This window comes from Nothobranchius furzeri, chromosome 2, assembly GCF_043380555.1.
Source record: "Nothobranchius furzeri strain GRZ-AD chromosome 2, NfurGRZ-RIMD1, whole genome shotgun sequence".
In the NCBI taxonomy this organism is placed as follows: domain Eukaryota; kingdom Metazoa; phylum Chordata; class Actinopteri; order Cyprinodontiformes; family Nothobranchiidae; genus Nothobranchius; species Nothobranchius furzeri.
In genome coordinates this window covers 66,616,760-66,677,707 of record NC_091742.1, presented here as the reverse complement: position 1 = coordinate 66,677,707, position 60,948 = coordinate 66,616,760, and the positions used below count along the sequence as shown (strand labels likewise).

Here is a 60,948-nt window from a genome sequence, read left to right as displayed (position 1 = left end):
TTTTCAACCTTTTGATGATATTCTAATTTACTGGCCAGCACCTGTATAGACAAAATATCCAAAAACCGAGCTTCAGGCATTCTGTGAGATCTTCATCACGTCGCCTCCAGGAACAGACATCCCCTTTTCTCCCTTGCAACACACTTCTGCTTTCTTTGGGGATCCTGAAGCATTCTCAAACCAGAGATCTCTCCACCAAGATCTGAGGATTCAAGGGGCCTGTCTTCCAATGTCCTTCCTTTGTTTTAATTGCATATATATATATATATATATATAATATATATTTATTATTATGAAAAGAGCTACTTCAGAGGCAAATCTTCAGGCACTTTTTAGAGTATTTTAAAATTAATTGAAATAGATTTAAACAAAAAGCTAAATCAGTTTTGTAAGTGGTCCGGCACAAGGAAAGTTTAAACCGACAAAACCAGAAACTTAAGTCTAAAACCGTCTTTATTTGTCGGGTTAAGAAGAACATTGTGTAATACACTAATACAAGGTGTACAGTTAAAAATGAGAGAATAAACAGTTAAAACCAGCGAAGGTATAAAAAATTAAAGAAAAGAAAGAATACACCTGTTTCAGCAGCCGATAATTTTACATCAACTCTGTATTTGGCTAAAGTTTAATTCTGAATAAAAGTTTCTTCACTGATAATACTGAAAAAACGTGTCGTAATAGAATTGCTTCATACATTTCTGTTAGCGGGACGTAAATACTTCCGAGTGTAGATTTCACAAACCTTTTAAATTATAATGGCAGTTCCTTCTGAACACACTCAACATGGAACCTTTAATACTTCAAAATTAACCAAGCTGCATTGTAACGGTATGTAGTCGAGTTCAGTGATTAAAACATAGACAACTATCCTTCTAGAAACAGATACTTTAGCAGACAAAGCTGTAGAATTATGTAGAAACGGATGACTTGGTTGAATTAAGAGATTCTGCTTTATTTGGAGATCAGACAGAAGCAGATGGAAGATGTCTCGCCCGCCGTCACTTTTTGCCCCACTGGTCCGTTTGGTAAGGACGAAAATATTTCTGGTTCCCAAATGCTTTCCCCTCGCCAGCGCCCTGCCTGCAGGCATCAGAAGAGAAACACTGACAGGTTATCGTTTACAACCTTCTGAAGGAGTAGATGATGTAATGAGGAAAAAAGAAGGTCGTCAGCCACATCGGGGAAAGAGAACATTTAAGTATAAAAAACATAAATAGACAAACACGGGATTGTGGGTAGATCACAAAAGAACATCTGAATATCGTGAAAAAATCTGGGGAAGGTGACATTTGAAATCGGCTCTTTAAGAAAAATGTCAAAACGTCAGAATAATGCGACCGTTCGGCATTGAGTGATGTCACCAATCAGCCATAGACATTAATAACGTTACAGTTGTTTGCTTCTGGTAAAGGACGCTTTATTTTACGCTTTTCAGTAGGGATGCACCGACGGATCGGCATTTGATCGTAATCGGCCGATAGCGCCCCTATCGGTTTTGATCGGAATTTGCAAAATAGATCAAAGCAGACCGATCAGCCGTAGGGTTGTCACGGTAACCAGTGTAGCGGTAAACCCCGGTAAAAAAAAAAAAGTTGACAATAATAACCGTCTTGTTTTTTAAAAACTATATTATCTCGGTGGGTTTACCGTGGCTGCGGTGTAGGCGCGATGACCCTTACCAGCCACCGTATCGTCTGCCGAAGTTGCCGGCGGCACATGCACGCTTTGTTGTTTACAACCAAAACTTTCTTGAAGCTAAAGCTGAAATAATGGTCAAAGGAGGAGACGGCAGGAGGACATTTATTATCCCTCAAAGAAGACAAAGTGGGAAGTACGGGCATCTTTTGGATATTTGAAGAATGCCGAGGGAGTTTATAGAAGACGGCTATCCTGTTTGCAGCACGTGCAGAAAAAGTGTCTGTGAAGGGCAGCAACGCTTCAAATCTCATGACACATCTGCGTGACCATCACCCACAACTCTGCAGTCAACGCAAGGCAAGCTAACGTTAGCGTTTTAGCTAAAATGCGTGATCTGAGGATTTGGGTTGAGGGACGATGCAACGAGTCGCTATATAAAGCAGCCGCAGCGCCGCTACCTGCATATAAACCGTGTCGCGGACACCGCCATGTTGAAATGACGCTATGCATTACGGGCTCCCAGGGGCAGATAAGAGTTGGTCTCTCTCCGAGAATAATTATGAATTTAACAACGATTACTGCCTGATGACATTTTCCCAAATCTGCAAAGCTCACCGGAAGGACACAAACCGAGGACAATATTTTCCTGATATACGGTTTATTACTCAAGTAAGGGTAAAAAGTATCTGATTAGAAGGGTACTTGAGTACTGAGTATCATCAGATCTAATATTTTTAAATGATGACATCAAACAAACATGAAATAAGAAGTTATGGGCAAATATTGGTATTTTAAAGACTAAAAGGAAAAAATGTAAACAAATAAACAACATAATTACAAAATAACACATTTTAGGCAAAATTTAGACACAAACTGAGGACAATATTTCCTGACATACAGGGTTTATTTAATTGTGTGAAAATGTAGCACGTTTAAAAAAAATACCACGATAATACCGAAAACCGTGGTAATTTTGGTCATAATCAGTGTTGCCAACTCAGCGACTTTGTCACTGTTCCTAACGACTTTTTGACCCCCCTCAACGACTTTTTTTCCAAAAAGCGCCTAGCGACAAACTTAGCGACATTTCTCAGGACCCGTTGCTACTTTCTGTAGAATTTTCATGTAGATATTCCACACAGATTAGCAACAAAGAAACCGTTTGCACTCTGAACCGTTCTTCCGGGAGTGAGGAAAGAGAACGATAATCTGCGCATGTGCACGAGGACTGACCAATCATAAACCGTTTTCGGCCGGTCTGATTCGCTGAAGACAGAGTACAGCTGCAGAGCTGGAGACCGCCGATTTACGTCTGCTGCTTTCATATTGCTGCAGGCTCACGCTTCTACTAGAGACGGCGCAGGCGTCAACCTGCCATCTCTGGTTCTGCAGCCGTCAGACACTTTGGCTTTTCCTGCATTTGGCAAATACAGTCATCGGGAGTTTCAACTACCGTCCCGTTTACACACGCAGCTCTGTGGCTCATCTGAATTTCCTTCAGTGACACAGGGATGGTTATACTTTGAGACATCCGCTCCCTTTTGCTCGGTGCGCCGTTATTATCACGATGGAGAGAATACACAACAGAGAAGTTGAGAAACTACGAGGTGTAAAAAAACAGCTTTTTAGGAAAATGTCTGTGAGAATGAGAGCAGGAGGTCTGAGTTATATCCTACAACAGAACTGTTTGGATCACCACACCATATCTGTCTTAGTGCCACTTTATTGGTAGTTTTGGAATTTATTGTACATATCAAAGCAATTTGGGCCATTTTAATCATACTAATTAATAACTTTAACGTATAACATAGTTTTTATTTTCCTCCCTTTTAGTCCTATTATATTTAAATATATATATATATATATATATATATATATATATATATATATTAGATGCTATGGGGAAAACGAACGCTAATGTGGCGTGATGACGTCATCAATATGTAAATTAGCATGTGACGTCATCTGGCGACATCTAGTGACTTTTGGGGGGAACTTCAGCTACTTTCAGTCAAAAACAGTTGGCAACACTGGTCACAATAACCGTGAGGTTAAATTTTCACACCGTGACAACCCTAATACAGACCATTTTAGATTAGGTTACATTTCCTTTATTCCGAGATTATGTAGTTTGTAGCACTCATTATAATGTTGTAGAAAATTTCTGGCCAATCCATGTGATCGGTATCGGTGATCAGCATTCTTTGATATCGGTATCGGTGATCGGCAGCAAAGAACCTGATCGGTGCATCCCTACTTTTCAGGGAACATGTTGAGAGCAGATGTGTGGGACACCACAAAGAACCATAAGTTATGGCGTTGGGAGGCGGTTTGCCGTATTTTTCAGCATTAGGAACTTAGAAACGATGACTTTTAAGAGGCATCACTGCTGCTCATATTCTTTGCCCTCTATTGTGCATCACCAGCAACTCTTCCCAGTTTACAAATACTGAGTGTTTGGCGACGTCTGCTGATTTCCATCTAAAGCAGTGGTTCCCAAACTTATTTAGCCGCGCTCCCCCTTCTATGTCCCGACCATGTCGACGCACCCCCCCACGTTGGTCCAAAACTGTTTTTACCACTTGAGAAATCTCTCCAAACTGCAAAGGTTGGTGTCAAAACATGAACTTGAAATGGTTATCCATGCCTTTATCTCCTCCCGTCTAGATTACTTTAACACTTTTCACGTGTTTTAACAAAACAACCCTTGACCCCCTCCAGTTGGTCCAGAACTCTGCAGCGAGGCTCCTAACTGGAGCAAACAGAAGAGCTCACATCACTCCTATTCTAATGTCTCTGCACTGGTTACCAGTTAACTTTAGAACCCTGATTATAGCTTTCAATGCTCTACACCAGGGATTCCCAAAGTGTGGTGCGCGCACCCCTGGGGGTGCGCGAGCTGCCGCTAGGGGGTGCGCGAGGTGAAAAGTGTAATGGCTGCGGAGCTCAGAGAAGTCTGTCATGTGTCACCATTATTGTAGAAACTCATTTGTGGGTGGGCCAAAGAAAAAGTAAGTGGGCACTAAATGTAAGTGAAAACAAGTATATTTTTGCGCGCGTGTCCTCCACATGTGCCCTAGCTTCATAATAACAATGCGCCGAGCTTCAGCACTCTGGCCTGCGCACGCCGATATGTTCCGTCGCGCGCGCGCGCGTGTCCTCCGCATGTGCCCCGGCTTCATAATAACAATGTGTCGAGCTTCAGCACTCTGGCCTGCGCACGCCGATATGTTCCGTATTTGATCATTTTTAACGGTGTTGGAGGAATCTGAAGGTGGTGAGTCATTCTGGCAGATTGTAATTAACACCTGTCTCATGCAGGTGTTCTGACATTGTAAACCTCACACACAGAACATCGTGGATGTAACTAAATAACAAGAAATGATTCCCATTCAGGCTATTGACAGCGCGCTGAAGATCTGAAGTTCAGAGTGCGTCTGTCAGAGGTCAGACGTGTTCCGGCTGAACCACGGCTCACGGGTGCACAAGTGAGCACATCTGGGCTGGGCAGAAGTAATTTTACAACATTGGTTTAAATAGCGCCAATAACGAGACGCGGTGACTTGAGCGGCTCTGCCGCGCGCGTGCGCACACGCACACAGATTCAATAAGCGCACACGCTGCTTTAACTCCGGTGCCGTCAGACTGAAGGCAGAAATGAGTGCTGCCTCCACCGTGATAAAAACTTTTAAGAGGTTATTTTTCATTCAAGGTCAAATTAAGATATTAGCTTCTGGGATGAGTCGGGTCCGCTACAGCCAGTGACTCCTCATGAACCTGACCACATCTCATGTTACTGCAGCATTTGTTATTCCAGTCCGCATGACAGCGGATCACAGATTCAGCCACACCATAAAACAGCAATAAGTCGGTCTGAGGTAAAAGTGAACATCATGGCTATATCTTTTCCCCTATTGACATTTGATTACGCACAAGTAGGTGATCAGCTCAGGTTTACGCAGAGCAGAAGGAAGGAGAGCGCTCTGGCCGCACAGGTTAAACGTTCCTACTTTAAGAAAACCGTTAAATTGCATTGTTCATGTGCTACCTGGGCACTCTAAATATTTATTTAAAATGAAATCAAAGGAAATTGTAATGGTATCAAATGTTTATTAATTACTATTTAAAAAAATGAAAGTGATGGGGAATTTTTTTTAACCCTGTCTGTTTAGCTTGACATCTGATGAGAGAGAGAGAGAGAGAGAGAGAGAGAGAGAGAGAGAGAGAGAGAGAGAGAGAAAGAGAGAGAGAGAGAGAAAGAGAGAGAGAGAAAGAGAGAGAGAGAGAAAGAGAGAGACATGCCCCGATGTGGGGGCGGCGGGGGGGGCGGGGGCGTCGACATGGTCGGGACATAGAAGGGGGTGCGCGGCTAAATAAGTTTGGGAACCACTGCTCTACACGGTCAAGCTCCTCCCTATATTAGTGAACTGTTAAAGCTTTATGCTCCAACCCGAGCCCTCGGGTCCACACACCAGAACCTTCTAGAAGTTCCAAAGACCAGCTATAAAAGTCGAGGTGATCGCTCCTTCCAGACTGTTGCACCCCGACTCTGGAATGATCTTCATTTATCCTCACGCAGCACTGACAGTCTGGATACTTTAAAAAAACAGCTAAAGACCCTTTTATTTAAAGCTGCTTTTACCTAAATCTTATTTTCTTATTTTTAACTCAAAATTTTCATCTTTCATCTGTTAATGAAAATTTATAATTTTATGACTTTTTTCTGATGTTAATCTATTTCTGTCTTGAGAGCATTTTGATTTTATGATGTTAATCCATTTATGATTTTATGACTTTGTTTTAATCTATGTGAAGCACTTTGTGATTCTACGTCTGTGATAAGTGCTATATAAATAACATTTACTTACTATTATGTAAAGTAGAACACTGTAATCACTTGTCTTGTGTAATTTTTATGTTGCGATTATGGCTCAAAGATTAGAAAACCAACAACTGTCACATAAAATTTGAAAATTTCAAAAGCGCAGTATAAACAAACAGGTTACTAAAGAAGTTCATTCATATGAACTCAAAGCATGCTTGTTTCAGTTTCTGAAATGGCTAAAGAAAATTTTACTTTTCCACAATATTCTTATTTTTTGAGAAGCACCCGTAGGTTGGAGTAAATGAATGCATCTTGATCTAAAAGCACTAACTTGAGGTTCTCATCCTGCAGGTCGTGAGCTTTGAGGGCAGATTTAGAAATTCCAATGCCTGGAGGAATTCTGTCTGGGTATCTCACAGCAAGCTTCATTCCATTCAGAGTATATCCCTGGAAGAAGGGAACAAAAAAAAGAGGAAAATTTTCAGCTCTTTCAATAGATTTGACCAAATTTTAACATAAGAAATGCGAAACCATATATTTTGCTTTAAAGAACCAAAAATGTGTAAATGGGGAAAAAGGAAAGCGAGCTAATATTAATAGTTCAGCTAATTACAGTTGTGGTCAGAAGTTTACATACACTTGTAAAAAATATAATATAATGGCTCTACTGAGTGTCCCATTATTTCTAAAACTCTGATTTTTCTCTGATAGAGTGATTGGAACAGATATTTCTTTGTCACAAAAAACATTCATGAAGTTTGGTTCTTTAATGTCTTTATTGTGGGTTAACAGAGAAAAGTGATCACATTTGCTGGGTCACAAATATACATACAGCAACATGAACTAGCAATTTTGGTGACTTAGAAACGTGTCAGTGAACTGGGCTTCATAGCATGGCCTCTTAACTTCTTGTGAGGGATTATGAGTGACTACAGCGGGTGACTTCTCTTAGGCCAGGTAAATAGGGCTCATTGGATACAAACGCCCACAAACGCTACAATGGGAAAGTCAAAGGAGCTCAGCATGGATCTGAAACAGCGAATTATTGACTTGAACAAGTCAGGAAAGTCACTTGGGGCCATTTCAAAGCAGCTGCAGGTCCCAAGAGCAACAGTGCAAACAATTGTTTGTAGGGCTGTAGCGAAGCCTCGACGAAGTCGACGGCTCGATTCTAAAAATTTGTCGACGTCAGATCCGGAAGTCGACGCACCGCGCCCACTTGTTGCATCCCCAGGAGTTTGTAAATAGAGGAGGAATCTGCCTGTTTTTCCTCTAGTTCGCCCTCTTCTCCGCCTTCACTAACATCTCCGCCAAATACCGAAGACCCGGAACAACGTCCGTCCACTACTAGATTATTTTCCTGTTTTGCCCCTTCGTCTCCCGGCAACGGACAACAACTTCCGGGGTCAGATGCGCTGCTTTGTGTCTATCGCAGATGTAGAAAATCACCGGGAGCGCTTCTCCCTTAATAAAGGAGCTTCTTTCAGACATGAGGAGAGCTGTTTTGGTGGTAGCAGTCTCTCCTCCGTGCTGGTCTGTTTGCTGCTTGGTGTTTTTGGTTTATTTAAACTTGGTAACTTGAACTTAACGTTGGTAAAGCTACTGTTAGCATCTTCGCTAACAGCTTCTTGCGTTGGGATAAGCCGTTACGTTTTGGTTTAGAGTTCATCTTTTTTGTGGTGCAGATCTCCCTTTTATTACATTTAGAGTGTTGTGGGTTTTCGGTTTAGTTTAAAATATCACCTTGAGTTTGGTTTAACCCGTAACAACACTCGCCTCACGCACATAAGTGACCAAAACAAAGCAGCATGGAGACACTCCATCTTCTACCACCTCTCAGGCAGCAGCCTGCACTCCCAAGTTCTACACGTCACCAGAACATAACCAACCGCAACACAATAAAAGCAGTGTTATACAAAATGGAAGGCCTGTAGTGTTTATTCTCTTACAGTAAGAATTTATCAATTTTTTTGAGGAATTTATTTGAGATTTTCTGGTTTTTGTTAATTGTGCAATAGAAAAATAATCATTAGATTAATTTTCTAAATAGTCATTAGAATAGTCGACTATTCGATAAAATAATCGTCAGAATAATCGTTTTAAAAATAATCGTTTACCCCCAGCCCTAATTGTTTGTAAGTATAAGGTGCATGGCACTGTTTCATCACTGCCAAGATCAGGAAGAAAACGCAAGCTATCACCTGCTGCTGAGAGAAAATTGGTCAGGAGGGTAAAGAGTGAACCAAGAATCACCAAAAAGCAGATCTGCCAAGAATTAGAAGCTGCTGGAACACAGGTGTCATTGTCAACAGTCAAACGTGTTTTGCATCTCCAAGGACTGAGAGGCTGCCGTGCAAGAAGGAAGCCCTTGCTCCAAAAGCGGCACCTTAAGGCTCGACTGAAGTTTGCTGCTGATCACATGGACAAAGATAAGACCTTCTGGAGGAAAATTCTGTGGTCAGACGAAACAAAAATCGAGCTTTTTGGCCACAATGTCCAGCAATATGTTTGGAGGAGAAAAGGTGAGGCCTTTAACCCCAAGAACACCATGCCTACAGTCAAGCATGGTGGTGGGAATATTATGCTGTGGGGCTGTTTTGCTGCCAATGGAACTGGTGCTTTACAGAGAGTAAATGGGATAATGAAGAAGGAGGATTACCTTCACATTCTTCAACATAACCTCAAATCATCAGCACGAAGGTTGGGTCTTGGGCGCAGTTGGGTGTTCCAACAGGACAATGACCCCAAACACACATCAAAAGTGGTAAAGGAATGGCTAAATCAGGCTAGAATAAGGGTTTTAGAATGGCCTTCCCAAAGTCCTGACTTAAACCCCATTGAAAACATGTGGACAGTGCTGAAGAAACAAGTCCATGTCAGAAAGCCATCAAATTTAACTGAACTTCACCAATTCTGTCAAGAGGAGTGGTCAAAGATTCAACCAGAAGCTTGCCAGAAGCTTGTGGATGGCTACCAAAAGCGCCTGATATAAGTGAAAATGGCTAAGGGACATGTAACCAAATATTAGCACTGCTGTATGTATATTTGTGACCCAGCAAATGTGATCACTTTTCTCTGTTAACCATAATAAAGACATTAAAGAACCAAACTTCATGAATGTTTTTTGTGACAAAGAAGTATCTGTTCCAGTCACTATCAGAGAAAAATCAGAGTTTTAGAAATAACGGGACACTCAGTAGAGCCATTATATTATATTTTTTACAAGTGTATGTAAACTTCTGACCACAACTGTATATCAGTTTTAAATTATTTTCAAACCTACTAAAAAAAATCTAAATAATTTCAAGGCCAAACCCTGCAGGTACTGGAAATAAAATGAAAACCTGAGTGCAGACTACATAAAAAGGAAGGGCGGCACCGTGGCCTGATTAGTTACTCTAAAACCGGGATACGCTCATTGGTCTAACTACTTCAGGGAAGCAACAGGTTCGTGTTTAATGTGCTTAAAGCTTTTGACTGCCTCGTGTTTACATTCACACCCAGTACATTTGACACTTAACTCCTCCACCCAGAGGAGATGAGCTGCTTCAAATAAAACTGAAATCTGGTAACGGTTGGACGCTTCTGGAGCCCCTAAGCTTGTTCTGGGTTCAGTGCACTCACATGAAAGCGCCTGATTGCTTCATCGCAGTGCTCTGGTTTAGTAAAGTTGACAAAGGCACAGCGTTTGACGGACAGAACCTTTGCACTAATAACATCACCTGCCCTGCAAGAGAAAACCAGATACTCAAACCAGCTGAATTTAGAGCACTGAAACACATTTTTATACACTAAACAGGTCATACTTGCTAAACAGGTCTTTAATCACGGGCTCAGGTACCGGATAAGTCAAGTTTCCCACCCAGACTGGAAACAGCTCCCTGTGACAAACAAGAACATTACGATGAAAACATTCTCCAGTTATCTGCCGCTGGTCAAAAGCGTAGCATTAGTGGTCTTTCACTTACAGTGGTGGTTTTTTGTCACTGTTTGTTGGTTTAGCATCAACAGGTTTTGGTTGATCTCCTACGTTTGGTATATTCTGGACTGGACCCAACAGCGTGCTGGGTGGTGGGGTTTTGTACGCATTATACGACTGAGCAGAGACAGGGCTGGTTTTGGCTGAGAGGACCGGAGACACCCCGGTGACGTTCACCACTTGAGCCAGAGGGACCGTGCTTTTTAAAGGAGCTCCTATAACAAAATTTCTATTATTGCTTCATAAGGTGATGCCAAGTTTAAAAGAGAACAGGAGCTGGGAGTCTATGATCACACTGACCTGATTGGTGGTTCAATTTGGACAGAACCTCTAAGGCCTTATTTACCGTCCCATGGATAATTAAAGCGTTGGAACTCTGTTCCCGTGTGAAACCATACTCCTGAAAGAAAAACACAATTACAGAGCAGCACAACTCCTCAGTGAATAACACAATAAGATCATGGAACGGTTTGAGCACCTATTTAGAAATATGAATGTTACGCACCATTAATTGTATAATCTGCACTCTCATGAGTTCCTGAGCAGCTTCTGCATATGAACTGTCCAGTTTGAGGACATCCCTGAAGGCCTGAGCAGCCTCTTCATACCGCTGAAAGAACAAAAAGAGGAAAAAATATTCACCACTCTGAACAAATGTCAGCCTTTACTTACATCATCCAGTCAAAACAGGAGGAGGTGGTGTTGACACAAGGCCAATGTGAGAGGAGTCAGAATAACCTGAACTGTAAATAAACTGTTCAGGACAGCTAGTCTCGTCTGATGACAGCAGAAAAGTGGCTCGTTGTTTTAGGAAGAGGCACTTGAGATTGATGCTTTTCCCTGGTGTCCCACAAGGTTCAGTCCTTGTTCCACCCTCACATTTGCATTCATCTACTCTGAGTGAACTATACGTCAATTTAGGGCTAAACGTCAGCCCTAAATTGACAGTAGAGGTCTTTGTATGATTAAAATTTGGATTTCAAACAATGCCATCATTTTATTATCAAAGCTAAGTTGTTGTTTTTCCTGACTGACCCAGGATCTGTGGTGTTAGCCGCCTTTACACAGCTGGGTTCTTGAGGCAGCCCACCCCATCATGGGGAGAAAACTCTCCATACATATTCCTTGTTAAGGTTCACAGAACCACTGTGCACTTTAAGGTTCACACTTTCCCCGTTAAGGAGTCGAAAAGCTCGGTTCTTAGTCCATAACTGTTATATTTACATGTCAGCTAAATTATTAGGGTACCACGCTACAATAAACCTCCCCTTATGAATGGCTAATTTACAGATGTATCAATAATTTCACTGACAACACTTAAAAGTGTTTAATTTGTATTCATGAAATGCAAGAACAAAACAAATCCAACTGATTTCTCGCCAAATCTGTTACGGTTGCTACATAAAACACGAGTCTAAGCTACAACCTCTTAAGCATTTGGAAACTATTTTTGCTGTGAAGAGGTACGGAATTGGTAAGTTATCCTACAATTTACATAAACAACTTTATGTCCATCCATTTTCATCCGCTTATCCGGAGTCGGGTCGGGGGGGCAGTAGCCTAATGGGCCATTCCCATCTGTACCGGGTCGGCCCGGGCCGGGTAGCCCCAGTCGGCCCCAGCCTGGCCCGGTTGATTCCACACATCCTTGTCTTAAGCCCATGTGGGCTGATTTTACCCACCAATCAGAGGCTTGCTCTAATGGAAGGTGTGAATTTGCTGTCAGCAGTGGGTGTGTTGGCCCTGGTCGGCCTGAAGCAGACCCCCTTGAGAAGAGGGCTGAGAATGAGCCTTGGTTGGCCCGGAAAAATACCAGGCCACCCAGATATGTAAACAACCTACGCTACCCGGCCCGGGCCGACCCGGTACAGATGGGAATGGCCCAAAAGGCGAGAGGCCCAGACTTCCCTCTCCCCAGCCACTTGGGCCAGCTCCTCCGGGGGAATCCCAAGGTGTTCCCTGGCCAGGTGAGAGACATAGTCCCTCCATCGTGTCCTGGGTCTACCTTTAGGTCTCCTCCCGGTTGGACGTGCCCGGAAAACCTCACCAGGGAGGCGTCCAGGAGGCATCCTGACCAGATACCTGAGCCACCTCAACTGGCGCCTCTCGATGTGGAGGAGCAGCGGCTCTACTCCGAGCCCCTCCCGAATGACTGAGCTTCTCACCCTATCTCTACGGGAGAGCCCAGCTACTCTTCGGAGAAAACTCATTTCGGCCGCTTGTATTCGCGATCTCGTTCTTTCGGTCACTACCCAAAGCTCATGACCATAGGTGAGGGCAGGAACGTAGATCGACCGGTAAATCGAGAGCTTCGCCTTCTGACTCGGCTCTCTCTTCACCACGACAGACCGGTACAACGCCCGCATCACTGCAGATGTAGCACCAATCTGCCTATCGATCTCACGCCCCTGTTTTCCCTCACTCGTGAACAAGACCCTGAGATACTTAAACTCCTCCACTTGGGGCAGGACCTCATCCCTGACCCGAAGAAGGCATTCTACCCTTTTCCCAATCAAGACCATGGTCCCAGATTTAGAGGAGCTGATTCTCATCCCAGCTGCTTCACACTAAAAATATGTTGAAAAACAATTTAAAGCCAAATAGCAACTCTTGACTCCTGGTAGTTTGTCCAAATAAGAGAACTTTTACCCCAAATCCTGGGATAAATGAGTTCTTCCACGAGAATATAATACATGCATGCGGTGTGACAACACTTACCCTTAGACCCGCCAGAGCTCTGCCCTTCCTAAACAATCCTTTAACCCATCCTGGAGAAATCCCCAGAGACAACTCCGCATCAATCAGGGCTTTCTCGTAATCTTGTAACTTCTCAAAACAAAACGACCGATTGCCAAACAGCCTGCGACAGAAAGACAACGGTTCAGTCGAACAGCCAAAAATCACAACAGCATAAGGAATTTAAAAGAAAACAGAAGAGACTGGTTCTTACTTAAACTCTTTAGGGTTGTATTTAATTGCATCGGTGAAATACTTCACAGCTGTAAAATAATTTCCTTCACTCGCAAACTTATTACCCATAACTAGAGGAGAAAGATGAAGCGTTGGTTAAAATAAAATAGAAGATTTTATAATAAACAAGTAAACAAAACATACCTGCAAGCTCAGTGCTTATTTTAACATTATCTTCAATGGTGAGGCTGCTGGGAGCAGAATTCTGTTTAAAAATAAGATTATTATAATTACCACAAACGTTTATCCCATTAACCAGATGTCACCATCCAAGATATCGGACCTTTGTCTGGACCTCCTCGCATGCGTGGTTTCTGTCAGGAACGCCTCTATACTTTTCCTTCTCTGGGCTCCTCCTCTTCTCACATTTGGGCTTCTGCTCTAACTGCCGCTTCACTATCAGCGCAGCTTTGCTGACAAAAGTACTCGTCATGTCCAGTTCCTGGAGAAACAACACTGTTTTCTAAATGGCTCGAGGACATGCAGACCTGTTAGGGTTAAACTGGCGATACCTCTGAGGCTGCAGAGTCGTCCTTTGTGTCATCTTCAGCACTGGACTCCTGCTCACTGCTATCCGCCTCACCATCTGTGTCCTTATCTGCAGCTGGTGGCGTCACGCTGGAATCAGGATCCTTTTTCTTTTCATCGTTAGCGGATTCCCCTTCCTCTTCTTTAGACGGCTGTGTAGCACTTCCCTGCAGATCAAAAGAAAGTTAGTCAAAGTCTGCGGTTTGCTCCCGTTTAGACTCGGTCTGAAGGAATAGATGTTGAAGTGGATTTACTTAAAAATTACAAAAAAACAACCGATTACACTGAAAGCTTTAAACAGATCCATATACTGTCATTGATTCGTGTAAGTATCACTACACCAGACCAGTTGTGCTTTACGCATCCATTTTTGGAGCTTCCTGCATCGGGAGTGTTGCGGCTAGCTGATGCTGCTATTAGCATTCAAAATGAATCATTAAATCTACGAAAACCTGGGATGGAAATTGTTCATACAGATGTTTTGTGTTTTGAGACTTCAGAAATCTTCTTTGGTCATGGCATCCATTGCGACTAGACGTTAGCTCATCTATCGAGTAAGAAATAACCTTACAGGCTGCAGGTAAGACGTTAATTCTTTCCTCACCCCTTCATTTTGTTTTTCCTTCTCCATTTGTTTCCTCTGCTTCTGTTTCTGTCGGACGAACAAAAACAAAATGAATTCATTTCCACGGCGGCTCCTGATGAAGAACCCAGTGTTTACCTGTTTCTTGAGCCGCTTCTTCTGAGCCTTTTCTTTGCTTTTTCTAGCTTCTTGTAATAATCTGGCCTTGCGTTCGCTATCCTACAAGAAGCAAAAACAACAAAAAGACACTGAATAAGTTCATGAGTGAGCATGAATTTACCATTTACTTAAATGCTAATGCGTACTCACGCTCTCCTTTGGCTGAACCTTCAGAGATGGGCTGGGATGGTCACGGGCAGCAGGGTAATACGACTGAGAAGACTGGTAAGCAGAGCTGGACAACCTGGTGTGGCCTCCACTTAATCCTCTACTATTACCCTGGTATCTATGGTAACTGTTATGATTGTGAGGCCAGGAGTCAAAATGATCCAGATCTAGATCATCATATTCAACACCTGTTGGAAACAGACTCTTTCTTTACACGCAGAAATAAAAAAGAAAATTATTAAAACGTGCATTTCCTTTGCATCTGCTTACCAAGAAGGCCACACGCCACTATCCTCTGCATACGAAGGCTGTCAAACATGCCCACAACTTTTTGCTGAAGAGGAGAGAAAATCGTGTAAAGCACACGAGTGATCAGAAACGACCATGACGACGTCTGAGACTGAACCTCAGAGCCAGAGCTGCCTGCGTTGAGAGATGCTGAAATAAAACTCCTCTTAAGTTTCACTTTACTTTATCCTGAAAGGTCTGACCTACGTAAGCAGACGTGGCCCTTTCTTTTCTAATTCAACACCAAGTTTAGGATGTCCTTCCCTTCATAACGTCCTTGACAGCTGAAAAACTTGATCAAAGAATGCAGATTATTTCACTTTTCAGGTTGTAAAATTTTAACTTTTCAGAGATAAATAAAAATAAATGTCAGATGGTTTTATCAAATGGAGCAAAGCCACATTGACCAAGAACAATAATGGCAACTCGCCAGCCTCTATCAGTAGTGTAAACAAGCTCCACGTAAACGAAGTGTGCAAGAAAAACCCTAACCCTAACCCGAACAACATCAATAACTTCGGAAAAGACAAGAAACAGGTTATTAAAGTTAAATGTGTTTACTTCAGTAAAGTTAGCAAGATATTCACACATTTGACTTTTGCGGCTCAATACTTTCTGAACAGAGGGGTATTTAGAAACATAACATACCTCTTTGGTATCATGGCATGGTAGTGAACAAGCTACAACCTCGTTTCTTTGAAAAAAAAAAAAAAAAAACACTGTCCTCAGCTCCCAAGAGCTAAATTGTGCTCTATGAGACCACGAACCTGCCCGAGTGCTCAGGGACCGTCTGAAAATAAACCAACCAGAAACAGCTCTTGATCAAATATTAAAGAACACCACCCCTGTACACTGCAGTGTCACCAAATTCTTAAAATATAACACTACACACATGTTGTTCATCCTACAGTGGTTATTGTAATCCAGTAACAGGTTTTTTTTGTATTTAATTTTTCAAAGTTTTTTTTAATTTTGATATCTGCTCCATTTTAAAATGTATTGACACCAAGATCATACAGCACATTATTATTGGATCAAGTTATTATTTATACCTTATAATTATCTACATTTCCTACAATGAAAATGTTATTGACACCAAAATAATGCCAAATAATTAGCACTTACATCATCTATAGTCTGCACCTTTTATTTATTTATATTTTTTTGTACTTCTCTGATTTTGGTGAATTCTCTGATTTTGGTGAATTCTTTCAACTAAGAGATTTCAATAGCTCCTACACTGTAAACTCTTTTGACACAAAATCACGCAAGCTGGTCAATACGTAGTAGGGATGAGCGAGTACACCACTATCTGTATCTGTACTCGGAATGGGCGTGGCATGACCCGGAAGTGGGCATGATTTAACTGAAAGTAGGTGTGGTTTACATCAATCTATTATTTTAAGTCTGAAATTGATATGGATTGATCAGAAGTTGATATGTGTATTGTTTATTTGAAAACTATTTACAGAGCAGCCTCAGAATTGAGATTAAATATTTTGATCACAATAGTAAAGGAACTATTACAGATCAAGTGTTCCAATAAAATCAGAACATTAATATTTAAGTGCATGGATTAATACATCTGAACTCATGCAGTAGGAACTATGAAATATGAAATGCTAGAAACAGACACAACTTTATATATTTTTTTTATTTTAATTTGATTAAACTAATTTTTTTCTTAACGTTCTTGGCATTTTGCCCCACACAAAGTTAAAAACAATGTGGACTGAGGTGTGTGTGTCTGAGAGAGATGGAGAGGGTGAGAGGGAGAGAGATGGAGTAAAAAAAAAAAAAAAAACCCCGACCGGAGCGGAGGTAGTGACTGATGCAGCACGTCAGCTCTGTCTTGTCAAATGCACCAGGTAAGTTACGAAAAAAGTAACTTTAAATATTCAACCGAAAACAGTGAAGCAATCACAGCGAGATCCGTTACAGTCTGTGTGTGCGCGCGGATGAGCCGCACGGACTGAGCTCCTGCCCGGCTAGAGTTTTGTGCGTAGGGAGGGGCGGGCACTCTATGTGACTGGCCAATCACAGAGCGTGAAGACAGTCAGTTACCCAATGAGGATTTTCCTTCAGCAAGATTACAGATATTTACGAGTTTTACACGTTTCATGCTCGTACTCGTCAAAAATGCTTTAGCCGTACCGGATACTCATCTGAAACGAGTATCCGGCTCATCCCTAATACGCAACTCCTCTTAATACTACAATATTTACTTTTAGGAAAAAATACTTCTCTCATTTTTTGTGATTTTTAAAAGTTTTTTAATTGCAATAGCTTCTACACTGTAAACTGTTGACACAACATCATGCATGCTGGTCAACACTTACGTGCCCTACATACTACACCTTTAACTTTTTTGAAATAATACTTCAGATTTTTGTGATTTTTTTTAATAGTTTTGTAATATCAATAGATCTTACACAGTAAACATAAGTGATGCAACATCATGCCTGCTGATCAGCACTAACATGCTTTACATACTACAACTTGGAATTATGGATAAAATAATTCTCTGATTTATCATTAATTTTTTAAGTACGTAATTGTAATAGCTCCTACACTGTAAAGTCTAGGGAGGCAAAATCGTGTCTGCTGATCAACACCAACATGCTGTATACACAACATTTACTTTTTTCAAAAAATACCTGTCTGATTTTTGTATAATTTTTCAATCATTGAAATGTTTGTAGCTCCTACACTGTAAAAGTTAGTGTCACAAACTCATGCGTGCTACTCAGCAGTAACCGGCTCTACATACTCCAACATGATGTATTTTTGTTAAAAAAATACATCTGATTCCTCATTTATTTTACACTGTAAACTGCAGTGACACACAAATGGCCCCTGCTGATCACAAATTTCCTCGTACTCTTTATCAATACTTACAAAATTTACCAGTCAAGAAATTTTAAATTTTTGGATCATTAACACTTGGTCATTTGCGTTTTCCATTTTTACGAGGTTAAATAATTTGATCAAAACAACGCACCTGATCACCTTTGCTTATCTGTGTTTCTCCAAAAACAAATCACACATCAAATATATCAACATAAAAGGCACTGATTCAGAAATGTCAAATTGAATTAATTATTTACACCGTACACCTAACATGTACTACTTTAATATCAAGTGGATGTCATGTACCTGGGCAGAGGTGAGTCACACCACCTCCTCTCATCAGCTTTGAGTTAATTCTCCACAGGTGAGGAGCAGAGGGAGCGGCAGCTGCAGGAGATTCCCAAATCAGGGACGCGGGTTCAAAAGGAGGATGGAGACACCTCACTGTGATGATTGCACCAGTTTAGGTAGCCCCAGCCACTTGTTTTGCTCTTGTTCGTTCAAGTTTAGACTCGCTCTTTGACTATTGGATTAATGACCTCGGACCGTGTTTTTTGGACTACGTTTTGGATTACCCCTTACGCCTGGTGTTTGTTTCCCTTCCCCTCAGGATCCTCACACCACCTGCTCCACCCTCGCTGTCTACGTACTCTGGATTTCACACATCACGTCCCATCCTCCTCCGTTGTTCCTGTTTGGTTTCCCTCTGCTACCTCGCCCCTCCTGGAGCGCTCACCCTCTGCCCAGCGCTCTCCTCGGCTTCCCCTCCTCTCTCGTTCATTCCGAACGCTACACAGACTTGAGCCGCACCGCTCACTCCCACAGGACTTCCCTGTGCTGTTTCTGTTTCCGTCTTGTAATAAAGAACTTTATCAATCTGCCCGACGAGTAATGATTCTGCATGCCTTGGGTTAGGCACTTACCTCGAGTCATGAGAGTGGAAGCTAATTCCAGAGAGAAGGAGCCAAGACCTGAGAAAGCCAGATCAACTCTAGACCTGTACCTAGTTTGTGGGACAGTCAGTATGTCCATCATCATGCTTATGTAAACAAAGTGTAGAGTAAAGTAATCACAACATTTAAGTTATGCTGTGATGTAGAGCACACCTCAGAATTAAGACTTAAAAAAACAAAATACTCGCATACTGGCCTCTCTCTCACACACACACACACACACATACTTGACAGGTATGAGTAAAAAAAGTGACAGAGAACAATTAAACTAATTGTAAATAATAAATTATCCTTTCCAAAATACAAGTACTTTGCATATGAAAGAAAAGTTTGCGCTGCTTTCCTTATAGTGCATCATCATTCTTATGTAAACAAAGGACAATCAAGTCCTCGGCTCACAAATCTGAAGTTGTTCTGTCTTGTCCAGTACAAATCCATGTCTGTTATCACACATTCGTAGGACTCCAGGGCTCGTTTATGCTGACATTCAACAGATTTTTACCTCTGGTCAAAACACTGCTTTCCTCTCAGTGTCTTCCTTCTGTGTTGGTCAAACTGTGTTGGTTATTTTTCAGAAAAATTATGTTAAATGGTAACGTCACCTATCAACATGCTTCCCCTGGAGTCTGCTTACAGCATGATTTCTGCATCTTTTTGATCGTAAACTAACAATTGTGTCTGTATTTCATGAGAAAACATTTATGTAACAATGAACGCGACAGGAGACATGTCAGCAATTAATTTAAGGTATTCAAAAGTCCCTTTAAATCTGAAATATTCTTGCAAATGTGGCAAATAATTTGTTTATCTTGCTTTTATTCTAAAATTACAATGATTTTAAAATAAATAAAAATTAAGAGATGCATTTTTTCTAAAAAGTACAGCAGGTACATGCTGATCAGCATGCATGATTTTGTGTCAGAGTTTACTGTCTAGGAGCTATTAAAATTACAAAACTTTAAAAATTCACTAATAATCTGAGAATTATTTTCCCCCAAAAATAAAGGTTGTAGCATGTAGAGCAGAATAAGTGATGACCAGCGGGCATGCTTTTGTGTCAAAAGAGTTAACAGTGTCGGACCTATTGAAATTAGAACATTTCAAAAATTCATAACAAATCAGAGAAGTATTTTTTCCTAAAAGTAAAGGTTGTAGTATGTAGAACATCGAAGTATTGACCAGCATGCATGATTTTGTGTCAACAGTTTACGGTATAGGAGTTATTTAATTTTTTTGTTTTAAAATATCACCAAAAGTCAGAGGGGAAAAAAGTGTAGTACTTTCTCTAAAAACATAAAATGTGTAGTATCATCAGCATCAAAACTGATTTTCTGTGAGAATTTGGTGACACTACGGTATGAAATGGAGCAGCTTTTGGAATTTGTATTATTAAAAGTTTCACACTAAATCTAAACTGTATACCTGGAATAAAATAAATAGTGTCGTGTGATCAGCGTGTGTGCAGTGTTGTATTTTGTGAATGTGGTCACACTGCAGTGTGTAATTGTGGACTTTTTCCACAAAGTTTATCTTCAAACGTTTCTGGTGTGGCTATTTGCTGACGGTCCCTGAGCGCTCGTTTTGCTCTGTCGGCCCACAGATATCAATGGAAGGCGTCGGGAGCAGAGTACGACAAAGAACGTTTTTTTTTTTTTTTTTTTTAAAGAAACTAATGGGCCATTCCCATCTGTACCTGGTCGGCCCAGGCCGGGTAGCCCCAGTCGGCCCCAGCCTGGCCCGGTTGATTCCACACATCCTTGCTTAGGTATGCAAGGAATGCAGTCAGAGACACTTTCAGCTTCTGGGTAATCAGCATGATAATGAATGATAATGAATTGAGCATGTCTTAAGCCCATGTGGGCTGATTCTACCCACCAATCAGAGGCTTGCTCTAATGGAAGGTGTGAATTTGCTGTCAGCAGTGGGTGTGTTGGCCTGGTCGGCCTGAAGCAGACCCCCTCGAGAAGAGGGCTGAGAATGAGCCTTGGTTGGCCCGGGAAAATACCAGGCCACCCAGATATGTAAACAACCTACGCTACCCATAATGGGCCATTCCCATCTGTACCGGGTCGGCCCGGGCCGGGTAGCGTAGGTTGCTTACGTATCTGGGTGGCCTGGTATTTTTCCGGGCCAACCAAGGCTCATTCTCAGCCCTCTTCTCGAGGGGGTCTGCTTCAGGCCGACCAGGACCAACACACCCACTGCTGACAGCAAATTCACACCTTCCATTAGAGCAAGCCTCTGATTGGTGGGTAGAATCAGCCCACATGGACTTAAGACAAGGATGTGTGGAATCAAACGGGCCAGGCTGGGGCCGACTGGGGCTACCCAGCCCGGGCCGACCCGGTACAGATGGGAATGGGGCTTAAGATGTAGCTTGTTCACTAGCTTGCCACGATACCAAAGAGGTATGTTATGTTTCTAAATACCCCTCTGTTCAGAAGGCATTGAGCCGCAAAAGTCGAATCTGTGAATATCTTGCTAACTTTACTGAAGTAATGTGTTTAATGGGCTTAAAGATATGAATGAAAGCAGCGTGACGTAAGCATTACATTTAAACAAGGATTGTTCGTCATAAACGGACACGAGACTGAGATACATCATGAGTGAGAAAACTTAACTCCACAGGAATGAATGGGAAAATAATGACAACAAAAAAAGTTTCAAGTATGTGACATTTTCCTGCTCTCTGACTCAATAGATCACTTTAGTGTGTTTGAGAAACACCGGAAATACTTTTAATAAACATGTATAACCCTTCGGTAGAAAGAAACGCTTGTATGGCTGTGAAAAACATGCAATTATTCACATTCAAAAGTATAGATCAACTAAATTTGACTATAGGTGGGAAGGGTTATGAGCCGGCCTGCACGTGCTTATTTCTGGGACTCCGGGTTGTTTTCTGATATTTCCCAGTGAGTAAGGTCTACGTGACTCCGACTATCTGACGTTCAAGGCAGCGGCGGAGCGAATCAAGGCCGTTACCGCTTTTATCCACTCAAAACGATCCAAGGAGAGGACTTACCATCATACGGACGTCCGTAAACTCTGAGAAAGGAAGAGAGGAAACAGACGATGTGAAATAAGACGTGTCTGACGCTCGACTCAAAAACTTTAAGCCCTTTGTTTGTCCAGTGTAACTAACTAGCTCATTAGCTAAACTAACTTCTCAGCAAACCCGAATAAAGCCTTTTCTCACCCGTTTCATCTGTAAATACCTGCATGGTTCCGTGAAGACGCGCCCAAAAAACGCCTTATTATAATTACAAAACCAACACGACAACATTTAATGTTACATTACTAAAGCCAATTTTAGCAGCCTCTAACTTCAGCTGCGTTCGTGCCCAAAGCTTATTTTCTCAGAAAAAAAAATAGATAAAAGTGGGTGGGAGGATTATGCGCACGCGCACTGAAGCACCAGCGCTACAAACACTGCCGCCCCCTAGTGGTGACCTTTGTAATAACAATAGAGAATTTAAACAGCAGTTATTTTACCTGTTCCATTTCTCATAAAATACATAGATTTCAAATAGAAAGACATTAAAGCAGCATGACAAATGCCCCCCAACAGTATATTCTTATAAAATCTGATGTCTTGTGTGTAATTGTACCTGTACTTTTATTTTTCTTCTTTTTCTCCAGGTGTATGTGCGGCTGTCATGAGTGAATTTCCCCACTATGGGATTAATAAAGTCTATTCATGAAGGACTTACAAGTTTATATGAAAACAAAAACCTAAAAATTATTTTGTGACCTATTGCCTGTTACTAAACATCGGCATGCTGGGATGGGAGCATCCTGGCTGTTTCACTGTTGTCCAGCTACTCTCTGTAACCCTAAATAAAGTATCTTCCTGAACATTTCTGCAAGAATTTTTGCAGCAAGAACCGAAGCCCTGGTTAAAATAATAGTGGTATTTTATTTAAAGCCTATAGGTACTTCTTTGCTCAAGTTACAACTATTTCTGACCACTTGTCAATGACATTTTTATCTCTCACCACTTTGCATCATTTAACTCCAGACAGCATGCAGGCTGTATTTCTGCAGGATAGCTTCATGTCTGCTTTTCAAGTCTAGCTAGCTGAAATATTTAGCACTACCTACAATTTAACCTAATCACTTGACAGAGTAACAATATGTGGTAAGATTTTGTTATAAAAATGCATATATTTAAGAATATATGCGTTGTGAACATTGAAAGATTATGTAGCTTGCATGCTAGGGTGCTGTGTATTAAGTGCGGTGTTTCTGAATATTTCTCAAATTGCATTTGTTATCCGAGTAAATGAAACATTATGCATTGATAATGAAGGTCACATTAAAATTTAATGCATCATTCAGTGACAGTAAACAACCAGAAATCACTTTCTGAATAATTTAAGGTTAATAAAACTTGTTGTTTTAAACAACAACAGGTAGAACTGTTAAAAGAAACAGGAAACATACTTTTATTTTGTAGAACATCACTTTTGATATGCTGAAGTAGGTTTGTACCAACTGTGTCATGACAGGAGAGGTTCAGTGCAGGGCTCTCTCTTTGTGCAACCGTCTCAGGATGAGTCATGAGAAATACGGTAATCCACCGCTGTTACTGTTGAGATTTAAGATTAAAACCCTGAGTTTCAAATTATTATTTAGCCAGTTTCCTTTTGTAAAGTAAGAAACAGTTTAGTCAGATCCATCAGCAGCAAATCAGTGCTTTTAGTTTCCACGATGGGAACGGTATTTACTCTACGACGCGTCCGTGGCGAACAGAAAAGGCGATGAGTCGGCTGTAAAAGGAGGTCAGGAGGACGATGGCTCCCACCACCATGCCGCAGATGAGACTAAATGCCCAACGAGGCCCAAGAAGCGTGTAGACGTGAGAGACAAAGACAGGGCCCAGTGTTCTGGCTGCGCTCCCCGAGGCCGTCAACCAGCCCATGTACACACCCTGAAAACACCAAAGGACACATCAATGGTCAAGAACATTTAGAAAGGCTGAAAACAACCTGATGAGTTCCACTTAAGTCTTCTACCTGAGGCTTTGGTCCAAGGATTTTGGAATACAGGGTGTAGGACATCACGTTGCATGCTGGGTAACCCACCCCGATCAGGATGTCTGATGAGATGTACTGAGCGAGGTGTATGGCAGGTGTGTACTGACACCAGGTCTGCTCATAAGGGCAGCCCGTTGGCTCCGAGGAGTTGTTGGCAGCTAATGAGATTTCAGACAGGCGACTGACCAGTGAGTTGTTTCTCAGATCTGCATTTTGATTTAAAAAGAAAATCAATTAGTTTTTAACTCTGCTGACGATACTAGAACCAGTAAAGTTGAGAAGTGACTTCATCTTAAAGGTCCTACATTATGCAAAATCAGGTGTTTGATCATGTTTTATTGTTGCTTCCTCATCAAAAACATTGCCAAAGTGGTTGTTGGCTTCATACGTGGATTCTGCTTTCAGCTGGAGATCCTCTGCTGAGCCGCCCAGTTACGGCTGGATGGGACAGGTTTGTGCCATCACGTTCTGCTCCCATCCATCCAGGAGGTGCATAACCTGTACGCTCATCCCCTGGACTGTAATCACTAAGCCCAGCTTTCCAATGGTTGCGTATCCAAATACACAATTTCTCCTCAAACGGCCGCTAAAGCGTTCCACGAACCTTGTCCTGGTAGGACCAGGGAACTGGAAGGCCACACACGATTTTAGCAGTTCACACAATAACAAGAAAGCAGAAGGACGGCAGCATGTATCCAATTAGGTCTGGGGTATGATTTCTGTTCTGGCTTTTATTTTGAAAGTTTCTGAATGTTTTACACAGCTTTCGCGTTGTGAATTCCCGCCTGGCCCGATCTGAAATGATGAGCCCGACACGTCTGGAAGAGTAGCGCGGCAAAAATCAACACAAAGCGTAAATTTAGCCGAGTAATGCGTCCTTATGCTTCTGGGATGCATCCCAAATCTGCTTCACCGCCAGCGAAGACACACCTATAATGCAACTATAATAGCGGCCAAGTGCCACGTGCTATGCTTCGCAGACATTACGCAACGCTTATGCATCTAGTGGAAAGGTCCAGTAATGCCCGCTTTCCATGAGTCGCAAGCAGTTAAGAATTTCTTTCTTTCCCATCTAGTCTGCACTTTTAATAGCGTGTGAAAAGACCTTAAACTACCCGATAGATAGACCAAAGTTGCGAGTAAAACTAAAACGCTAACTGCTAGCTGAAAGGTCGTAAAGTTTGGTGGTAGTGAGTGGTGCCAAAGCTGCTTTCTTCTTCTTTGTGGCCCATGATGCTTTGCTGGGAATCTAGGGTTACATCATGAAATGGGCGGAATACACATAGGTGGAGGCGGAAATTCATCCGATCCACGTGTCTTTTTTACAGGTTGAGAAAATATGTTTCAGAAAAAATGACGTCTCCATAGTGCAAACAGTAATATATTATCATACGTGAGCCTAGCATAGCTCTGAAAAGTGTAATTTAGCATTATATAGGACCCTTAATTAATATTAATAACTAACCAATTAGAAATGCTAAATACCTGCCCACTGGATCTTAGGGAAATGATTTCCCCACGGCAGCAGAACCACAAAGCCACAGAGAATAACGGAGAAGCCTACGAGCAACACGGGGCGATCCCCAAACCTTGAAGAAAAAAACAAACGGTCTTTAACGTCGCTCAGGAAAACCCGAGATACACTCAGGGAGCAAAACACCACGCAGATGTTACCTTTGAGAGGCTGCTTTCACAGCCAGAAACACCAGGATGGACTGAAAGCCGATGCCACACATGATGATGCCGTTGTACAGCACGGCTTCCTTCCTGGTCCAGGCGAACATGTCCATGGACAAAGGAGTGGCGATTCTGATCGGAGACAGTCAGAGCTTTACCCAAACGGAGGAGGACAGAGGGGAGGCTGGCCTCCGACTCAGGTGATGTAGAAAAGTTTTCAATCAAAACCTACGTTTCAAACACGGCAAAGATAAACATGATGGTGAAGAACAGGACGTTGGAGATCAGAACGGCAAAGTGGTCGATGGATTCTTCCGTTTCATCAAGGAGACTGACTCTGTCTGCGAGGAGAGAGGCACACGTCTGACATGTGAAGGGACGTATTTAGTAGCGCTGAGATATAAAAGTAGACTAGATTTAGGGGAATTATTGCTCTCCTTCATTCAAGCTGACCGCAACCATCTCTGTTTCCTAATATCCAACACTAGGTCTCCCCTCTTAACGGTGTGTAAAACGAGATTTTTTAGTAATTTTTTTGGAGATTACCTTCAGCATCTGGCTCTCAACTACATCAGCATAATAAATAAACTACAACCACAGGTACCTTCTGAGGAGTAGTTGATGGACTGGACGTTCCTTCCTTCTTCATCCACGGAATGTTCTCTGGTGGCAAGACACACACACACACACACTTGAGCACACAAAAACATCTAAAAACAGACACTGTTTTAAGGTAATGTACTTTCTCTTGGTCATTTCCAGAAGGCGCTCATTAAAGTTTAGATTTCTGAAAATCTGATTACCTACAATTTTAGGATTAACATCCTGCCTTTAATCAAGCGTGTATTTGATCGATTTGTGATTAATAATTGTCGTTTTCACGCTCCGATCTCAATCTGCTCTCTCTCAAGTCGTGCTCAAAATCCCCTTTCTTCTCTTAAATTAATCCAAACATCCCCCTCTGGAGTTAGAGCTCCTATGCTGGTACGCTCAGACTTTTTCTCTGTGCTCTTGAGTTGAAGCAAGACGGTCCTGCCATTCAGCCAATGGGAAGCCAAAAACAATGCTGACCAATGAGCTTGTCACACCCAAAAAGTGCGTGGGTTTGGGGTGTGTGTAGGGTGCCAAACTTTTTCCAAGGCCGTGTACACGCATAGCCAGGATTTTGTAAAACCGAATATCCTTCCCCGCACATCTAGGGGACAAAACCTGGATGCACACCACCTTATTTTTTAGCAAAAAATTAAATAAATCCAGTGTTTTGTGAAGCACATTCATAAGCATGCCAAGCCTGTAGGTGGCAGTAGTTCTCCAAATCATCAGGGTCTTTGGTAAAAAAAACATGCCTTAGGCGTGGCGGGCAGTAACTGTCCTTAACTTGGTCCTTCATCTGTGTCCAAACCACAGCAAGCTTTGTTTTATGGGGTAGTCGGCTAGCACGCCCAAAAGATAACGATGACCTCATTGGTCAGCATCTTATCTGGCTTCCTATTGGCTGGATGACAGGATCGTCTTCAGCGCAGGAGAGCAGGAAACACCTGGTTGAGCAGGTTTTAGGACCGCAGAGAGAAGAGGCTAAAAGTTCAGACCGAGACATTTAAGAGCAGAAAAGTGCATTTGAGAGCAAGTGAGACATATTTGTATGCAAGAAATGATGTTTGAGAGAGCAGAACAAGATCTGAGCATGAAAACAACAATGATCTCAAATTGGCAAAATGTGCTCTTAAAGGCTGGATTTTAATGCCATAAACACTAGTTAAACCCATGCGTTATCAGAAGATGGTGCCTTTTTCTAATAATAAAATCAGAAATTCTGCTATTTGAAAATGTATTTTTTTAGCATTTCATCACATTTTTTATTTTTCCTGAAAAAAAAAGACAATTAACCCAAATCTGCAATGAAAGCGCTCTAGACGTAAGGGGAACACTGATGGTGGTTTCATTAAAAAAAAAAAAACCCTGAGAAGCAACTTCCTCCTGAAATAAAGAAACGTTCTCTGATCTATGAAGACTCAGTGGAACTGACAGCAATGTTATCTGAACTAGAAACACACACGGACACTCGAAAGGCCGTAACAGAGCACTGACTTAAACACCAGCAGAACCAGCAGGATGTTGATGAGGCCAAACGCAGCAGCCAGTAAGGCCGGTGTAGTGTACATGTTCAGCTGCAGGTCGATGACGTTCACTGTGACGCCTTTTTCACCGATGAACGACAGACACGCCTGAAGAGCTACAACATAAATGAATTAGTTTTTGAGTGAACTCGGGTGAAACTCGTTTTGAGCGGTACTGGGTAAAGTACCGGGTCCAAGGATGAAGCCCAGAGCCTGACAGGCACTCATGTTGGCCATGGCACCAGTCCGCTCCTTTAGTGATGTCGCTCCAGCAATGTATGACCTCGCCACAGCAACATTACCTGCAGCACCAAGATCAGAACTTGACTTTAGACCCGTGTGTATAATAACCATGACACAGATTTGGTTCTTCCAGAACTGCACCTGCGCCGAAGCCCACGAAGGCTCTGGACAAGAGCATGTGGTACTTGTTGTTGGTCCTGGGCAGGTAGGCGTAGGCGTAGTAGATGTTCGCCGCCAGGTTGATGAAGATGGAGCAGACCAGCGGCTCCCGGCGCAGCCGGTGATTGGACCACAAACCGAAGAGAGGTGAAGCCACCATCTGACCCAGACTGTAGGCTGCTACCATCCAGCCCAGGAAGCTGGCGTCGGCACTGCTGTCCACCTTAAAGCCAATAAAAACCTTAAAGCAGCGGGAAACTACAGAAGATGTAACCCCTCTAGTTATTATTGTAATTCACATTTAGTAAGATGTGCTTTTCGGAGTCACTATTAGAGACTTTTATTTGCACTAGGGCTGCAACAAACGATTATTTGGATAATCGATTAATCGGATGGGGTCTCGACACGATTAATCGATTAATCGGATTACATGGGGAAATTTTTAAAAACTGCTAGGGAAACGTTATTTCTCTCCTTCCTTCACTTTATTTAACACAACATTATTAGAAAACAGTTCAATAGCAGAAAAACAACATGCCATCACCTAAATTGTCTTATAAGGTGTATAGACAGAGACCCTAAGCTACATCTATCTGTGACCTAAAATGCTTGGTCCAAGTTAAACAGCTTAAGGGCAATTCTCATCTGTTTTGTTTGATCTCATCTGTTGACATTTATTTTAAATGTAATTAAACATAGGCTGTGAATTAATCAAAATTGATCACTATTTCCAAAAATGACTGAAAAAATACCAAATAAAACAAAAGTAAATGAATGCCATCCTCCTTGCGATGATGCCCTGGGCAACTGCCATAAAGTCACATCAAGAAATGCTGCTGATCATTCCAATGATCCCAAATAGACTCACATTAGGCCACATGAAAGCAACTGAACCCAAAAATATATTAACCAGTATATAACTGCACTCACACACAACACGCCTGCAGCAACAGTTAGGACTCCTCCCTCCCTTTTAAAAGCGTTTTTGCTTCCGAGGACATTGTGGTTGTAAAACCACATGCTAGTAGTCTGGCCACGGTGTGATCAACCAGTTTCTGCGGGAATGTGACGGCGGAACCAGGGCCAGATTAACACTTTGTTGTACCCTGGGCAACAATATTCAAGGGCTCCATCATCACGACCCAAGGATCACCATAATGTGGTCACATACAGAATATTTTACTGTAATATGCAGTAAATATACTCAATACTTGAATGCCTGACAACACGGGAAGGGGGGGGGGGGCGCTTTTGGAAGAGTTGTGTGACACAACGAATCGATGACGCAATTCGTTGCCAACGCTTTTAGTAATCGATTTTCATCGAATTTATCGATTCGTTGTTGCAGCCCTAATTTGCACCATTTATTTTTAATCAAACTTAGCTTTTTTTAAACTTCCCTCTCGTGTTTGACCCGTAACCAAACATGTTTGCAGAATCACTCCTCTTATTAAGAAGCTGGATGCAACCGCTTCATGACACCAACTGGAACCATAGAAAAGGTGAAATGGTGAGCGGTTCATACCTTTTCCAAATAGGGCCACAGTGATGTGATGACGATAGTGAAACCTAACAGGAAGTAGAACACAGATGATCAGTGAGCTTCATGACCAGAGTTAGACTCCAGGAGCAGAAATCATTCAGTTTCCTTAAAAATTTAAACACTTTTAAAGATTTCAATCACACATGTAGCGGAAATCCACATTTTATATCCTCAGATTAACTTTGTATGGGTTTACACGGAAAATAACCATAACACTGTCACACAAAGGGTTCTTTCACATTCAGCAGAAGGAAATAAAGAGGGGAATTTGAAACTGGCCCGCAGCTGGGCATTCTGGTTAACTCCTACATTTTCTCCCAGGAATGTAAATTTTACCAAGTGACTTGTTAAGCCGGACAATATCAGGACTTGGTCTGTCTTACTTCAACCTGCCAATAACTGACTCTTCCCCCAGGCCGGGTGCTCGTAAAACTTCTCAAGGGTCATTCTGGAAGATTCCAGGATCTCGCCTTTATCAAAGCCTTGGTGTTTTTCTGTTTATCTATAATCAAAGAAGGTGTTTAGGTTGTTCACCCTTAAAATAGAAATCAAGGTGCTCCAAGTTAAAATCTTATCAGCCACGGACCTAAACTGTTTGTTTTGTGTTTCCTTTCATGTTAAACCTCTGTCATTTGGTGTTTCTCCAGTTAAAATTCATGCTAATGTAAAACTGTTCAGTTTTAAGGCATGAATTTTATTCTTTCCTGTTGAAAGCAATACGTTGATGCTAAAGTAGTACTTTTGAGGTTATATGAATAACTGTGTTAAATTGTGATGGTAGATTTTCATCTTGGACAAGGTAGTTTATTTGGTGGAGCCACAGTGGCCTCCAGTGGTGTTTGAGTAAGATACAGGTGGGCGCACCCAAAAGGTTATATAAGCACCCATCCGAACCTTGTGGCGGAGTTCAAGAACAAAGGACGCCTTAAGCACATCCCTGCAGCTGTTTCCATCTGGCCTAGCAGAACCCGGCGCTTTACAGTTGTCAAGTAATTAGCTCTCAAAAGTTACGGTAAAACTTAGAAGCAGTTCCGTTTTGTTTTGTTTGACTTCCAACATAAAACCGGAAGTCAGCTTGGTCCTGTCGAGTTTTCACATTAAGAGTTCAAACTAATTTGGAGCAGTTTTTCTGATCAGCATCTGTTTTGATAATTTGGACTCGCGCTCTGAATTCCACATTTTTGGTGCAGCAGAAGTGAAGGAACCTTGAGTCAAGCCACTACGGGGGAACACCTCCTACATAACACAGATGCCGTTGACCTAAGCTGAGGTGCCAAAAGGTCCTACGGCCCCTGAAGGCCACATTCAAACTTCTGGACCCGGCTGAACCAGCTCCCTCAGGACACCTCTTTAGTGACAGAAAAAGGTCTGTGAAGCATCTCATCTGGCTGACTTTTGAGCTAAGCCCGATTAGTGAATTCAGATTAGTCCATTTCTTTTATGGCATGTTTTTATTTTGATCCGAAATTCACGTTTAGCCCTCAAGATCCCCTTTCTTCTTCTGCCATAACGAGCCACACGAACACACACACACACACACACACACACACACATTCACTTGCTCTCCTTACAAAAATTATTCCTAATATTTACTATAACCCTATGTGTCACCATCAGTGTATCATAGCACTGCCATAAAGCCTTGGGTTTATCCATCTACTTACTCTCATGCATGAAACTCTAAATGTGTTTGGTCTTAACTGATTTTGTAACAAATTCACAAAATGTAAATAACGCCTGATCATTGTCTAGCAATTCTCGGGAATAATCGGAGGAAGACGAAGACGAAGACGAATCGGAGCATTCTGTCAAGAATTCAACCTTTGGATTAAAATGTGGTGTTAACTTTGAGACCGATTACATTGAGAATAAATATTAAATCCAGTGTCCCAGTTCACACAGACAAAACTGGGTGGTACCCCGAGTTACTTAATATAAAATTATAAACAACGAAGACAAGCTAAGTCCCCACCACATTTGATAAATATAGATGTAAATCTACATGTATCGCTACACACATAAGAATCATTCATTATAACTTTAGGACTAAAACATGAAAAAAGCCGGTTTAGAGATTATTGGTGTAAAGTTGAGTTTCTTTTCATTTTCTTTTACCCAGAGCACAACGAGGAACACTGCTCAATTTATATGCAAACACACAAACAAAAACTCAGACATTGTGCTAATTATTTCTGCATCTCTCTGCTTTAACATTTTTTTTCTTTGCTATAACTTTTCAATAAGTTAGTGTAAATGTAACGGTAACGCAAAGACATGATAATTATCCAAAAGTGGTTAAAAATTCACTTCCTTTGTCAATTTGCATCTTAATGCAAGAAATTAGATTAGAAATGTATTTTTCCATTTAAACACCTACATTTATCCCACTCCCCCATTCAATCAAATGTTTTCTGGAACACGTTTTAATGCTGAACGTGTTACTGGTGATACACACCACACCTTTCCTGTGTCTGGTTTCTCTTTTCTTCTAAAGTCATTCAAAATCCTAATTGCAGTCCGAAATTCATCATATTCATATTTCTCCAAATGTTATGATTAGGCAAACACAGTTTTCCTCAGACAAATTACCAATCCTGTCCTTGCTCACCATTCTGTTAAATCTTCCAGAGATCTTTGTTGTTGCCTTTTCTTATTCGCCAACCTAAAAGCTGAAAATGGTTCTTCTTTGTCCCTTGTTTTGCCTTATCATGTATTTTTAACATGAATTCATATTTAAACTCAACATAAAGATCATAAAGAGATATTTTAATTAGGCAATTTCTCCATTTTATGTTTAAATCAGCCCTTGGACCTTTGTTTGACTGTCCTTTAAAGTCAAATTTTATCATATTTCTGTTCAAGCTTAATGTTTGAAATTGCACACTAATCAAGAACTTCACTCATTCATTATTTTACCACTTATTCATCAGTAGTGACACCAGGAGATGGTGCCTAACTCCAACTTTCATCTGGTGAGAGACGGGGACATCCTGGACAAGAGTGGTTCTAGGGGCGGGGCTACAGGCATCAGCCCCTGCTGAAATCTGAGGCCTAGTCCACACGTAGCCAGATTTTTTTTTAAAACGAATATCCGCCCCTCCAAAAACTTGCATCCACACCACCTCGTTTAAAACAAAAACTCTGTCCACACGTACCCGGATAAATACGTTGTTAAGGACATGCCAGACCTGTAGGCGGCAGTACTTCCCCCGTTCTTAACCTCGTCCTTCGTCTGTGGTCTTCCGCAAGGAGCAGTAATTCCGCTTGCAAAAACAAACAAGCAAAAAGCGCTTGGACAATTGATAAAGCGAGCGCAGCTCTGAGGGCATCCATGCTGTCGGCTAGTGTAAACACAGGTCGCACACGTGATGTCAGCATTTTTTTGTCGCAGAAAGTGACGTTGCAGACTTTAAACCTCCGGTTTTGTCTGTCCACACGCAGACACCCAAAACGGAGAAAACGCAGATCTTCACTTTGGCCGGAGTTTTTAAAAAGATCCATTTTCGTGTGAAAAAAGTCTGTTTTCGTGTGGATGACAGGCCAAAACGTAGAAAAATATCTACGTTTTGGCAGATCCCCGGCTACGTGTGGACAGGGCCTGAGTGGATCCCTGAAGTGCCCCTGTCCTTTGACTCATCTGTCCTTTGCACGATGACTAGATTATAGGTGGATGCAATTCCAAGTCTAAACAACATTAGTGGCACTAATGCTCCGTATAGTAATTTCTAGTGTGAAATTGTGTGCAAGATGTTGTACTAATAAGCCACTTTCACATCTGGGTCAGTACGGTCGGGGCTGAGTGGCGTTGGTTAAGGCTCGTATGGATGGCGCAAAAGTTGAACAAAAAAAAGTCTGTGGTGTCCTCTCCAATAAGATAAACAAAAGCAGGTGTGGGTTGTGTTGCTTTTGGAGACTGAACCACATGTTATTAATATGCTCCTTGTTCTCTCACTGATACTGCTGTGTGTGTCCTCAGTTTACTCCACAGCCTCCAGAATGATAATGAATCGCGCATGCAGGAAGCCCCTGCAGGCTGATTCTACTCGCAAATTGGAGGCGGTAGACTTGAATTTCAGCCGACCAATCGGTCTGTAGTGTCACTTCAGTCCCAGTCGGTCTGCCAAGCAAGAGGGGTGAAAAAAAGAGTCACCTCAGAAAAGAAACACACATATTACCCAGATGTGAAAGTGGCTATACTTGGCCCCTTGATGGCCCATAGTCAGAAAAGTGCTAGATCCACCACTGCTTCAGTCTTTAGTGTTTTTTTAGTCTGTGGGAGGAAACTAGAGCACCAGGAGAAAACCCATGCATGCATGAGAGAACATGCTCCATGCAGAAGGCTGCAGCTGGGATTTGTACCTGCAACCTTCTTGCTGCGTGGCAACAGCGCTCCATCATGCAGCCCTGATCAGAAACTTTATCAACAAAAACATCCCAGAGTGTGTGAAGTATATACTCCGTATTAATGATCCAGTAAACTATTATATATGCCAGTCATAAAAATCCAACGATGCACTATCCGTGATTAACATCATTTGTGTCATGTACTTAGACATATGCTTTAATTCTTTATTCAAACAACATCCTTAAAATACTCTATTATAGACTTTATCCTCAAAATTTACACTTATTCAAATACTTTCTGATTTCAGCTAAATATCCATGTCCTTCCGCTTCTGCACCAGGTGGGTGGGACTGCTTCACAGGTGTGTGCACGCGCTTATAGCAGCTGCGTCAACCGCCGTTACGTAAAGAAAAACACTGAACTGGTGAGGTAGGTCCTCACCTACACTGCTGAGGAACATGGTGAAGTACATGACTCGGATTGACCTCCACCGGCTCCTGTAGTCCCCATCCTGGAAGTCATCACTACGACAAGACAAAAAAGTAAACATCTCAGTAGAAACACAAGAAATTGTGATTCACAAACACAGTAGAAACACCTCCCTCCTGATAGTCCAAACTCACCTGTTTGCATCGTCACGGAGAAGCGGAGTGGTGACGTCCGAATCAAGATGGGACATTTTAAATAAAGCAGCAGTCCAGGTGAACTTTACGGCCCAGTCCTAAATTGCCATGTAGCCGAGGGTCAGTGAACTTCACTGCTAAAGAGCTAAGAACCAGAACTCTCTCGTTTCCGTACCGCTCCTGAAAGCTAACTCTAGTGTCAGCTAGCGCCAATCAAAAAACTTTTTACAAGACAACATGTTCGTTGGCCCGAAAAATCTTACATACAATGTTTACCGAGGTTGTTGCCATCTGACGTCCAAGTGAATAAACGTTGTAAACACCCGAAAAGCCCACAAAACTGGACTGATACCAGTCAGTGGCAGTTTTTACTGTCAAGTAAAATGTGTCAAAGTGATTTCCGGTTTACTTTTTCAAAATAAAACTAATGAATTTGTATTTTTCCAAAAATTATTTGTCCAGAGTAATATTTTTAGCATAATTAAAAGAATACGTATTAAAATGGAAAACAGAATGGTTTATTAACAATATATGTTAGCGTTTTTTGTACATGTTTCAGTACTTGCTTTTATTTTTAAACCAACATGGCACGATATCCAGGTTCTGCTTTAACTCTCCCATGAAACTTGACAGTTGCATGCTTGTCACGTGATAGTATAACCACGCAGTACATGCGGCTCTGACTTGATTTTTGTACTAATAATTTTAAAAAGCTTTCAGGTCTGTACTGAGCCAACTTTGAAAGCACTAACTTATTACTGACCTAGGCTGCTCATTTAACAGTAACATAAGTAATATATTTACAGTGAAATATTCCCTAAACCAGGGGTGTCAAACTCATTTTAGCTCAGGGGCCACATTGAGGGAAATCTAGTCCCAAGTGGGCCAGACCGGTAAATTAAAAACAACTTCAGATTGTTTTCTTTGTTTTAATACAATCAGTATAAAACAAGGCTGGAGCCTGAGGACAGTGTATCCAAAATAGTACAAGTACAACACCTGAAGTGTACTTGAAAATTTGGAAAAAAAAATTAAAAATAAATTAAAAAAACATTCCTTAGTGATTCAAAGAGCTTACATATCACATGGCTAGATCAGTTTCATGCAGGACTTAAAGTATATTTGACTCATTTTACTTTACATCTTTTAGCTTTCATTAGCCCATCAACATCAGAAGTCACATCCTGAGTAGCAGCCAACTTCAGGATGTGATTCAAGTTCTTGTGTGAGCATTGAGCGCAGCTTTGTTTTATTTTTACTCATTACAGAGAACTTGCTCACAAAGAAGTTTATTTTCACTCTACATTGTAAAGTATGAAAATAAAGTTTACACAACCGTCTCGCAGGCCAGAGTTAACCCGTTTGCAGGCCGGATCTGGCCCGCGGGCCGTATGTTTGACACCCCTGCCCTAAACAGTCTAATGCCTCAATAATGTTGAGAGGAAGGTTGCATTGAGACAGATTTCCTTCTCAGCTGACTGGGGGTTGCCAGTTTTTCTCCTTTTAAAATGGCCAAAGTCTTTGTTCTGTCTGTCCCACCTTCATGGTTCCAGAGCCAATCAAATATGAGCTTGCAGCAAACACTGCTGCACCAGCATTTGTAATTTGTCACCAGCCGAGCAGGGCCCAGCCAGCCGTTGGACGTTTCTGCTTGGGGTACAGAAACGCCTTAATGGGGGTTACTGTATAACCAATTAGAATGGGCATCAAAAATCATTATTTTCCCTGCCAAGTTTGTCAAAATAAAAGTCTACACTAATTGATCATGTCGCACCGCCATGGCAAAATGAAAGCCGCTGAGAGACAGTCCGAAGTAGAGGAGAAAGTGTGTCCCGCCTTATTGACAGTCTTCCATTTTGAGTTAATTCCTAATATTTGTATAAACTGTGGATAAAGCAGGAGGCGGGACTTAAACGCAGGTTCAGGTTCAAAGAACGTGGAGGGCCGGGTGAGCACATATGATCAATAACTGTGTTTTAAAAAGACAGGGAACAGATTGCTGAGCGGAGAAAATATCTTATTTTGAAACATCGGAGGTGAAGTAACATTTCAGGAGCGAATAAGAAGAAGGGGGCGTTCCCGTTTACAAATCAAAACGCCCCTTTTAGCAGCTGGCCGGATGATATTGCACCTGCCGACAAAGAGCTGCAAAGTAGTAGATGTTAGCCAGAAGTTACTGACTTTACGTACTCCAACTGTGCTCTCAACTACCAAGAGCAGAGAAATGTATAGAGCCACAAGGCATCCAAAAGTCAGTCACAAAGGCACAAACCTAAAGAGAGACATTTACATACGTTCACCAGATCCAACATACATTTGGTGAAAGCCATGAAGGTGTCGACGGTGACCTGGGTGTGAATGTAGCTCCAGGTTAGCCTCGGAGTTGTTTAGCCTTGGACTGCAGTCCTTTGGAAATACACCTTCAAGTTCACCTTTCTCTGCAACAGAGTCAGATTTAGACATCACAGCAGTTACGTATGTCTTTAAATGACTTCTGGTCCAGACACACCCTGGACTTGGTCATCACGTGTGGCCTGTCCACCAGTGTGTCCTCTGTTATTGATTTGGCTGTATCTGATCACTACGGTGTATTTTTTAGCATCACCAGTTTTATCCAGCTGGAACCCTCTGTGAGAACTGTAAGGAAGCGTCATCTCACCCCTGAAGTGGCTGCAGGTTTTCTTGAAGTTTTTAGAAAGATCCCTCCCACTCCGGTAACTGCCTCTTGTGATTTTACTGTCAATGATTTTAACAGTAGACTGAAATTCGCTCTGGACCTGCTCGCTCCACTTAAAATAAAAAGTTTTTATTCAAAACGTGCTTCACCGTGGAGAAATGAAAATCTAAAGAAACTAAAGAGAAATTGCAGGGTTGCAGAGCGGAGATGGAGAAAGAACAAAACAACTATAAATCATCAAATATATACAGAGCTACTTAAATCATATAATAACGCAGTGAGAAATTCAAGACACGCATACCTTTCCAAACTCATTCTAGACAACAAACACAATCCCAAAATCCTTTTTTCCACCATAAACAACATTTTAAACCGTACCTCCAATTCACTCACTCCAAACACCCTCAAATGCACTCTGTGAGGAGTTTGCAGCCCACTTCAAAGGGAAGGTAGACACCATCAGACGGAATATTTTATCCTCCATAAGTAATAAGGTCTTAGATAAATCTGGATGTGTGTCTATACCAGAGGAAACGCTGGACAGCTTTGTCCTGGTAGAAGCTGAGACTCTTGATAAAGTTTTCTCCTCAGTGAGACCCATCACATGTGTTCTGGACCCAATTCCAACTTCATTCTTTAAACAATTTTATGGATCTTTTAGTGATGAGATTTTAACCATGATGAATTGCTCACTTCAGACGGGGGTCTTTCCTGCTGCCTTTAAAAGGGCAGTGGTGAGGCCTCTGTTGAAGAAGAGCAATTTAGATTTTAATGACTTAAACAATTATCGACCGGTATCCAACTTACCATTTTTAAGCAAAATTTTAGAAAAGTTGGTTTTAAATCAACTAAATGATTTTATAAACACTAATAATGTCCTAGAGAAATTTCAGTCTGGTTTTAGGGTGAACCACAGCACCGAGACAGCCCTTCTGAAGATTTTAAATTATTTTAGAGTAAATTATGATAAACAGAAGTTGACAGTGTTGGTTCTACTGGATCTAAGTGCTGCCTTCGATACAGTAGACCACACTATTCTTTTAACTCGTTTACAACAGATCGGCCTCTCTGGTGCTGTACATAGATGGCTCACATCCTACCTCACAGACAGGACTTTCATGGTGAGTTTGGATACCTGTTCCTCTAGGGTCCATGGGATTACATGTGGTGTGCCCCAGGGTTCAATTTTAGGCCCAGTGCTTTTTAATCTTTATATGCTCCCTCTTGGTGGAGTCATCAGGAGACACGGGGTTAACTTTCACAGTTATGCTGATGATACACAGTTGTACATCTCCGTGTCTCCGGATGGCTCTCGGTCAATGGATGCACTTTTTAACTGCATTTTAGACATCGAATCCTGGATGGCAGAGAACTTTCTCCAGCTCAACCAGGACAAAACTGAAGTTTTAGTCATTGGTCCTGAGGCCCAGAGAGAGAAGCTTTTACCGAAATTACAATCTCTGTCTTTTAATCCACCTGAACAAGTGAAGGAAGTCAAGGAATATATAGCACAATTCAAGAAACCATTTACGGTCATTGCCATATCAGAGACATGGATAACACATAAAAAGGAAGGAAATTTTGAATTGTATGGATATGACTTTATCCACCAAGACAGAATAAGAAAAAAAGGAGGAGGGGTGGCACTTTATATTGACAAAAATCTTAATTACAAAAAAGTAGAAATGATGACGACTACTATTGAGGGAGTGATGGAATGTGTAACAGTAGAAATAAGCATGAAAAAGAAGACGAACATATTAGTAAGCTGTATATATAGAACGCCAGGCTCTAAGATTGAAACATTTAAGAATAAAATGGAGGAGATGTTTACAAATTTGTACCAGAAGGGAGTGTTTATTTGTGGAGATTTCAATATAGACTTGCTAAATCCAAATAAAAACAAAAGTACAGAGGAATTTATTGATATAATGTACAGTCTAGGTTTATTTCCATTGATAACCAGACCGACTAGAATAACATTACACTGCACTACTTTAATAGATAATATATTCACTAATATAATGGAAGAAAAGGTGGAAAGTGGGTTATTAATAAGCGATATCAGTGACCATCTACCGGTTTTTGCTTCTTATGACTGTCATTATAAAAATGAAACAGAAGGAACTAACTATATGTATAAAAGAATGAAAACAGAACAGAGGTTAAATAGTCTTAAAAATGATCTATTAGAACAAGATTGGAATATTGTTTATGAAAAAAATGAAGTAGACCAAGCATATGATACCTTTTTAAATATATTTAAAAGTCAATTTGACAGAAACTGTCCAGTTATCAAAAATATTCAGAGGAATAAGTATAAAGAAAAACCGTGGATGACCAAAGGTCTACAAAATGCATGCAATAAAAAAAACACACTTTACAGAGAATTTATAAAAAACAGAACGACAGAAGCAGAACAAAAGTACAAAAGATATAAAAACAAACTCATAAATATAGTGAGAAGCTGTAAACGTGAATATTTTATTAAAAAGTTAGAGCACAATAGAAACAACATAAAAGGCATCTGGAAAGTATTAAATGGCGTAATTAGGAAAGAGACAGGGAATAATAACTATCCACAACATTTTATAGAGAGAAAAAATAATATTACAAACATGAATGAAGCAGTGGATGAATTCAACAAATATTTTGTAAACATAGGATCTAAATTGGAGGAAAAAATAATAGTTGATGAGATACAAACGGATGCCACAGAGTATGTTGAAAGAAATAAAAAGTCTGTTTTTTTAAGAGCAGTTGATGAGAAGGAGATTTATGAGATAGTTAGAAATATGAAGAATAAAACCAGTACAGACTGGAACGATATTGACATGAAAACACTGAAATATGTGATTGAGGGCATTGTAAAACCATTAACACACATTTGTAATCTTTCTTTTCAAAAGGGGTTTTTTCCAAATAACATGAAAGTAGCAAGGGTAATTCCTATTTACAAGACAGGAGATAAGCATCAATTTACAAATTATAGACCTGTGTCAATACTATCACAATTTTCCAAAATATTAGAAAAACTGTTTGTTAAAAGATTCGATAATTTTGTTGATCAATGTGAGTTGCTGACGGAATGCCAGTATGGCTTCAGGAATAATAGGTCAACAGTCCAGGCACTGATTGATCTTAATGAGGAAATAACAGAATGCATTGACAAAAAGAAGCATGCAATAGGGTTGTTTTTAGATCTGAAGAAAGCTTTCGATACAGTAAACCATGATGTATTGATGAGAAAAATGGAAAAATATGGTTTCAGGGGTATAGTATTGGACTGGATAAAAAGTTATTTATCAAATAGACAACAATACGTGCAAATAAATCAACATAAATCAGGACTAAGACAGATACAATGTGGGGTGCCTCAAGGATCAGTCTTAGGACCTAAACTATTCATAATGTACATAAATGACATTTGTAGGGTTTCACAAGTTTTGAAGTTTGTATTGTTTGCAGATGACACAAATGTTTTTTGCTCGGGGGTGGAATTGCAACAGGTCCTGGATGTGGTCACACAGGAAATAAATAAATTAAAAAAATGGTTTGATGTAAATAAACTGTCACTAAATTTAGAGAAAACAAAATTTATGTTGTTTGGTAATGAAAGAAGACACAATGAATTAGATATAGTAATTAATAATGTAAAAATTGAGAGAGTATATGAAATAAAATTTCTTGGGGTGGTCATAGACAGCAGAATCTGTTGGAAGCCACACATCAAATATGTTAGGGGGAAGCTTGCACGGGGCATTGCTTTATTGGGGAAAGCTAAGTATATTTTTAATCAGAAAGCACTTTATATGTTATACAATACGATGCTACTGCCATATTTGAGCTATTGTGTAGAGGTCTGGGGAAACACGTACAAAAGTCATTTACAGACATTAACAACAATGCAGAAAAGGGCTATCAGATTAATAACAAATGCAGGATATTTGGATCACACAAATGAACTTTTTATTAAAACACGGATAATGAAGTTCCAGGACTTGGTTAAATACAAAACAGCACAAATAATGTATAAAGTAAGAAATAAATTAATGCCTGATAAAATACAGAAACTGTTCACAGAGAGAGAAGGAGGATATAACCTGAGAGGGACACTAAACTTAAAGATACATAAGTTTAGAACAACATTAAAACAGATGTGTATCACAATAATAGGGGTTAAATTATGGAACAATTTAGAAGAAGAAATTAAAGTAAGTACAAATATAAATGTGTTTAAAATGAATTATAAAAAACATATTCTGAACAAGTATATAGTAGAAAATAGATGATTTATGTGAGTGTCCTTTATTCTAAGGAAAAGTAAATTGTATCAATTGTAAAAAGATGTTTTTTTTTCTTTTGTTGTTTTTTTTCCATATAATTTGGTGGTTTTTGGTGACTTGTACCATTTTGTTTGTTTTAATGTCGGTTTTGTGTTAGATTTAGTAAACAAGTAAAAATTACTTGTATAAAGGGGTAGGGACATATAAGTTTCCACTTCAGCCTACTCCTTTTCAGACACAGAAGAAGGGATGATATGTATTTTTTCTGTTTGTGGTATTTTTTTAAAAAAAAATGTATGTTTTCTTTGTTTGAAATAAACTAAACTAATTATAAAAGAACCTGGGTGTGATTTTTGACTCTGAGCTGACTTTTATCCCACACATTAAAAATATCACAAAAATAGGTTTTTACCATCTTAAGAATATCGTCAGAGTCCGCCCCATTCTCTCTCGGGCCAATACGGAGACGTTGATGCATGCTTTTATCACCAGTAGGATAGATTACTGCAATGCCCTGCTTTCTGGTCTTCCCAAAAAGAGCATCTCAGGCTTACAAATTCTACAAAATTCGGCAGCACGTGTCCTGATGAAGACCAGGAGGCGGGAGCACATGACACCGGTTTTAGAATCATTGCATTGGCTCCCCGTATGTTTCAGGATCAATTTTAAGGTTCTTCTAATGGTTTTTAAGTGTCTTAACGGTCTTGGGCCTTCTTATCTATCAGAACTGCTTTTACAATATGAACCCTCACGGCCTCTGCGCTCCTCTGGCAGGCGTCTCCTGGTCATCCCTAAAGTCAGGACACAAACTCACGGCGAGGCGTCCTTCCAGTGTTATGGCCCTCACCTCTGGAACAAGCTGCCAGAGGACCTCAGGGCCGCAGAGAACGTTTATGTTTTTAAGTCAAGACTCAAGACCCATCTTTTTAGGTTAGCTTTTATCTAAATATTTTCTACAGTTTTATTTCTCGTTTTACATGATTATATTTTATTACTTGCTTTGCATGTTCTATATAATTATACTTTAGCACAGTTTTATTATTTAAATTATTATTTTACTGTCTATATCATTTTATTTATTACTTATTTTCTAATTTTTGTCATTTATATTAGCTCTTTTATTACATTTTTACTCATTTTAATCCAGTGTTTCCTCTGTAGGGGCCCTCTGCCCCGGGAGCGGTGGTCGACTGTAGCTTCCTGGGCGCTCTATAGGTGGGGGTCTATGCTCCCCCTCCACTGAGCGCCCTGACTTAGTGTGGAAGACCTGATGCTGCCGGGACAGACGGCTCCTCTGATGGCGTTTCCTTGCGTTACCATATTTGGCTCATCTGGACTCAGCCTAATATAATTTTTACTTGTGTGTGTGTGTGAGTCTGTGTGTGCGTGTGCTTGCATATGTTTGTTAATGTTTTTAACCTGTTATGGGAATCTGGGGTCATTTTGTAAAGCACTTTGAATCACACTTTGTTTGAAAAGCGCTTTAGAAATAAAATTTGATTGATTGATTGATTGATTGATTGATTGATTGATTGATTGATTGATTGATTGATTGATTGATTGATTGAGAATGTTACTACTTTAACATACTGACACGACATTGAAGAGTTTTACATCTATGAGTGGCATAGGCATAATTTTTTTTTTTGGGGGGGGGGGTCCTCTCCACTTTTTCCAAAGTCAACTTTTGCCCCCTGCACATTTTACCATCCATAAACAATATTACGCTATATTAAATTGACTGGTTGAGTCCTAGGACCAAGAGTTCAGCTAGAATCTGATGTAAATGAGCTCTATTGATCAGATATTCAAAAAATAAGTGTAAAGTGGTAGCAATGAGTAGGAATGAAAATGACTAACAAAGTGAAAAGTTGAAGTGAAAGTATTAGTTTTTTGTTTTACTGCCACCTGTTTGCTTGACAGTTCTGCATTCCCGACATTGCATAAAAGAGCCTCTGGGCTGTAATTTTATGCATAAATTTTGTAGTTACTGTAAAGACCCCCGTTCTCATGCTGGTTTGGCAAAGTTGGCCACTTGTTTACATCGATGAACAGCCACAGAGAGAACTTAATCTAAAGTCTGTGAGCTAGTTAACATACCACTCTCTATGACTCCGCCTAGGTGCTGGGCTTGAAAAAGTTGAAGGAATGCTAAAGATTGCAAAAAAACAATTTCAGACTCCACTTTTTCCTTTGTTTAGTACTTGCGTCGCTCACTGTTTACCAGTGGCGGCTGGCCAGTAGAGGGCGATAGGGCGCCGCCCTCCCAGTTTCCCCACTGTTTTTAATTTTTATTTAAAAAAAAATAAATAAATAAAATTAACAATAATCACATATTTTAAGTTAATTGTGTGTTTTGTAACAAAAATAAATCATATATATATATATATATATATATATATATATATATATATATATATATATATATATTGGTCTCTGCCGATCTCTGCCGGTCTCTGCCGAGCGGTGGAGGCTGTGTGTTGTTTTTCAATCGCCCAAACAGGACGAGACCAGCTGTCCAATTGCTGACAAGAAAATCAAAGGGTAGGAATGGGAATGTGTATCCAATCAGCGTCGACGTTGTTTCAGAACGTTTCAGAAGTATGATGGGCGATAGAGCTACCGCCAAGGCTTTCGTTGGTGTTCGGTAGAACTCGGAGAGTCTCGACTCCAGCACGTTTTTGGTCGTGACTCGTGACGCACATGGAGCAGACGCAGACATGGACGCCAGTGAGCCTACAACCAGGATACCGGATCTCAGCAGCCACTGAATTCAGTTCGGTCTCTTCTCCAGTATCCGTTCGAGAGGAGAACTATGGTGGAAAAACTTAATGTCAAAGAGCTTGGACCAGATCAGCCCGACGTAAAGATAAGCCAGCAGGACAAGGAGAAGGGCAAACTGTACACACGACGCTTCTCCCAAAATTGGTACACCAGGAAACAGTGGCTAGCTGGATGCAATCGCGCTAATGCGTTATTTTGCTTTCTGTGTTTGTTATTCAAAACGGCTGGGATCCACAGAAGGTGGATGTGGAACTTGAGTCTCATTGGGGACTCCATTCATTCTCTGACTGAGGAATGCAGCGCATCAGTGCAGCAGCAGCCACAAAGAAACGGAGGACGTTTGGACAGGGAGAACAGCAGCAGCTGGGTGCAGAGGTAAGCTGTACATTACATTTCTGTAAACAAGACAATCAGAATCAGAAATCCTTGGTTTTCCCACAAACCGGGACATTTGTTTAATAACATGTACATTGTTTAATGTGCAATAACTGTAAAAACTAATTTCAACACACATGCCTATTATACATATTTAATCATGTAAATGTGTATTTCATGTAAATTTGTACATACATCAATCTGATTCCATTTTACTTGTTACACTTCTGCTGCAGCAAACAAATTTCCCAGCTTTTGGGACAATAAAACATTTCTGATTTGTCCCAAAAAGTGGGAAATATGACATTTGTAAGAGGATACTGATGACATTATTTCCTATGAAAGTGTTTCCACTTTCCATAAGTCCTAACAGTGTAAATTTCTGGCATTTTGTCTAAGTAGTGTTTACTACCGTTACTGTAACAGTGACCTGCTCATAATTTTTCGTGTTCACTCAAATGTTGAAATTAAACAAAATGTTTTTGTTACTTGCCTCTTGCATTGCCTATTTACCATTTATGGTCATGTTATTTTATGTGCAATTTAATGCAATATTTTTCAACCTTGGTCCGCAAGGCAGCGTGCCAATAGTCAGACACACCTGGATTAATCAGTTTGTCCAATGATGTAAGACAGGAAATAAAAGAGCTGTGCTTAATTCAGGAAATAGTGAAGTTGTGCACAAAGCTCAGAAAGCACAAGTTTGTTTAAAAAAAATAGCACAGCCCCACCAAAAATATTTTTCACCAGCCGCCACTGCTGTTTACATGCTTTTCCAATCAACAGGTAGACCCACGTGATTAAGTGATGTAGGTGCAAAGGGTCAATAGTGTTTGCCTCTTGCAAGCGCCTCTGGAAGGCTGATACAGACTTGTTGGCTTTTACTCCTGCTTGTGGAGCAGAGGAGAGAAAGTGCTCTTTCAAAGCCTTCAAAAGGTCCTCTTGGAGTATGTCTAAACACAAATTGTGCTGGGCTGAACCATAAAGAGTCTTGCACAGTCCCACGAGTGGCAAAGAGAACATAAGGAGTCCTTCTTGCCATGATCTGTCTGTGGACAAACAATGCTTAGTCAACATAGATTTAAAGTTTGATCTCTAAGTACCCTGACTTTTCAGATGGTAGGCTGACGAGGTGATGCGCTCAATGCCAAGAGTTTTGGCAACCTGGTTAAATACTTGTGACTGGAAGTTGGTCCCTTGGTCTGTTTGGATGACTCTGGGCAATCCAATGACAGAAAAGAAAGTCCAGGGTTTCCCCAGCACTTTATAAGCCAGGCGGACAACGCATGGTAGCGAAACGAGTCACACACCCCTCCTCCGCTGTTGACAATAGTGTAACAATCCGTGCGCAACCCCCTATCCCTCGCTGTCAGATGGCAGTGGAATGATGCCAAATCCCTCAGGGGAAAAGACCCCTGAAGCGCTGCTACCATTAGTTATCCGTGACAGCGAGGGATAGGGGGTTGCACACGGATCATCACGGATAACTAATGGTAGCAGCGCTTCAGGGGTCTTTTCCCTTGAGAGATTTGGCATCAACACAGTATGTCATAAAGGAATTTCCTTGTCTTTATGAGCTTGGGCACGAGTCATAGCACATGCAGGGTATATTGTCTAACCTGCTTTACTCTGAGCAATCGGGTTGTCTAAAACCACTAAATTGGGGTAACTTAACCCAAGCTATTCAATTTCCCAGTAGCAGGGTTATTCCCTCAACTGGCAGCCGGTCACAGACTACAGCCTCTAAATATCCACTGACTTTTAATGTGATTACCATACAGAGGAGCAGTTACACAACCCATTTCAACTCCTTTTAAAATCGCAGCGTACCCGCTCAAGGTTTTAGGAGTAAATGGCAACACACTGCTGAAGATTAATGTTTGAGAAGCTCCAGTATCTCTCAAAATCTGGATTTGTGTTTCATCAGCACTTTCACCAGTCAAAGACACAGTTCCAGAAAGAAGATAAGACTTAAAGAAGGATTTCACTTTTTTTCTTGTTCTGGTTTCTCAGGAGGCTTTTATAACAGTCTCTTGTCGGTTCTTTAAAAGAAAACAAATAAGGTGAGTCTTTCTGTGACAAAAAATAATAATTGATCTCCCAAGCATCAGAGGGCTTTCATTCAACTTTTGCACACTTCTCAGCAGTTTCTGGCACTTTTTCTTTTACCACAGACAGTAACTTAGTGGGTGTATGCAAACTCATCTGCTAACAGATATATGCTCTATATGCTTCAGGCACCAACTCATAAGCTTGAAAATGGCATTTATTTATTTATTTATTTGTTTTTACACCGTCATAATTCAAACTGTAACAAAGCAGACACTGCCTCTAAAGCTCTACCACTTAATCCAGTGTTTCCCAACCCTGGTCCTCAGAGCACACTGTCCTTCATGTTTTCCATGTTGCCCTTTTAAACACCAGTGTTTCCCTGCTGCCACACACCTGACTTAAATGAATCAGTGATTAATCAATCAATCAATCAATCAATCAATCAATCAAAGCTTTATTTATAAAGCGCCTTCCGCAACCCTGTCAGGAAGCCCAAAGCGCTGAACATTGTACAGTTGTATGTAAATATATTGAATAAATTAACAATAAAAGAAATTCAAATTACAAAATACAAATTACAAAATACAAAATGGAAATTACAAGATAGATGAAACATTCTGGTAAAGGACAAATGTGTGAAACACATTTGGATTGAGTGGATGGATTGAGTGTACCAATGAAAACTGTGGAATCGATTCAAAATAAAAGAGGGCCAAAATCAGACATGTTCTGGAAACGCCAAGCGGAGGAGGTGTGTTTTTAGGTGATTCTTAAAGACTGGCAGAGAAGGGGACAGCCTAACTGAGGGTGGCAACTGGTTCCAGAGTAACGGTGCTAGGACTGAGAAAGCCCGGTCCTCACGGGTACGACACCTAGACCGTGGGACAGCGAGCAGGCCTTGGTCAGAGGAGCGCAGAGCGCGTGATGGGGAGTGTCTTTTCAGGAGTGTGGCTAGATAGGGGGGACCACCACCCTGGAAGAAATGATAAACAAAGACGAGGATTTTGAATTGTGAGCGATAGCAAATCGGAAGCCAGTGAAGAGACGCCAGAACCGGACTGATGTGGTCCCGTTTCCTGGTCCCAGTCAGGAACCTGGCAGCGCTGTTCTGCACAACCTGTAGGCGATGCAGTGTTGACTGACACAACCCTGCATATAGAGAGTTGCAGTAGTCAAGCCGAGAAATAACAAAAGCATGCAGTACCCGCTCCAGGTGGGCTCTCGACAGCATATGCTTGATTTTAGCAAGGCGTCTCAGGTGAAAGAAACTGGACCGGATCACAGAATTGATGTGAGCGTCAAATTTAAGTCCTACATCAAGTTTTACCCCCAAACTGGTAACAACTGGTTTTGAGTATGGAGAAAGAGGGCCAAGATCAGCATAACGATCCACATTCCTGCTGTTGGGGTGAAAAACAATGAGCTCTGTCTTTCCCTCATTCAGATGTAGATAGTTGGACATTAGCCAAGACTTCACCTCATTAACACAGGAGACAAAGGACTGAATAGAGTGACATTTCTCCTGACACAAAGGAGAGTAAATCTGGCAATCGTCAGCATACAGATGGAATGATAGGCCATGTTTACGAAAGATTGACCCCAGAGGTAGCAGATAAATGGCAAACAAAAGAGGACCAAGGATCGACCCCTGCGGGACCCCCCAGCGGAACCCCTCCCAAGAAGAAAAAACATCACCCAGTTTAACACAGAATGTCCTGTTTTGGAGATACGATCTAAACCAATCCAGAGCTGACCCTTTGATACCAACCCATCGTTCCAAGCGATCGAGTAGAATCGCGTGGTCAACTGTGTCGAAGGCTGCTGTTAGGTCTAATAACAGAAGCAGCACAGATGTTCCCTGATCTAGTGATAGATAGATGTCATTTAGGACCCTCAGTAGAGCAGACTCTGTGCTATGGCCAGACCTGAACCCTGATTGGAAAACCTCAAACAGATCAGAGTCAGCTAAATGTGAGACCAGCTGCTGATAAACGACTTTCTCAAGCAGTTTTGATGTAAAGGGCAGGGTAGCGATAGGCCTGTAATTTTCTATCACAGAGACATCAGCACCAGGTTTCTTCAGGGTCGGCCGAATAACTGCTGCTTTCAAAGCAGCTGGGACAACACCTGTGCTGAGGCTCCCATTGATAATCTGACCAAGCGAAGGGCCAAGGCACGGAAAGGCAGCCTTCCAGAGACGAGGTGGCAGAGCGTCAAGTGGAGAGCCAGATGGCTTCTGCCTCGCAACTAGCTTACTCAGCTCAGAGTAAGAAACTGTATTGAGGGAGCTCAGGGTGGGTGGTGATGGATGAACTGGAACAGGGTCAACAGAGTTACCAGAAATAGCTGCTCTAATGCCTGACACTTTATCAACAAAGAATTTGTGAAAAGCTTCAGAGTTTCCAGCAGCTGTAGGAGACATGGAGCTAGGCTCCTGATACACCAGAACTGAGTTTAGCGTTTTGTAGAGAATCTTAGGATTATTGGAGTTTGTCTCAATGATGTCTGCAAAATAGGCCGTTCTGGCAGCCCTCACTGCATCCTGATAAGCAACCAGAGATGCTCTGAACAACTCACGCGAGACCTGTAGGCCATCCTTTTTCCACTTTCTCTCCGAGGATCTACACGCCCGCCTGCAAGCCCATGTGACATCAGAGAGCCAAGGCTCCCTCCTAGGTCGAGACTTGCACAGTTTGAGAGGGGCAACCACGTCCAGGACCTGATTACAAAGTACATCAAAGTGTTGTGAATAGTGATCAACGTTAGATGGATCAGGGTTAAAGGTCTCTAACCTTACAGACATACAGTCCACAAACTTTGAAATAGTTTCTGCCTCCAGGGCTCTGAACCTAGTAGCGGGAGCTTCGAACACAGGGACAGGACATGGCAACGTAACATCACAGAGTATTGGAGAGTGGTCAGAGAACACCGGAGGCAAAGTCACAAGGTTCGTGACGGGTAGACCATAAGAGATAACCAGGTCCAGGGTGTGACCCCTGGCATGAGTTGGGGATGATACCCATTGAGTTAGATTGAATGAATCTAGCAAATTAAAAAAACCTTTAGCAAGCACATTATCAGGACAGCAGATATGGATGTTAAAATCACCAAAAAATAGGACATAGTCATATTTTAGGATGCAGTCTGCCACAAGATCACAGAAATCATTAAGGAAGTTAGAGTCAGTCTTTGGAGGGCGATAAATCAGCACAACGAGCAGGCGGGGGGAGATGCACAGTTCAAATAAGCACAGTTCAAGGGAAGAAAATGACATGGTGGGTGTAAGCTGTTTACAAGGAAAGCTGGATTTAAAAACAACAACCAGCCCTCCACCTCTGCCCCGTGGTCTGGGGGTATTAAAACACGAGCAGCCAGGTGGTATGAGCTCGAGTAGGGAACTTGTGTCACCAAACGGGATCCAGGACTCACAGATGCAGAGAAAACCCAAGTCATGCTGAATAAAAAAGTCACGAAGAATAAAAGTTTTGTTCAGCACAGACCTGGCATTGACCAAACCAAACCGGGTCTGCAGCGGGGCTGCAGCACAGAGATCGCGCACGGACCCAGTCCCCTCTAACTCTGTGCCCGTAACCGAGCGCAGATTCTCCCAGCAAACCCCAGTCTGGCGTGATCTTCGAGCCGATCGGCCGTGGCACGGTGCCGGTTCACCCTCAGAGCCAGCCGAGTTCCCTGAGCAGGGCGCAGAGTAATCCAGGAGACATCTCGGAACCATCGGGTCAGAAGCTGGGCCGGATCGGGCCAGCCGCTTGTTCAGGGATCCAGGCCGACGTCTCACGCGTCGGCTACCTCTCTTTCCTCGTCTTCTCCGATGCTTCCTTCTCAAGCTGGGGCGGACAGAGGGCCGACACATCACGGCTTGGGTGGAGAGAGCAAGCGGGCAGTTCAACCAGCAGCATCGTCCGTGAGGTTCATGGCTCACACAGCCCGGTTCCCAGCGCGCGCTGCCGGCGACATCAACGGAAGGACGAAGCCTCAGCAGCACAGCTCGATCATATGTCAGCAGAGGATCCACACCATTCAAAAAAGGGATCAGCGACAAGAAAAGTGCATAAAAGCCAATAAAATGCCAATAAAATCCAATAAAAAGCAGGGTATCAGTGCGTAAAGAGGACGAGCAGCTCGCAGCGTGACCGTGCGCAAGCGCCATCTTACTCCCATCTGCAGATTAACAGGCATCTGCAGCGCTTGATGTCCTCCTGAAGAGCCAATGTAAATCAAGTTAGCTGAAGCAGAGACATAGAAAACATGTAGGACAGTGTGCCTGAGGACCAGGGTTGGGAAACACTGACTTCATCTTCACTGAAGAAGGAAAGACCACATGTTACACGGCCACTGGAGGGCATTCGCAATTCGCTCAAAGGTTACGAAATAGCCGTCCCTCTCTAAACACAGGCATAATTGAGATACACTTACTGAGATTAATTGCTGGTTTTGAAGCGAGTCCAGGCGGCGCCTCTGTTGTCACCTGTGGTTTTGGGTTTGCTTGGGCATAAAGTGCAAGTATACAGAAGTGCACAGTGGTTTCTGCATAAAGACGTTTAATTTCCAATTCCAGATGGATCCGTTGTTTTCTTTCTTCAGCTTCAAGGTGGGCCAATTCTAGTTCCAGTAGCAACTCCCCCGACATCGGACCTACAGCTGCAGATCCGCTTGAGGGAAGAACAGGATTTCCCTCATCCTCTTTCCCGTCCATTGATGTCTCCTCTCCCTCAGTCTGTTCAGGATCTAGATCTGAAGCAGCAGGGCCAGGTTTGGAAGTAACAGCAGAGGAGGGTTGCAGCAGTCCACTTGTCAGCCAAGTAGTTCATAATCAAAGTGTGACCTAGATGATTGGATGCTTTGATCCAAAACCGTAGGTAGTTACACTTGAAGAGACCATAGCAGAGGCTTGTTCACAAGTTAACAATTTTATTAACAAGACACATCAAAACCCACAGATAAGATTTACTAAAAACAGATAGGGATCAAAGGAGTGCACTAAAACTCTAGAGAGAGAGAGAGAGGAGCTACGACAATGCTGGCCCTGGGAACGAACACACACACACACACACACACACACACACACACACACACACACACACACACACACACACACGGCAGCGAAGCGGCATCTGGATGCCCTTGGATTGCACCGCATGTTCTTCTTGGCCTGTGTGTGTGTGTGTGTGTGTGTGTGTGTGTGTGTGTGTGTGTGTGTGTGTGTGTGTGTGTGTGTGTGTGTGTGTGTGTGTGTGTGGCTGGCTGGCTGGCTGGCTGGCTAGCTGCACTGCAAAGACTGTCGGAGCAGTCAACTGTTTAAAAGCACAAGCCGCTGTAGGGAACAACACAAAAGACAGTAATATAAAGGAGAACACCCAGTGCTCCCTTTAACTAAAGCTCATACACACGCCCACAGAAGTGAGTAAAACTCGACAAACCCCTACAGCGGATATACTAAATGAAGTTAACTACCCTCCCACAGACAGCATCAATGCTAACTACTAGCTTCACGGGACCTTCTGTCCTGCTCACGCTTCACAAAAAGGAAACGTTCAATTAAAAATACAACCTTTCTTTAAAACAAAGCAAGGCCAGGTCATTCACAACTTAGCTGCACCCACGTCTGCACACAGAGACATTCCCCTAATTATAGCGGCCTCGTGATGACACACCTGGCTCAGCGGTACTGCACTTGTTTTTTAAACAAACTTTATTAGTGAAACTGGGTTTCTTACATAGCATCGAAGTAAAGCACAACAAAACAAGCAAACAAGCAAAGGGGCCAAAGTGATAAAACTGTGTTCAAAAGATAAGAATACAGAGCACAATCAAATATTACAAGGAATAGAGAGGGGGAAATGTGTTACCGATGTTACAAGATGTAGTCTTCAAGTAAGTTCCAAGTTTTAATAGCTTTAAAATTCTCTGAGTTTTTAATAGAATCAGCATATTTTTTAAATTTCACAGATGAAGACAGGTAAACAAGGACTGACATGGGTATATTTACACTTATGAGTGTAACTGTCACGGGTTGTTTTTATTCTCACAATCAATGTTTTTAGGTCTAAGAGTCTGCAGGTGGGCGTGTCTGGTGAGCAGGAGCAACAGCCAGCTGCAGCTCATCTCCAATCATCCTCCAGGGTGTATTTAAGGAGCTGACTTCCTCAACACTCTTGCTGGATGATTACACAACCTGGGTAGTTCGAGCCAGAATAAAAATCTATTGTTAAGCTAAGGATTAAAACTTAGACTAAGAAATGTTTTTGTGAAGCAGCTTTCTACCAGACTAGGACCAAGATTAATCCTTCCTCTTATCCCTTCAAGGAACCATCTCCTCCAGCCATTTCCAAGAACTTTTCATCAGCTCCACTTCATTCAGCTCCAACCCCTGGCTGTACGCTCTCCACTACGCCCCTACCGCCTACCCTTTCAAGCTCACCACACAGGAACCCTGGACCTCGTCTTCATCAGGACCCCTTTACAACCCATCTTCATAAACCAACCTGTGCTCCTTCGTATGCCCTCTAGCCACCTCCTGACAGTAAGCCTAAACCTTTAGGTTACTGTCGTAACCCCGGTTCTCTGAGTAACATGAGTGAGATGTCTCACTATGGGATACGCCCCTCCGCGGATTCCTCAGAAGCACTTATCTCAATACGCCAATCCTGATTGGCCAGTGACTGTGACGTACGCGTCCCCCTGCTACTATAAGTAGCAAGCGTCCCAACGTACGCACTATTCAAGATAAACACCTCTTCTCGCTTCGCCCAGCAAGAAGGGTTGTCTGGTGAGACATCTCACTCATGTTACTCAGAGAACCGGGGTTACGACAGTAACCTAAAGTTCTCTTTCTTAACATTCGTTTCGATGTCTCACTATGGGATATGGAGACTCCCGTATTGCCAGACAGCTTATCCAGCGATCACCAACCTACAGGGATACGTCTTGGCCCGCCAAAGACCCCACACTCAGAATCGTGTGAGTCATTGCAGGGACCGAAACATCAAGCTTATAGAAGCGTGCAAATGCAAGTGGAGAAGCCCAACTTGCTGCAGCACAAATCTCCTGGATTGACAGCCCCCGAAAAAGGGCCCAAGAAGCAGACAGGCCCCTAGTAGAATGGGCCCTGAGCCCAACAGGAGCCTGAATGCCCTGACAGGAGTAAGCCATAGAAATAGCCTCCACAATCCAGTGGGAAAGCCTCTGCTTTGTGACGGGTTTCCCCTTACGAGGCCCACCCCATGACACAAAAAGCTGGTCCCCCCTGCGAAGGTTCTCCGTCCGATTCACATACTCCTTGAGCGCGCGAATCGGACACAGCTTGTGCCACCGCTCCTCCTCAGGAGAGGAGAAGGGTGGCGGGTAGAAAGCTGTGAGGATAATAGGAGAAAAGGAGCCCACCACCTTAGGCACAAAGGCAGGGTTGGGCTTCAGGGACACCTTCATGTCACCGGGTGCAAACTGGGTGCAGGATGGGTGCACAGAGAGAGCCTGTAAGTCACTAACTCGCTTTGCAGATACCAAAGCCAGGAGTAGCACCACCTTAAGAGACAGGATCTTAAGGTCCAGGCCGTCCATAGGTTCAAATGGAGGCCCGGAGAGGGCCGACAGCACCAAGGACAGATCCCATGAGGGCACCAGGGGTCGAGACACAGGGAGAAGCCTGCGCGCGCCCCTCATGAAGCTACACACCAGGGGGTGTTGACCTGCCAGTTTCTTCCCAAAACCCAAGTGTCGGGAGGAAATGGCTGCTAGGTACACTTTAATGGTGGAGAAAGCCTTCTTCCCATCCAACAAGTCTTGCAGGAAAGACAGAATGACGTTCACCGGGCATTGGAAGGGTGAGACCTCCCTGCCCTGACACCAGGCTTCAAACACCCTCCATTTACAGTCATATAGGGACCTAGTGGAGGGGGCCCTAGCATTCTGAATGGTTCGAATGACCGCCTGGGGCAGCTCTGCTGACACTAGCCCGCACCCCTCAGGGGCCAGGCCCACAGGGCCAGCCGTTCTGGATGAAGGTGGAAGATCGAGCCTCCCGCTTGGGACACCAGGTCCCTGCGAAGCGGAAGTTTCCAAGGTTGGCCCTCCAGGAGCTGGAAAATGTCCGCCACCCAATGCATAGCTGGCCAGTATGGGGCCACCAGAATGAGAGTGTGGAGCTGGGTTCGTACCCTCAGCAAGGTGGGTGGTATCAGGGCCACTGGGGGAAAAGCGTAAAGCAGTCCCCGTGGCCAGTCGTGCGCCAGCGCGTCCACGCCGAGTGGAGCGTCTCGGTCGCGCAGAGGACAGTGAGCATTCTCCTTGGAGGCAAAAAGATCCACTACGGCTGTGCCGAACCGGATCCAAATCTGTTCCAACACTGCTAGATGCAGGCTCCAATCCCCGTACAGGGGTGTCCCTCTGGACAACAGATACGCCCCCCGATTCAGAACACCCGGGACATGGGTGGCTCTGATTGAGAGGAGATGCCTGCTGCACCATAGGATCAGTCTGCGTGCCAGCGTGTGTAACCGCACGGAGCGCAGCCCCCCCTGGTGGTTTATATAAGCCACAGTCAAGGTGTTGTCTGTTCTCACTAGGACATGATGGCCGGAGAGAAAAGGCAGGAAGCGCCTCAGGGCTAGAAAGACCGTGAGGAGTTCCAGATAATTTATGTGTGTCCCCCAGAGCTCTCTGCTCCACACACCCCTGACAGAGCGACCCTCCAGGAGCCCCCCCCCCAACCTGACAGGCTCGCATCTGTCGTGACCACTTTCCTCACGAGAACTAACCCCAAAGGCACCCCCTGTGCCAAGAGGGAGGGGTGACGCCAACAGCGGAGCGCCGTGACGCACGCTGCAGAGACCGTCACCCTGCGCGCTCTGTGGCGTACTGGAGAGAGACCCAGAGAAGCCACCCAGCGTTGAGAATCTCTCATGTGTAGACGGCCGAGTGGTGCCACTGAAATAGCCGACGCCATGAGACCCAAAAGCCTGAGGCATCACGCAAACCGCACCGAACTGTGTAGGCGGAAGCGCGCCAGGCAGAACGAGAGCGCGTTCACGCGCGGTGCCGAGAGACGGGCCGTGAACGCCCCTGAGTCCAGATTCAGACCTAGAAAGGTTATTTTCTGGGAGGGGAGGAAAGCGCTTTTCTGCCAGTTTATTCTGAAACCCAGACCACACAAGGGAGGGATCACAACCAGCGTGTTTGACGCTGTCTCCTCTCTGGACCGTGCCAGCAGGAGCCAGTCGTCTAAATACGTGGCCAGCCGAATGCCCCTCCCTCTCAGAGGGGCGATCGCCGCCTCCGTACACCTGACAAACACCCTCGGGCTCAGCGAGAGGCCGAATGGGAGCACGGTGTATTCGTAACACACTCCCTGAAAGGCAAACCTCAGAAATGTCCTGTGTGGAGGGTACACGGGAACATGAAAGTATGCGTCCCTCAGGTCGATTGAGGTGAGCCAGTTGCTCTGGTGAATCAGACGCAAAAGGGATGAGAGCGTGAGCATTTTGAATCTGTACTTTCTGAGGCATCGGTTCAGGGCCCTCAGATCCAGGATCGGGCGAATCCCGGTCCCTCCCCGCTTCGGGACCAGGAAGTACCTGGAGTAGAAACCGCTCTGAGACCGATCGGGAGGCACAATGCATATCGCTCCCTTCTCCAGCAGGGAGGAGATTTCTCCCTGAAGGATGTGAGCTGACGACCCCTGGGCGTGGGAGAACACTACGCCGGAGAATCGAGGAGGAACAGAAGCGAATTGGAGCCTGTAACCCCTCGAAATTGTTCTCAGCACCCAACGTGAAGCAGAAACCGCTGTCCATTCCTCCCTGTGAGTGGAGAGCGGTGACACAGCCGTGACACACGGAGCACCAGCTCCTTCCAGAGGTTGTGGGGCAGCGGTGCTCGTGGCAGCCACTGCGCATGCGCGGGGGCTTTGTGCTTTGACGGCCCAGGCTTACGCGGACGACCCGTGGCGCCGCCCCCGCCTGGAACCGCTCATGGGTGACATTTATATTGATTTTTGCTGCGCCCTTGACATCTTGTCTGGATGCGACAGCGAACCTTTTAATGCTCCTTGAGCGTGACATGTTTGTGAAAAACAATGTGAGTGCTTGTGACGTGTGCTTTGAGCCGGCACCGCCGGCTGCACGTCCTGGCCCCACCCTGGACCGCTCGGGAACTCTGCCGGAGGGGTTCCGTGAGGGGGGGGAGAAAGCACCATGGCAACATCCAACAGGAGGAGCTGGCGAACGGGGAACCGCCAGCTGCAGCGTCGGGAGGGAAGAACTCCGACAGGCTGCCCACTTCTTCCTCCTCACCTGCTGACCGCCGTGTCTGGTGGATTGTCCCGGTGGCGGAGCAGCTTGGTTGCCGGATCCCTGAGGCCAAACTGGTCGAGGCTCTGAGCCTGAAGGAGCTGGTTGGACAGCTTGAGGCTTCGGGCGCTTTGGGATCCGGAACTGAGGCTGGGCTCGGGCAGCTGCCTGAGGCAGGTTCGGCCGAGCCGGCAGCGCCTGTGAGAGTTTACGGGGAAGGCAGAGATGAAGGGCTTCATCCTCTTTCTTTTTAGCCGCACACCGTTGCTGCATTGATGCCAGGGCAGAGCCGAAAATGCCTTCAGGCACGATTGGCATGTCCAAAATGTCCTCCTTCTCTCTCTCAGAGAGGTTGGTGAGGTTCAGCCATCGTGCACGTTCTTGAAGCACCATCATGCCCATAGCTTTAGCCGTAGCATGGACCGCGCAGCGCTGCACACGCAGGCAGATGTCGGTCAGTACGGTGATTTCCTCCCGCACCTCCGGGTCCGGCTTCGTATTCATGTCCTCACAGAGCTCGGCTTGGTACGCCGAGAGCATGGAGGAGACATTCAAAGCTCGGACCGAGATGGCGGCAGCCTTGTACGCCCTCTCGTTCAGCGCCGACTGGAAGCGGTCCGCCTTCGCAGGGAGAGCGGGAGGCCTGGAGGAAGTCGCCGAGAGCCGTGGGTGCAGGTGGGCTGCAACCAGCGGTTCCATCGGCGGCATGCGAAGCATGCCAGCCGTCTCCATCCCTTCGAAGTCCAGCGAGGAGGCTCCTTGGACAGGAGACCTGGAGCTGAACGGGTGTTTGTCCCAGGAGGACCCCACTTCTTGGAGTAGCTCCGGGAAGGCGGGGAGGAGGGGCTTTGCCACCCTCGTGGCCTGAGGCAGCTTCTTTCCCTTGTAGCGGGATCTGACAGCCTCAGTGACCACGGTGGGCCAAGGGATGTTGAGCCTGGTCGCAGCGCGTCGGCAGACTGACTGCATGTCCAGGTGGGCGGCCGGAGAAACCGCTCCATCCCTGGGAGAGGACGGAAAGCTAGGCATGGAGGCCTGAGCGATGGGGAGAAAGACGTTGTCCTCCTCGTCCTCCTCTGAAATGAGGAGTTCCGAGGTGTCCTCGTCGTCTCCGTAGTCCAACTCCAACACATCCTCGGCGGGGAGGCTCGGACCGGCCAGTTCGAGCTGTGAGCCCCAGCTGAGTTCGGCACACGGTTCCGGCTCCGGGAGGACATGTTCGCTGGCGTCCCCAGGCGGTGGCCCAGGGGCCGGCAGGCAAGGGTCCTTCCCCGACAGGCTAGCTTGGCGCGCTAGCCGCCGGCGAAGGCTCTTCAGGGTGAAGCAAGCGCAGCTCTCACATGACCCGGGGACTTCCAATGCCAGCTGGGCGTGTTCCAGCCCGAGGCAGCTCGAGCAGACCCTGTGCGGGTCTTTGCTTGAGATTTTGTTCCCACAGGTACAGAGGCGAGCTCCTGCACCGTCGACTCCTCTGGTGGGAGGAGCGGCTTCCATGTTGGCTAACTGGTGTGTTAGCATAGAACGAACAGATGCACTGGAGTGTGAAGCTGCTCGTTATGCCCCGAGCCTATGGTGAAGGTCAGGACAGAAGGACGGTAAGTTAACGTTCGGCGACGGAGAGAATATTAGAAGGCTCCGTCTGTGAACAGTTGAGCTAACTTACCTCAGAGATAAGCGACCACCGAAGCGAGAAGAGGTGATTGAATAGTGCGTACGTTGGGACGCTTGCTACTTATAGTAGCAGGGGGACGCGTACGTCACAGTCACTGGCCAATCAGGATTGGCGTATTGAGATAAGTGCTTCTGAGGAATCCGCGGAGGGGCGTATCCCATAGTGAGACATCGAAACGAATGTTAAGAAAGAGAACTTCAGTTATCCATCCCATCATCTCTCACGGATATTAACCTTTGTCTCTCTTTTAGAACATCCTGGCACATCCTGCATCAGTTTGAGCAGCGCTTTGAGTTCTCCAGTTTAAAATAAATTATTTGTTTTCTTACCTCCCTCTTCCCGTCTCTGATTCTGCATGTCGTGGGTCAAAAGAATACCACAGAACATGACAGTAATATGTAGCTAAAATAAAAATTAGGTTCGGTATGTAGTTTCTATTATTCTCTTTGTCTTCAAAAAATCCAAAAATAACATGTTTCAAACAGCAGAGACATCAGGAAGAACCTTTAGCTGCAGAAGATCTAAGACATCAGACCAAAAATTTAGAAGTATTTGTACAGGTCCAGAATAGGTGTGTAATGGTTTCAGGATGATTGTTACAGAAAGAACAGCAGGTGTCAATGTCCTTTTTAAATCTTTGGGAAATAAAATGTTTAACAGGGTAACAGTTATGTAATATTTTGAAAGAAACTTCTCTAATTTTATTAAAATATGTCTATGGGGTAAAAGCCAAACTTTATTCCTTGGAATATTATTTACAATAGGGTTCCAAAATGAAATAATATAGGGAGAGGAGATGGAAAGCTGTTGAAAAAGCCCTCTGATGGATTTATTGCGTAATTTATTTGGAGAAAAGCAAATTTTACCAACATATGTTTGAGAGAGGTCAGTATAAGTCACCAAACCATCCAAAAAAGAGGATCCTGCTAGCAGCATTTGGATACCAGAAGGGATTGCATTTATCACAATCGTGAACTCCCTAGGAGAAACCACTACAGGATACTTTTCTGTAGATTCAGAAAAAATGTAAAATTGACCATTGGGTTTTACTAACTGGTTAACAAGAAAAGCATTATTATCAAACCAGTTTTTAATAAACAGACTTTTTTTCTTGTGATATACTTATTGTTCCAAACATAACAAGTATGTGGTGAGAAATTGTGCTTAAAAATGAGGCACCATGCAAGCAACATCTGCTTGTGAAAGTTTGAGAGCTTTACGGGGATTTTAAGAATATAATAATTACTAATCAAAAAAAATTTTAGACCACCTAGTTTAGAGAAAATGAAAGAGGGGATGGTGTTCCATGTAGAAGACGGATTAGGTAAAACATTTTTGATCCAGTTCATTTTGAAAGTATCACTGAGAGTTGAGAAGTCTATAAAATTTAAACCTCCATGATTTGCTGAATTGATTAAAACAGATTTTTTTTTAATATAATGAACTTTCCTTTTCCAAACAAAGTCCAATTATTATCCACATACAGAGACTGGGCAGCATTTGAAAGCCTGGAGAGACCTTCAGCTTTAGAGAGAAGGATTCTACCTTTCAATGATAAATCTAATAATTCAAATAGCTAACACTAGCATACAAAGTCTGAGATGGTATGGCTCCCATCTACCTGAATCCTCTTGCAAAGGCTTACGTCTCGGCCCAGCCGCTCCGGTCATCACAGGATCGCCGGCTATCAGTGCCTACACCACGCTCAGGACAATCCAGACTCTTCTCATGCATCGTTCCACAAATGTGGAATGACCTTACAAGCACTACCAGAACAGGGGCTTCCTTTTCAATTTTCAAGAAACTCCTGAAGACCCTGCTCTTCAGAGAGCATCTTCTAAACTAGCACCCTCCCTGCACCCGTCCCCCCCTCTCTACTGTCCACTCCTTGTTCCCTCCTCTCCATGATTGATGTCAAGTTGTTGTTATTGTTGTTGTTAGCCTCAAGGGCAACATGCCAATTATCACTTGTAAGTCACTTTGCTTTGGACAGTAAAACACCCAACCACACACAAAATGTCAGTGATCAGAACACTGCCAAGCTACGATAATTACAAAAGAACAAGACATTGGAAAAGAAGATCAACACATATAAAGAGCTCTGAAAACCT

At 43.0% G+C, this 60,948-nt stretch overlaps 2 protein-coding genes across 3 annotated transcripts; both read right to left on the bottom strand.

The window, feature by feature from the left end:
* Positions 1-435: 435 nt before the first annotated feature.
* LOC107374142 (uncharacterized) lies at positions 436-22,300 on the bottom strand. 2 transcript variants are annotated; one of them, XM_070547605.1, is made up of 18 exons: positions 22,160-22,300; positions 21,967-21,989; positions 15,121-15,184; positions 14,833-15,038; positions 14,662-14,742; positions 14,545-14,592; positions 13,925-14,107; positions 13,696-13,854; positions 13,557-13,617; positions 13,393-13,483; positions 13,161-13,302; positions 10,948-11,052; positions 10,743-10,842; positions 10,432-10,657; positions 10,270-10,344; positions 10,088-10,190; positions 6,795-6,910; positions 436-1,080 (listed from the first exon to the last, which is right to left on the bottom strand). In XM_070547605.1, exons 2-18 carry the CDS (start codon positions 21,970-21,972, stop codon positions 999-1,001), a joined length of 1,848 nt encoding a protein of 615 aa, XP_070403706.1. In that variant the 5' UTR covers positions 21,973-21,989; positions 22,160-22,300; the 3' UTR covers positions 436-998. The 2 variants fall into 2 exon arrangements, with proteins under 2 accessions (XP_070403706.1, XP_070403704.1); XM_070547603.1 differs by having other exon boundaries at positions 22,141-22,299.
* Positions 22,301-23,446: 1,146 nt separating this feature from the next.
* mfsd8 (major facilitator superfamily domain containing 8) lies at positions 23,447-35,048 on the bottom strand. The gene is made up of 12 exons (XM_015942289.3): positions 34,688-35,048; positions 34,506-34,588; positions 29,702-29,745; positions 28,159-28,399; positions 27,963-28,076; positions 27,746-27,890; positions 26,262-26,320; positions 25,890-25,998; positions 25,655-25,789; positions 25,466-25,569; positions 23,960-24,186; positions 23,447-23,874 (listed from the first exon to the last, which is right to left on the bottom strand). Exons 1-12 carry the CDS (start codon positions 34,741-34,743, stop codon positions 23,668-23,670), a joined length of 1,524 nt encoding a protein of 507 aa, XP_015797775.1. The 5' UTR covers positions 34,744-35,048; the 3' UTR covers positions 23,447-23,667.
* Positions 35,049-60,948: the final 25,900 nt, after the last annotated feature.

What these genes read in the sequence shown, in the direction of transcription:
- LOC107374142 (XM_070547603.1), bottom strand. Translation starts at nt 22,165, where the DNA reads ATGCAGGTATTTACAGATGAAACGG. An exon ending in AGGAAAAACAAAATGAAGGG is followed by an intron (nt 14,108 to 14,544) that starts GTGAGGAAAGAA and finishes TTTGATCTGCAG; the next exon opens with GGAAGTGCTACACAGCCGTC. An exon ending in CTGCAGGATGAGAACCTCAA is followed by an intron (nt 1,081 to 6,794) that starts GTTAGTGCTTTT and finishes TGATGCCTGCAG; the next exon opens with GCAGGGCGCTGGCGAGGGGA.
- mfsd8 (XM_015942289.3), bottom strand. Translation starts at nt 34,743, where the DNA reads ATGTCCCATCTTGATTCGGACGTCACCACTCCGCTTCTCCGTGACGAT. An exon ending in CTGGTTCTGCTGGTGTTTAA is followed by an intron (nt 26,321 to 27,745) that starts GTCAGTGCTCTG and finishes TCTTGCCACCAG; the next exon opens with AGAACATTCCGTGGATGAAG. An exon ending in ATCTTTGCCGTGTTTGAAAC is followed by an intron (nt 25,790 to 25,889) that starts GTAGGTTTTGAT and finishes GTCTCCGATCAG; the next exon opens with AATCGCCACTCCTTTGTCCA.